This window comes from Vigna unguiculata, chromosome 3 (assembly GCF_037176805.1).
Source record: "Vigna unguiculata cultivar grain cowpea cultivar isolate G323 ecotype 2 chromosome 3, ASM3717680v1, whole genome shotgun sequence".
In the NCBI taxonomy this organism is placed as follows: domain Eukaryota; kingdom Viridiplantae; phylum Streptophyta; class Magnoliopsida; order Fabales; family Fabaceae; genus Vigna; species Vigna unguiculata.
In genome coordinates, this window is record NC_140794.1 from 47034669 (window position 1) to 47106757 (window position 72089).

General features: G+C 30.5%; 4 protein-coding genes across 9 annotated transcripts; 2 read left to right on the plus strand and 2 right to left on the minus strand.

Annotated features, from left to right (window-relative positions):
• Window positions 1–13102: 13102 nt before the first annotated feature.
• LOC114178780 (zinc finger CCCH domain-containing protein 6-like) lies at window positions 13103–20343 on the minus strand. 2 transcript variants are annotated; one of them, XM_028064871.2, is made up of 5 exons: window positions 19884–20343; window positions 16218–16371; window positions 15064–15273; window positions 14794–14918; window positions 13103–14707 (listed from the first exon to the last, which is right to left on the minus strand). In XM_028064871.2, exons 3-5 carry the CDS (start codon window positions 15193–15195, stop codon window positions 13405–13407), a joined length of 1560 nt encoding a protein of 519 aa, XP_027920672.2. In that variant the 5' UTR covers window positions 15196–15273; window positions 16218–16371; window positions 19884–20343; the 3' UTR covers window positions 13103–13404. The 2 variants fall into 2 exon arrangements, with proteins under 2 accessions (XP_027920672.2, XP_027920670.2); XM_028064869.2 differs by lacking the exon at window positions 16218–16371 and having other exon boundaries at window positions 19884–20342.
• A 7023-nt stretch (window positions 20344–27366) lies between these two features.
• LOC114178649 (uncharacterized) lies at window positions 27367–39657 on the plus strand. Of its 2 annotated transcripts, XM_028064668.2 has the most exons (11): window positions 27368–27651; window positions 27913–29225; window positions 29316–29405; window positions 29486–29950; window positions 37187–37301; window positions 37381–37560; window positions 37664–37905; window positions 38027–38117; window positions 38214–38266; window positions 38352–38436; window positions 38523–39657. In XM_028064668.2, the coding sequence occupies exons 1-10, from the start codon at window positions 27486–27488 to the stop codon at window positions 38418–38420; spliced, it is 2784 nt and encodes a 927-aa protein (XP_027920469.2). In that variant the 5' UTR covers window positions 27368–27485; the 3' UTR covers window positions 38421–38436; window positions 38523–39657. The 2 variants fall into 2 exon arrangements, with proteins under 2 accessions (XP_027920470.2, XP_027920469.2); XM_028064669.2 differs by lacking the exon at window positions 37381–37560 and having other exon boundaries at window positions 27367–27651.
• Window positions 39658–47069: 7412 nt separating this feature from the next.
• VND1 (vascular related NAC-domain protein 1) lies at window positions 47070–51494 on the minus strand. Of its 4 annotated transcripts, none has more exons than XM_028061922.2 (4): window positions 51169–51494; window positions 50076–50258; window positions 49554–49825; window positions 47070–48019 (listed from the first exon to the last, which is right to left on the minus strand). In XM_028061922.2, exons 2-4 carry the CDS (start codon window positions 50230–50232, stop codon window positions 47441–47443), a joined length of 1008 nt encoding a protein of 335 aa, XP_027917723.1. In that variant the 5' UTR covers window positions 50233–50258; window positions 51169–51494; the 3' UTR covers window positions 47070–47440. The 4 variants fall into 4 exon arrangements, with proteins under 4 accessions (XP_027917723.1, XP_027917722.1, XP_085526718.1 ...); XM_028061921.2 differs by lacking the exon at window positions 51169–51494 and adding an exon at window positions 50720–51092; XM_085670592.1 differs by lacking the exon at window positions 51169–51494 and having other exon boundaries at window positions 47070–48015; window positions 49550–49825; window positions 50076–50649.
• A 16117-nt stretch (window positions 51495–67611) lies between these two features.
• On the plus strand, window positions 67612–69674 carry LOC114176083 (V-type proton ATPase 16 kDa proteolipid subunit-like). The gene is made up of 3 exons (XM_028060995.2): window positions 67612–67778; window positions 67866–68151; window positions 69254–69674. Exons 1-3 carry the CDS (start codon window positions 67703–67705, stop codon window positions 69384–69386), a joined length of 495 nt encoding a protein of 164 aa, XP_027916796.1. The 5' UTR covers window positions 67612–67702; the 3' UTR covers window positions 69387–69674.
• Window positions 69675–72089: the final 2415 nt, after the last annotated feature.

Genomic DNA, 72089 nt, shown 5'->3' on the forward strand with positions numbered 1-72089 from the left:
CTAAGGTAGGAGATTCCAATGTTTGTAATCCTAAGGTCATTTCTCATGAAGTGCTTCTCACTCAACAATCTCTTTTCCATACTCTTCATGAGGAACAACCTTCCTACCTTCTTTTGTGTCAAGCTATACTCACTTGTCTATCTAGCTCTTCACTTAAGAATCTTCCTCCTCCTATTATTGCTCTCCTTCAAGAATTTGAAGATCTTTTTCCAAAAGATGATCCTCATGGACTTCCTCCTTTTAGAGGGATTGAGCATCAAAATGATTTTGTCCCAGGGGCTAGTCTTCCCAATAGACTTGCCTATAGGACAAACCCAATTGAAATAAAGGAGATTGAATCCCAAGTGAACGAGCTTCTAGAAAAAGGGTGGGTACAAAAGAGCTTGAGTCCTGGTGTTGTGCCTGTGTTGTTGGTACCTAAAAAGGATGGTAAATGGCGCATTTGTTGTGATTGTAGGGCCATCAACAACATAACCATCAAGTATAGGCACCCAATCCCAAGACTTGATGATATGTTAGATAAATTACATGGAGCCCAAATCTTTTCCAAAATAGACCTCAAGAGTGGTTACCATCAAATCCAAATTCAAAAGGGAGATGAATGCCTTTAAAACCAAATTTGGTCTTTATGAATGTTTAGTCATGCCTTTTGGCTTAACTAATGCTCCAAGTACATTCATGTGCTTAATGAATCATGTCTTGCGTGATTGTATAGGTAAATTTGTTGTTGTTTATTTTGATGATATTTTGGTTTATAGTACTAGTCTTAGTGGTCATATAGATCACCTTAGGGTAGTTCTTTCTCTTCTTAGGACCAATCAATTGTATGCCAACATAGATAAGTGTACTTTTTGTGTAGATAGTGTTGTTTTCTTAGGGTTTGTAGTCAATAAAAATGGAGTCCATGTTGACCATGAGAAAATCAAAGCCATCCAAGAATGGCCCATTCCAAAGAGTGTTGGGGACATCCGTAGTTTTCATAGGCTTTCTAGCTTTTATAGAAAGTTCATACCCAACTTCTCTACTTTTGCCTCACCCTTAAATGAACTTGTTAAAAAAGATATGCCTTTTGTGTGGGGTAAAAAGCAACAAGCTGCCTTTGATGAGATTAAGGCAAAACTCATCCACGCACCCATTCTTGCTCTACCAAATTTTGACAAAACTTTTGAGCTTGAGTGTGATGCCTCGTGAGTTGGCATAGGCACGATTTTATTACAAGAAGGTCATCATATTGCATATTTTAGTGAAAAACTCAATGGGTCTTCTCGTAAATTCCTTAGCCATTTTTGGAGGACCTTGTGGTCTAGGCTAGGAACCAAGTTATCTTTTTCTACTACTTGTCATCCACAAACTGATGGGCAAACAAAAGTATTCAATAGATCCATGTCCATTTTGTTAAAGGTTGTGCTTAAAGGGAATCATAAATCTTGGGATGAGTACCTTCCCCATATAGAATTAGCATATAATCAAGTGGTCCATAGCACTACCAAACTCTCTCCTTTTGAGGTTGTCTATGGTTTTAACCCTCTTACACCTTTGGATTTGATACCTCTTCCTACTTCTTTTGACTTTGTTCATAAAGAAGGGGTATCCAAATCTAAGTTTATTAAGGAATTACATGAGAAGGTTCGAAACCAAATTCAAACTCAAGTTGACAAAGTTGCCTCATATAAAAATAAAAGCAAGAGAGTTCAGACATTTCAAGAAGGTGACTTAGTTTGGTTGCATTTATATAAAGAGATATTTTCACATTTGCGCAAGTCCAAACTTAGTCCCCGTGGTGATGGTCCATTAAAAATAATCAAAAAGATCAATGATAATGCATACCAATTAGATCTTCCTGCTGTATATGGTGTTCATTCTCTATTCAACATTACTGATTTGATTCCTTTTGTAGGTACTATAGATGATGATACACCTTTAGATTTGAGGACAAATCCTCTCCAAGAGGGGGAAGATGATGAGGACACCATAGGCCCACGGTTAGAACCACAAGAGGGGTAAGAACCTACCTCGGATCCGAAGACGTATGAGATGTAGTTGAAGCTAGCTTTGAAGAGCAAGTGGATCCTGATGAACAGATGGTCACCCAAATTGTTGCCTAAAAGAACACAAGTTAAAGATAGGAAAACTATGTATGCATTATACCAAGCTATGGACGATACAAGCCTTGAGAAGTTAGCAAACATTATGACTTTAAAAGAGGCATGGGAGATCTTGGAGAAAGCATATAAGGAAGATAACTGTGAGAAGTTAGCTAACATTACGACTTTAAAACATTGACAATTGACTTCGACAATATGATGTGTGTCATAGAGGAATCCAAAGACCTCTTTCAAAACTCACGGTGGAGGAGCTTGTTGGGTCCTAGGGAGTCTATGAATAAAGAAGAAAAACACTAAGGAGGAGTACTTTGGCCAAGCACTCCAAGCAAGGACAAATTTCAAGGAGAAAAAAGGTGTTTGGAACTTAGAACACTCATGACAAAGGAGGAAAAAATCACGGGAGTCAAAGCTGAGGTCCTGGAAGTAGAGGTCGAGGAAGTGGTGATCAAAGTCAAGATTATTATAAAGATGACGATGTCAGCCTGCAAAATTGGTGAGGTCGAGGTCAAGGTGGAGGCCAAGGAGTTCAGTCAGGCAACAGTGGTGAGTGCTACAAGTGTGGAAAGCCTGGTCACTACACAAATGAGTGTAGGTCGGCCAAGTGTTATATTTGTGGTAAGGCCGGTCATTTTGCAAAAGATTGCTGGTATCAAAATAGGAGAAATTAATCAACCAATCTTCTTACAAAAGAGGTTGAAGAACAACTAAGTATATTGTTGATGGTCAGTATCGAAGTGAGCTCAACACATGGTGGGAAAAGTTTGGTAAGGGCAAAAATTGATGAGGATGAAATGTTACTGGCAAGGAGCTCGAATACCGAGCTTAACTTGAGCTATAACACAGATGTTGAGTTTGGTTTGATTTGCCAAAATAACTCGATCTGGTATCTAAACATTAGAGATAGTAACCATATATGTGGAGATGAAAACATGTTTGACGAGCTCTCCAAAATTGAAGCTGGACATGTGTCATTTGGAGATGCTCATTTTCCAAGCTGGATGAAGTACGATATGTTTTTCTCAGAAGAATGGATGAATTGGAAAAATTTGGGACCTGTACTACGTACCCGACCTCAAAAGTAACATATTGAGTATGGGGCAATTAATGGAAAATGGATACTCGGTAAGCACTAGAGAACTTCGTTTCCAAAGATAACTGACTAACAGCTCAGCATGGTGCATACAGAAGTCTGTGGACCAATTACTTTTGTATCTTTTAGTGGTAAGAGGTATTTTTTAACATTTGTTGATGATTTCTCTCGAAAGACATGAGTTTATTTTTTGAAGGAGAAATTTGAAGTATTTGTGGTGCTTAAGAAATTTAAAGTAATGGTTTAAAATGAAACGGACACAACAACTAAAATTGTTTGGTCAAATAGAGGAGGTGAATACACATCAACCGAGTTCATGAGGTATTGTGAGGAGCTCGACATTATAAGACTTTTGACAGCTTCATACTCACCACAGCAAAATGGAATTGCTGAAAGGAAGAATTAGACCATTCTCAACATGGTTCAAGCAATGCTGAAAGGTAAGAATATGTCAAAAGAACTTTGGGTTGAAGTAGTGTAGTGTGTAGTATATGTTCAGAATAGGTCCTCATGCAAAACTCAATGTACAAAAACCACATGAAGCATGGAGTGGAAAGAAACCATGTGTTTCTCACTTGAAGGTATTTGGTAGTGTAGCATATGCTCATGTTCCAGTGCACCAAAGAACGAAGTTGGAGGACAGGAGTAAGAAACTTGATTTTATTGGATATGATGAAAAAACAAGGTTTAATCACACGGAAGGTCCTTGTTTTCATTACAAAATCTCAATTAGATCCTCAACTTCTCAATTATCTCAATTGGGTCCTATTTTTTGAAAGTTTGTTCCAATTTGGTCCTTTCCGCTAGGGCATCATTGACGATGTTAACTATGTGCCATGTGTCAGCTCATGGTTTTTTTTTAAATCTTTTTTTAATTTTTTTTTACTTTTTTTTTCTTAAAAAAACAGCTGACATGTCAAAATAGGGTTTTCCCACGTAACTTATATAAAACTATTTTAAAATTTTACGTTTGACACGTGGTACACAGTTAACGTCGTCAATGATGCCCTGACGAAAATGACCAAATTGAAACAAATTTTCAAAAAATAGGACCCAATTTAGATCATTTAGAAGTTGAGGACCCAATTGAGATTTTGAAACGAAAACATGGACCTTCCGTGTGATTAAACCAAAAAAACAAAGAGTGTAAATTATTTAATCTAGTCACAAACAAAGTTCTTGTGAGTCGTGAAGTTGTAATAGTTAAGAGCTCAGCAAGACAACATGAGGTCTCTGACAAGGAAGAAGAAGAATTGTAGGCCAAAACTCGAAGTTTACAAGACATATATAAAACAACTAACGAGGTACATGTTGTATGCCTTTTGGCAGATTCTGAAGATGTTAATTTTGAAAAAGCCATGGTGAATGAGAAATAGAAGAAGGTAATGGATGAGGAGATTGTTGCTATAGAATGTAACAACACGTGGGAGCTATTTAAGTTACCACAAGGAGTTTGACCCGTTGGAGTAAAGTGGATTTTTAAGAAAAAAATGAACGCACAAGGTGAAATAGAGCGATATAAAGCTCGGTTGGTGGCAAAAGACTATATACAGAGGGAAGGAATTGACTATGCCGAGTTATTTGCACTTGTTACTAAAATGGAGACTATTCGTCTACATATTTCTGTAGCAGCTCAGAACAAATGACTCATTTTCCAAATAGACGTAAAGTCATCTTTCCTAAATGGTGTGTTAAAAGAAGAGGTCTACATTGAGAAACCACTCAGCTACATAAGGAGAGGTGAAGAAAAGAAGGTATTGAGGTTGAAGAAGGCTCTTTATGGCCTAAAACAAGCTCCAAGGGTGTGGAACAACCGAATCCACACTTATTTTGTGGAAAATAAATATGAATAGTGTCTGATTGAACACACACTGTTTATAAAGAAGCATGGAGGTTGGATATTATAGCTCTTTTTGTTGATGACCTTGGTTAATGATGCAGAATTAATCAAGTTAAAAAAACCATGGAGAAAGAGTTTGAAATGACAGACTTGGGACACGTGAAATATGTTCTCGGGTCAGAAGTCAAACAACTTAAGATAGGCATATTTATGTCTCAAGAAAGGTATGTCGAAGACATTCTGTGTAAGTTCAAGATAGCGAGTTGCAGCCCAGTTTCATCTCCAGTGGAACCGGGTACAAAACTTTCAAAGTTTGATAAAGAGATCAAGTAGATGCCAACAAATACAAAAAGCTTGGTTAGAAGTCTTCTTTATCTGATAAGTACAAGGTCGGATCTGATGCTAAGTGTTGGAGTGGTGAGCCAAGATATGGAGAAACTGAACTACTCTCATTGGAAGGCATTAAAACGAATATTGAGGTATATCCGAAGAACTGTATCGCTCGGTTTACTCTATACTAGCTCGGAAGAATATAAATTGGTGGGGTACTCAGATAGTGATTGGTGTGGAGATGTAGATGATAAAAAAAACACATATGGGTATGTATATTTCATGGGCAACACGACATTCACTTGGCTTTCAAAGAAGCATCCCATAGTAACCTTGTCAACATGTGAAGCCGAATATGCTGCAGCATCATAGTGTGTATGTCTTTGTAGTGTGGCTTAGAAATCTTCTTAGCAATATGGAGATGAAACATGAAGAAGGGACCGTAATACAAGGGGATTATAAGTCAGCCATTGAGTTAGCAAAGAACCCGGTCAACCATGATAGGAGCAAGCACATTGATGTGCATTTTCATTTCATTCGAGAACAAGTGAAAGAAGGCAATGTGGAGCTAGTGCACATGGGAAGCCAAGATCAAGTTGCAAACATGTTTACAAAGCCACTGTCTATTGTGTTATTTAATAACTGCAAGAATTTGATTGGGATGAAGGATAAGAGAAGCATTTAAGTTTACGGGAGAGTTTTGTAAGGTAAACTTAAATAGAATAAATTTTATGTTATAGTCGTTGTTGGTAGTTAGTATACTAGTGTTGTATAGCTGTTAGGTAGTTAATGCAATAGTCATTGGGTAGTTAATGTACTAGCCGTCTATAGTCGTTATGAGTACAATGGACAAAAATTGTAAGCATATAAATTATATTATTCATGGCATGAATAAGACACAACAACGAAAAGTGAATAAGTTTTTTCATCCAAGAGTTTTTTTCTTCTAACACATACATAGCACGTGCGGTGTCATCTTCTTCGTGGGTTTCATTTTGGTTCAAAAAGTCCCGTGAGTTCGCTGCATAGCAGATCACAGTTACTGGAACCCGCCTTCCTTCTCCTTGGTGTTGCCTTGGTTCACTCTTTGAAGATGCGACAACAGCCACACACAGAGCGTGTGGGTCTTGTTTTGAAAGGAAATCAGAAACCCTAATTGGAGGTTTTTCTCTTCATCATGTCTTATGATAAATATGAATTGTATCTTGTTCGGTTTAATGGTACAAATTATTTTGTTTGGGAATTTCAATTTAAACTATTTGTCAAAGGCAAAGAATTATGAGGTCATATTGATGGCAAACTTCCAACACCTACCAGTGCAGCAGATTTGGAAAATTGGGAAACCAAAGATGTCCAAATCATGACCTAGATACTTAGCTTTCTTGAGTCTCATTTAATTATTAATATGCGACCTTATAAGTCTGTTAAAGGACATGTAGAATTATTTGAAAAAGATTTATTATCAAGACAATGCGGCTCGGAAATTTCAATTGGAGTCTGAGATGTCAAATTTCATACAAAGGAATATCAAAGATACCAAAAAAATAATTATTATCTTTTTCCTTATATTTAATGAGTTTTTCACATAAATATCTACTTATACCATTGTAACCATATAAAGAAAAAAAAAATTATATGCTTTTGAAAACAATGTACTAGTACACGCATAGAGTTGCTTATCATTCAACAATTAAAATAATAAAACATGTTCTTGTACCAAGTCTTACTTTTGTACTTCAATCATGACTAAAAAAACCTATAATTCAACTCATCAAATTTTTACTACATATAATTAAAATATATATTTTTTTACGCATCACATAACATTTATTAAAAAACTAACAAAGTATCATAATTATCTTATGCAACCTTCAATTTTATTACATAACTAATCTGTAAATTTACATATTAAGTATTTTATACATAATTTATAAGTTAACTTGAAAATTGATTATTTTATGCAAAAGTAACTTAATCATATCAAAATATAAATATTTCATCACATAAAAATTTATTAAAAAAAATAATGGACACTACACTAAATCCATGAATATATATATATATATATATATATATATATATATATATTCATCCACATTTTTATTTCATATATAATATTATAAAAATTAGTAAATTTGAGTTATATAGTAAGTTGTAATAAAAAAATATAGATTTATATTTTCTTAAAATTTATAATTAAAATTATAAAATATGAGATGAAAATTACTTTCGCACTAAATATTAAACTCAATTTCATAATGAAAGGATTTATTTATATATTCAATATTTAATGTATTTAATCTTTTTGTTTTATTTTAATAAAAAAAATATGTTCTTTGTTGGTTTCTTGGGTAAGTTTTGTGTTTTGTTGACTCTGTTTAGGAAGCATTAGCTTCTCCCTTAAGGGCACGCTTCACCTTTAATTACCTTGATGATGTGGTCTAGAGTTTTTTTAACATTTTTCCCAGTTACATGATTTTAACTATTTTGTTATTTAAATGTGTTATTCTTCAACCCATTTTTTTTTTTCAACTATTTTCAATCATACTCACAATGTTCATAACTTGTGTGCACTTACATATAATGTTCAATTACTAAACACAATAATAAGCATTAAGGGTGCAAAGGTTTCAACAAAAATATAGGTGAAAAATGGGTGAAACTAATTTTTTTTACTTCCAAACGTTTTATTTTTGTATTATTGTGCGTTTTATATTTATAAAATAATATGAAAAAAAGGTAAAAAATAAAATTGATATTTTTTTTTAAAATTCATCCTTCTGTGTCACAGTTATTTTCAAAAATTATAATTTCTGTTATTTTTGTATTCACTTTCTTTACGCATCGAAGAAATATAATTTTTATTATATTTCTTTTTTGTGGTTTTTTCTCGCTTTTTACTAAATGATTATATAATTCTAACCTAAAATTGTTTTCGAACAAAATTGTTCATTAAACCTATGCCTTAATGAAATACGAAAAAAATAAATAAATAAAAGGAAGTTAAGGACTTCAAAATTGGAGACACAATTGCTCACCTTCATCGATGCAAAAAAAAAAACTTCATGAAACATTTTAAACAAATAACTTTACATCTACTTACATATATACGTCTAATCTTACAATGAATAAAAAAGATCAAATACATTAGATCAATTCAATTTAGATACTCATCTCACTCAATTCTATTTGAATTTTTTTACCATATCAGATATCAAAATTTGAAGTACAAGTCCACCTAAAAATTAGATTTGATAAAAAAATAAATTTAAATTTCATAAATTTAATAAAAGGCTCAAAGACATATTTTAACTAGATTATAGGAAACAACTTAAATATAGTTATCTGAAAATTTAAAAAAATAATACAAAACTGTGAGCTACATTTAAAATGCATGTCCAACTCATATTTACAAAAATAATAAATGAATAAATATGAAGTCATATTATGTAAATATATGATAGCCACATTTATGTCATATATTGATAAATTTATGTTCTCCTATTAGAAGAGCAATCCGCGATCTTTCACAAACAGTGAGTATAATGCAACATATGATGGAAGAAACTGAAATTGTCAAAATACTTGCCTTTACCTTGACATTTGTCAATTGAGAATTTTCTAGGGAGAATGCTAAAAGAAAAATAATCACAGTACAGGAATAAGATAGAAAAAGTAACCAGCAAACCATATGGATATACAAATGTATCTGTGCTCCCATGAAAACGAACACAAAAGGGAAAACATTCAAAGAAGAAAAGAATACCACAAAGTAGTGGGGACTAATTCAGATACACTTGTGTAGAAAATTCAGGATACTATTTCTCACAGGATCAGGTCCAGAGAGTAGTTTGGTAGAAAAATAATTTGTCTCAATAAAGAGGTGTGCTAGGAAAGAGTAAATATCAGCAATTCTCAGATAGTTATCATTTGAGGTACTGAGCATTATTAACACTGATGCACAAGATTGAAACCTTTAACGAATGAGATATGCCACTAAGGAGGTTCTTTATAATTCAATAAACACAGCCATAGCATTATTTTTCATTTCCTTGCTCTGTAGTTTATTTCCTTCTAGTAGTTTATCACATTTGGCCATTTCATGGCTATTTATCACATTTTCTTCATAACAATCTCCCGAGTTCTCTTCTCCCTCTTTCACTATATGCTAACTGATGGCTACTAATCTGCTTATAGGCAACTATTCAGTAACAATTTACTAAACTCTCTTCGTTGAGGTCTTCTCTTATAAGTTAAATCAAACTTTGATAGAAATTTCAGTAAGATTAAAGGAATTTAGACTTTCATCCCTTGCATAAAGTAGAAAGTAAATCACCACTGATTACTGTTCTCCGTCAAAAATACAAGAAAATAAGACCATTGATTAGTGCATTATATGTGCAGACATTTGGTTGAAGGCCCTCTTCAGACATTTCAAGAAGAGGCTCATTTGCTGCATCTACCTCACCATGTTTACACAGGCTATCAAGCATTGCTGGAAGAAACGAGAAGAGTTTGACTCCTAATGGTTTGTTAAAATTCAAATGCAGAAAATGGGTATCATCTTATCACATGTGGTTAACATTGGTGTTTTCTATCAAAGTTTCTAAACAAAAATAAAAACCCTAAATCATAATTTTTTTGTTTTATTAAACTTACACTGAAGCAGTGAACAACATGAAAAATAAAAATACCTTGAATCTTCAACATAAGTTGGGTCTAAGTGACTGTCATGAAATGAGAGGGTTTGGAATGAGAATGGGTTAGAGGGGAATGAAAATGAGAGAAGGTTTGAGAATTAGTGGGTTCAGTAAGGGAACGTCGTTTGGACTAAGGGGACATGGCCCCAATTTTATTTTACTTTTTACATTTATATAATTTAATATATGATTTTAAATAATTTGTTTCAAATTTAATATTTTATATATTTTATATATTTAATATTTTAATAAATTTTTACACATTTATATTTGTATATAAGAAAAAAAATAAAAATGATTATTTTATTAATATTATTTCTTAAATGATTATTTGTTTATTTTAATCATTTTTTATTTTTTAAAATTGAACCATTATAAATGAAAATTAATTATACTAAAATTAAAAATTATTTATATCTAATTTTATAATTATAATAATAATAATTGTAATTTTATTATTTTTTATTATCATACATAAAGCAAATACAATGTTTTGACTAATTTATATAAAAACTTTAGGATTACTTTGTTGGTTCTTATATCCATTCAAAAATATTAAGTTGGTCATCTAGTTTTTTTCTTTATTTTAATTTAGTCTGGATTTTAAAAAATTATATAATTTTGTCTTTTTTCGTTAAATTTATTGAATCAAATCAAGAATTTTCATCAAAATTAAAGTTGTGAATGGTTTGTTTTGTTGGTTAATTGACATAATCGTAGTATCAATATTGATGAAAAATTCATGTTCTGCTTCAAGAAATTTAATCAAAAAGATAAACTTGTATTAATTTTTATAAAATTGAGACTAAATTAAAACTAAAAAATACTAGATGACCAACATGATATTTTTAGACCAAAAAATGGATCAAGAATAATTCAACTAAAATTTTAACACTCCTAATATATTGCCAGAAGATGGGTCAATGGGTGGGTTTGAGTTATTTTAAAAAGAAAAGAAAGAGGGTTGAGTTCATAAAAGAAAAAAACAAAAATGGAACTTGAAACAAGGGCAAAGGGAGAAAATAGCGCGAAAATTATCATTATTTATTGCGGGTAAGATGTATACGCGGAATGAAAAAAAAAAAAGCGCGAGAATCGTTAGCATTTATTTTGAGTAAGATGTATATGAACGTCGAATTACCTATGTATTAGACTCCCAACGATCATGACTTTCTTGTAGTGATTATTTAAGTCAACAATGCACCTATTCCAACCAAAATACCTATTAAAACTTTAAACCAGAATTAAAACTAATATAAATTAAAAATATATTGCATTACTCACAGATAATAAGAATACACTAAACTAATAATTAAACTAAAAATTAGTCTGAGAAGGCATTATAAATACAAATTAAGAAAAACTAAAAAAATAATCCTTTAATCTAAATATAATCTAAAAATACAAAATTAAATACAAAAAACTTATGATTTATCTTAAGTTTTACTCTCTAAATCATCCAAAAGTTTTAGGATTTAAGTTCTTTATCACTGTCCAACTCACTTATTTGTAGTGGAGCTTTGCACCAAAAAATTTAGTTATCTAACCTTAACTAAAATGAAACAAGAACAATTTATTCAAATTAAGGAATATTTCTAGAAAGTACGCTATATTCTTAAAATATTTATTAAATTCTTTGAATTGTTATTCTTTCATTTCGTTTTCAAAATGACAAATTGATTAGAATTAATTTTTTATCACAGAATCTGTACGTATTTGGACGCTGAACCAAATACACATTTAAATATATTTAACATTCTAATTCAGTTCTGATGTTAATATTTTACGAAATATTTATTTCTAGGCAATTGTACATCACCATTTATGCGGTTATCAATTTTTTCTAATTAATTTCATAAATGATTAATTAATTCTCAGTTATGTCTATAAAGTTATAGATCTTTCTAAAATGAATCACGATAATTCTAACCAACTGTATTTTCTGTGATTGAGGAAATATCTATAGATCTTTCTTTAATTTAAGTTTTTTTAAATTTCCAGTATACCTTTAAATTTGTTTTAAACCTTCGGAAATATAATTTTAAAAATGTATTCTTTTAGATATCTTTTTAAGTTAATGAAATATCTATATCTAATCTTTCCATGAAAAAATCGTGAGTAAATAAAGTGAAATTTTATTAATTGGATGTGCTTGCAAAAGATATTTAATAAAACAATTTTTTTTTATCTACAATTGATTAGTAATAACATTAACTTTTTTTTTAGACGAAGAATTCTAATCCATAACCCTTTTACTTTTATGACCCGGTCAACTTATTGCAACAGACAAGTAGATTTAATATATAGAAAACGATATTTTGACAAACACAACTTTAATAAAATTTGACAAACTATTTTTTTTTATAAAAGAAATATTGCCTCATTACTTTATTTTTATTAAAAAATAAAAAAAAAATTAATCTATTTAATTTTATTTATAAAAAATTATCAAATTTGTCAAAAAGAAATTCTCAACAAATAATTTTCCTTAATCCCTAATATGTGTGCTGTGTTTGACTTTTTCTACTTGACATCTTATAATCCTAGAGAATTCATTTTGATTTATGTAATTATGATTTAAAACCTATCAAAAGTTTCTTGTAAAGATCCTAGTATAAAACATCAGATGTCTGCAAGAAGCATTTCCATGCAAAGTCATCCGAGCCAACAATTTTGTATTATGCATTATTTGCATAGATAAGACAGGTTAGGTAATTATTATTTATTATTTGTATGCAAACAGTTAAAGTAATTAGAAATTAGAAATGAGCCTAAAACCGACATATTTAAACCACGGATTAGTTTAGCCCAAACTTAATATGGTCATTGAATCAAAAGCATTAGCATTGATCATATTACTCATGCATAAGCTTGATTATTCGGTTATTATATTATTTGATTTATTTATAGTTAAAATCTTGGTATTATTTTATTGTATTTCATGATTTCTTATTATGGAGTGAAATAATTATTTCTGGCTTGGCGCCATCCGCCAAAGAACTCCACGGATGGCCACCACTTGACTGAGACTGAACAATTCTCTCCAACCTGCAAAAACGAAAATACCATTTTGACCAAAACACTAATTTCGTCAATAAAACCCCATCAAAGAACCATAAAACCCTCCACCCTAATTGTATGAAAGTTCTGCAGGCCCAAAATTTAAGTAAAATGGCCACCAAAACACTCCCAGAAAACTTGGTAAGCTAATCAAACCAATGTCCCACTTTTTACTCTCTTCCCCTCTCTGTATGTGCATGTTCTTTACGGTGAAACAAAAGAAGCCTTTTAATTTTTACCGTTAAAATATGCCGCTTAAGATTTTGTTCTTCCCTAAAACTATGGTCCCAATTTCAATCTTTTTGCACTCTGTGCCCCTAGGATGTTACCAGCTCCCCACTGAGCTGAAACATCATGCTGATAGGGGCAATTGGAACCATTTCGGCACCCTTTTGAGCTTTTAAAATATATGCATGGTTTCTGGATTTTGTGTTTCACTTCTCCTTGTTTAAAGTTATGTACCGGTTTCAAATCTTGGAGATTACTATGACGAATACCTATGTGTGAGTCCTGCATATCTTGCTTATCTGCCCCATGTTGCCTGATGAGGTTTTTATAGTAGTTGGCATCCTTTACAGCAAATGCTGATGAACCTGTGCTTAGTTTATAAGGCAATGTACTAGCAGGGGATTGCACCGGATTAACAACAGCATGCAGATTCCTGGTAAGAGATGGCACTGGACCAGTGCTTAATTCACCGGCCATTGCAGCGGCTCGCTTTGGCCCAGATGCCAGAGCTGTATCTTGCTGAGGCTGAGTATTTAATGTAGGGGAAATACCACTTGACACATGGTGAATTTGTTTGCTAACAGACCTGGGTATATGAGATGCATGTGTAGTTGTGAGCAATGAAACTGAGGGTATTCCTGGCTTACCAGATAAAGGCCTAGACAATGGAACTGGTGCAGTAACTGGATTATCATGAGCCGGAGAGAACGGTGAGACTGATGGAGCTGCAGGCACTGGCAGAGTGGCTGGCTTGTCAGGTGTAGGACTCAATACTGAAACTGATGGATATGCAGTTTTCAGACCAAAAGGCAATGAACCCACTCCACTTGTAGGTGTAGCCCCAGAAGCTTTCACATCAGTAGACGTAGACAACATAACTGGAGTGGCGGCAGGCTTAACACCAGGAGTGGAATCCCCAGTACTTGTGTAAGCACTTGTGGTGGTTGCTGCAGAATGTTCATTAATCAACTTGTCGAGCATTTTTGGATCATTAAATATTTTAACCAGTAAATCCATATCAATCGGGGATCCCTGCTCAGAGCTCCTCATAATGGTTGCAACAACCGAAGCTGCCAAATCAGCTTCCATACCGAAAGATACCCCACCCAAGGGGATCCCTGTACAGGGATCCGAGGAATCAGTATAAAAGGCGTTTGAGGGTGAACGAATAGAAGTTTCAGCAGATATATATTGCAGAGAGTTATTCGGCTGCACATTGGGGAAAGGGTTCCCAGCTACTGCCTCTTCAGGAAAAATATCCACAGATTCTTCATCTTCAATTGGAATGATAGGGATGAGGGGAGTAAAGTCATCATCATAGTCTTCCTCTTCTACGTCCAAAGAGACAGAAGGGCTAAACACCCATTCGCAACTCACAATATTAGTGACAGGAAAAAAAAGGTATCACAAGACTTTCTACACTAAGGTGAGACATTTTACCTCGGAGGAATGGCTGAAAGACGGGGATAAACAGCTTCAAGCACCCTATTTTCTCTCGCTTTCTGATTTTCTTTCTCCCTACTTTCTTCACCCGCTACAACTCGCCAATCAGGATTGACAACAAACTGTAAAAAGAAATATACAGAAACTGATATAGTAGTAGAAGAATGATAACAAACCGGTTGGAGATAATGGTTAAGAAAACAACAAATATTCAACAAGGTTAGTCACATGCGAAAGGAGATTCTAAATAACATGTGACATAATTACCGGCAGAGGACATTCCCATTTTATCTGGGAAATGCAGGAGAAATCAACCCTTGTTTGTTTTAGGAAATGACTGCTTTCAAACCCAGGGGGTAAATCGTTAGGATCATTAATAGTGGAATTTGAATTTAGCATAGATGTCTTTACTTGAAGATGATCTTGCGAATGTTGGCCTACTTTTGAGGGGGAATCGTCCGACAAAAACAATTTCACCTGTTAGGTCACAAGTATTAGTGTTACAAAAGAGAAGGTGGTATTCATCATACCTAGGTTGACATGAAGTAGTATCACTACATAATTAAAGAAACAGTGTATAAATACGCAATCACAAGAATACTGATATGTTAGAGCCTACATCGAGAAATCATACGATAAGAAATTCACCAATAACAACATCCTACAGTTTAAAGAGAATACATTATTAGAACTACAGTCCCATCCAAAGCACAAAAAACAAAGAATAATATCAGCTGTTGCAACCATTAGGTAAGCAGTTAGTTCCTAAGAGATCAAAATGAAAAGAGACTCTAATCAATCAACTGTTACCGTTTCCTGAAAAGTTTCGCTTTTAGATCATTAATCAAAACCATAAGCCAAATTCCAGTAATATTTATCTCACTTCTATCTGATAATTGATTAAAATACTGTGATGAGAACAATATTTCAAGGCTAGGACACATTAAGATAATCATATTATTTTAGCGGAAAAGCATTCAATAAAACCAGTAATAAAACAGAAATATCCAATCTAATCCTATTCAATGCAAAAGGCAAAAACTAGAAGCAAATAATAAAATAACCAAAGTCTTTCAACTCCAATGTTGAAATCAACCAAATCTAAACCAAACCAAATTCTGTCAATTCCAATATTGAAATAAACCAAATATAAACCAAACCAAATCAAACTTACTCCTCATCTTCACAATTGTGCATGATTAACAACTACGAAGTAATAACAAAAGCCTTATTCTACTAAGTGAGATTGGTTACATGAATCACATTATATCTTCGGATAATTAGACTATAGTAGGATTTCCAACCAAAGACAAAATGCCATTTTACAGCTGCAAGTGAATCACACTCCTACACTTTGTTTATGAAAAAAATGGAAAGCAAAGGAAAATAGAAATGAAAAGGATTATTTACATGGGACCCACCAAAAATGATTTCCATTAAACCAAACTTGTTGCACTCTTACATAAATTTTCATCTGTCGTCCCCAAATCACCCAATTCCTCAACCTTGGAACATTGAAAAAACTCCACCATCAACACCTAATCAGCCACAAATACAGCCACTACCCCCCACCAGCTGCTCACAAAACCACACCACTTTTAGTCAAAGGACCACTATCAAAAAATTTGCCGTTCAAATATATGAAGCAAATGACACTAACCAATGTTTTAAAACACAGATCGATTATCAATGGGTTACTAATTGAATCAGAGGGTTAATAGTTGAACTACATGAACCAATAACAAAATAAATGCATTGGTCAAGTGGTAACTGGTAAAATTCATGTTGTTCAGAGAGGGAACCTGGCTTTGATCCCTTTTAACAAACCTTAAAGTTTGACTTTACCATTCAACATCATGTCAGCATTAAAAATATGTGACCAACCTGAATCACAGGCCACCCCCATTGTTTCTCTGTTTAAACTGTAAAATTACCAATTTACATCGGTTCATTCACATGTTAAACCTAATAAGTGGCTTGGACCAATAATACTACCTATTCTCACTCCATCTATTTGAAACAATCAGAACTGGGTGTTACAACACTAAGTGTTGTGTTTGGTTTTCAGTCTGGGAACTCAAACCCAAGTTTACTTTGCATTGAAAGACTGATGCTTGGCAAATTTTTGTTCTATTTCATTGAGCTCCAAATGTGGGTCGCTTTCAAAACAAAATCATTAAGTTTTTCAGTTGAATGAGATTTTTCAATTTCATTCAACCAAACTTAATTCTTCTAACTGATATTTTTCAATTTCATTCAACCAAACTTAATTCTTCTAACTGAAATCCAAACACATCCTAACACTAGCTTCAACATTTTGACAAAGCTAACATAAGGATAGAACAAAGAAACTACACAAAAAAAAAAAGGTTAAACATACATTGCGTAAAAAAAAAAAAAATCAAGATTAGTATACTTACCTTCCTATGAGGTATCCTACCAAATCTTTCAAACCATAAGGACACCACTAAAACACTTTGGTATATAGTTTGGACACTATTCTTATCATTGTTGCTCAATTTTGTTGGGACAAATCATACACAAGACGGGTGTAATGTTCGTGATAAGGCTTCTGAAATTAGCATTAGTTGGACATTGTTTTGGTTTGTGACCATGACAAAATTGCATCTGTTTCTATTTCTAGTAATACAACATCAAATTCGTGGTTCAATATTCGGCCAAATTACAATAAATTAAGTGAAAACAGAAATAAAATAAAAGGTTTTCTCAAACTAAATAGACTCTAGGTTCTACAAAAAATGCTATACTTTCTGATTAAGTTAATCGTTTAAGAAAAAGTGGGTCAAGGAAGGGTGGAGAACATTTTCTACTAGACCTTCCTCCTCTCCTGTTTTGCTAGCAATAAAGAGGGCTGAAACACCAAAGCACATCATATGCCACTTTGTTCTCCATGAACTGCTGGACATGGGTAGTGCCAACAGTATGGTCGCAGGGGCAACAACAGAGATCGACAGAGGAAATGACAACTCGCTGATGCTGTGCAACATATGAGTATCAGAGCATGATGACAATGAGAACGATGATGTGGTCTAGGCTGTACAAATGTAGCCATTATGTTTATGTATTTGAATCAGGGGCAAAGACAACATGCACACATCTACCACTGTTTCAAATTCGTGCATAGTTGAAAGCAGCAAATAGTGCCACTATATTAACAGCATTGAATGGTGCAGCAGCCAGCCGAAGCAACACACAAGCTTTTGCACATTTGCTGTGTGCTCTTACATTATTGCACCTCTATTTAACACCATTTCTCAGCTCTGTTTCAGAGCACTTCTCAAGGCTAGTTGTTCTGTTTCATTGTGCTTATTAATGTTATTGAGGTATTGTTATCAGTTATTATTTGACTGTTGAACTATGTCCTTAAGCTATGGCTTTTAAAGTACTGATGAATTTGTCTTAAATCTTGAGTGCTTTTCAGGTTTAAGGATTAGACATTATATAAATTAATATAACTTTTTTGTATCTTTAGAGTAACAATTTTGGGGAAATCAACTGCTTCCAATTGCATTCAAAGATTAACATTTGTCATGAATAAATTGCAACAAACTTCAATGAAATCTTAAGATATGGCTACCAGTACAAAAAATATTAGTTGTATACATCCATGCAAATTTTGAATTAACAAAGTTCAAGGAATTGTTTACTTTGAGAAAATATTTTACTTCTTGTACCACAATACAAATGTATATCACATTAGTTTTACTTTGTTTCTATTGTCAAATATTTCTATAATAAAACAATATACAAGTCTTCTCCTTGTGTTAAACAACGTATAGGCCACAATAAACAAGACGGTCATTTTCTAACTATTTACACAAACAAAATATGAAAGTGAAAAATCTTTTGTCAAACCAAACAAGTTCTTATTTACCAACGAAAGAGAAGTACTAGACCCAAGGTTATCAAATAAAGGACAAAGGAAACTTCATAGATTTTAATATTTAAAAACATTTCGAAGTTTAGGGTTATGTCACCCACTTCTGCAAGTTTCATTAACTGCAACACATAAACTCTTTATAGTGCCATCATCATCTTCACCAACAGTTTCGGAGGACTGACTTATTCAACTTTCAAAGTTTTCTTTTGAAACAATACTTTCTTATATTCACAAGTATCAGTAATTAAGATTTATAGCTTACTTTAGATTGAAAGGTTTAGCCGAAATTTTGTTAATCATTTTCAATTTTCTGTAATGTAGCACTATTAATGGACTTATACACTTGTAATAATGATTTTTTTTAAACGTATTATTTAAATTATAATTTTTTCCAGTTAGGTTATCGAAGAGTGTTCTTCCTTATTCTTTACTTAATTTCTTCTCATGATAATTTCCAAATTTTCTGTAGTGACGCACCATTAAAGTACGCACACATTTAACTTTAAACATGTTAATATCTAGATTGAAAATTTTACCATTTAGGTTTTCTCTCAGTATTTTTTTTTTTGTTTTTTTCGTATTTTCTGTAAACAAGCATTATTAAGCATTCATCATCCATTCAAATTAATGAGATTTTTAAAGATTTTAAACTTTTCCAGGGAAGATCTCAAAGAGTAATCTTCCTTATTGCATTTCTTCTTATTATTTTCAATTTTAAATCAACAACTGTTTGCGTATAAACGCATTTTTTAACCAAAATTTTGAACAAATTACCTAGATTGTAATTTATTCCATGAAACTTTCTTTTTCATTATCTTCCTCTTCTTGGTATCATTATTATATATTTATCTATTATTGTTAAGATCAATATTTTCCTTATTGTTATTAAGATTATGATTATAATTATAATTATTATTTTAATAATTTAATAATAAGTAATATTCATTATTATTATTATTGACTGCAGTGACCCCTGTTTCTTGGATAACAGCCTGTGCATAAAATGTCAGGAATCATCGCAGAAAACAAAAGCGAACCACAAAACTCAAACCAAATAGGGCTTATGCACGACATCGCACACAGCTACAGCAAAAGTGAAGGATTTGAATAAACTGACAACAAATCACTAACAAAAGATTTGGCTAAAACAGAAAATCTTGGATAAAAGATCGTCAAATGTATATACCTGACACAGGTTCCCTCCAGTGGCCCACGAAACCCGGTTAGATTTCCTTGCGCGCTTCATATTAAATCCAGAATCAAAGTTAAAACACACTCAGGTGCATAAGAGATGGGTTAATATGAGAAAAGAAAAATCAAAATCATTAACGAAGGACCGCGTCGCCTCTCTATAACGAATCACTCGGAGCGGAGAGAGAAGAGAGAAGAGAGAGGGGGAGAGATTTGAAAAAGGAAAACCCTAAAAGGAAAGAGTGGCCTTTCGGGGATGGTGGTTATCCTTATATAGAGTTTGACGGTGAGGGTGAGGGTGAACGGGGCGTGAGATTAGGAAAATCTAGGGAGAGGGAGATGGTGGCTTGTGTTGGTAGTGACAGCGCATAGATGCAACACTGACGAAAGGATACCTTCGAGTAGTGTGTGTGGTTGCGTGGGTTGGGTTGGGCCCAATTCGTTTCCACTTCGATTTCAAACAAAACCGCGGTGCCAACCGGATGCGACCAATGCGCTTTTTAGCTCTGCTTTTTTAGTTTTTTTTAATATAAATATATAAATAAATGTATAAATTAAACATTTGCTTTTGAAACCGACGTATGTGATTAGAGTAGATAATCTTAGATAAAGAAGATGAATTACTTTACGTCTCTCCTGGAACCCTAACAATCTCTCTTGGTTTATATAATAATAAATAATAATATAATATATAGCTTTGTATACTTTTCTTGTTCACATAGTTTTTATTTCTTTATTTATAATAATATAGCTTTATTTTGTACTTTTGATATAATATATATGTTTACCTCACGATTAAGGTTAAGCCTGAAGGCAATAGGATACTACTTTTTTTAGGATAAATTTTCTCGAAAGAGTTAACAAGTTATAATCGTGTTTCTTTAAATAAAAATAGTATATAATTTGTTTGTGCGTGATTTTTTCTTAACAGATACTCGTTAAGAAGTTTTTAAAAACTTAAATAATAATGTGATTTTTTTTTTTTGAATTTTTCAATATGGTCCTAGTTTTTTTTTCATTAGGTTTAATTTTCGTTAATTTCATTTAATTCAGTCATTTTTTATAGGTTTAAATTGTTAACAGTACCATATACAATTTGGTCATTATTATGAAGTTGCATTCCACCTCTTTTATATGTTCATTACACACTCATCTTCATGCATCATCATCTTTCTTACCTCCATCATCATTGTCTTCCTCACCTCTATTGTTAAATCTTTCATCATCTCCTCCCTTAGAATCCTATTCACCTCCATTATCTTCTTCCTTTCCACCTCCACGCAGACTTTCTCTTCTTTTTTTTCCTCAATCACCCATTTTTTTCTTAATCACACATTCGCTTCCATCCTTTCTACCCAACCATTCATCTTCTCCTCCATTTCTTCTCCGCTACCGATCAGTGCACTATAGACACTTTAGTGAGGAAAGTGAGTGATTTAGAGATTAAATAGAGAAGTGTGGACACACTTAGAACCCTAAATCAGGTGCAAACTTTGAGAGAAACACACATTCCATTAACATTAGGGGCACACCTTCCACCTCCTCTTCCAACCACTTCCAATCAAGGACACACCTTCCATTTTCCAATCATTATGATTGAATAGAATGTTGTGATTATGGATTTAAAAAAGCAAAATTTGGTGTTAATGTTGCTTTCTCCTAAGCAGAATTTGCACATTCCCTGTGCTTTAGGGCATTTCTCCATTTTCCCCAACTTTTCTCCTTCGCCTTAAATGTACAATCCCAAACCTGTTAAAACTAGGGAGTAACACAAAAAATAAAATTTGTGTTAAAAGTCTCACATCATCTAGAGATAAGGCAATTTTATAGTTTATAATGGGTGTAAACTTTACCTCACAAGACGATTTGGTATGATTAAGTTAAGCTTAAAGTTCACTTATTAATATGGTATTACAGCTTATCCTTGCAAAATTGTTGTTTGTTGGGCTTATTGTTCCACCCGCTATCGGGCCACTATTGGACCATCCTTTAATGTTTACTCTCGTGCACGATATGTATATACCTCAACGTGAGGGGGTATTGGAAGTTCTATATCGACTAGAGATAAGACAATTTCATAGAATATAAGTGGGTGTAAACCTCATCTTATAAGTTGATTTCTTAGATTAAGTTAGGCTTAAAGTTTATTTCTTAACAATTTGTGTATGGAAATTGTGGAGGTGGATGGGGTTTCGATGATGGAAGTAATAAGGGAGGTGAGGAAGGTGATGATGATGGACATGAAAAAGATGATGATGCATGAAAGTGAGCTTATGATAAAGAAATGAAAAAGTTTGAATGCCACGTCATACTAATGGACCACATTGTACAATGTACTATTAAATATTTAGACGATGTTAGTAAAAATGACTATATTAAATAAAATTAATGAAAATTGGGATCTAATTGAACAAAAAAAAAACAAAGATAACATTAAAATAACTCAACAAAAATAGCGACCAAATTAATTCTTTTTAAAACAAGATCTGTGTATAAGTATATAACAAATAACTAAATTAAAGACAATTGACTGAAGTTATATTTTGAAAATAATGCATATGAAGCATTTCAATTTAAGGAAGAAAAAATTGTTAATATATATGCTTTAGTTGCAAATTTGAAAGTAAGTTTTATTTTTGTGTAAGACGTAGGAGTTGAATGGACATGTGAGAGGATAGATAATCTGCAAGGAAAAAATGAGTTTGGAAGAGGTGATGTATTCTATATTCTTTAACATTAATAACAGGCCACACTATTAAGTAATGAAAGTCAATAATATTTTTCATTTAACATGTTTTACTCCTACACATGAAAGTCTTTAAGTCAAAAGTGTTATTAAGGATTATTAAAGGACTAAACGACTATTAGACCTTGTCTATTGTCTAATATTTGCTTTTCGATGTTAAATAAATATATTTGAAGTTGTAATGATAATATAGTAAAATATAAAGGTAAATTAATGTTAATATATAGTTTATTCTGTAATTAATCATTCAATTTCTCTAAAATTAATTAAGGAAGCAAATCATTTTATACAATTATATTATGTTTAATTTGTGATATTTACATATATCGACATTATTTCTTTAAAAAGTTTCCTTTAGCAAAAATGTTTTTGAACATTGGAGAAAATAACATTAAATCATTATAAAGCAAGCTTTATTTGATATCAAGATATAAGATAAAGATCAAAGTTTTAATAAGAGCTTTGAGTATCAACATCCATTTTATATGGAAACAAACTAAAAATATTAATTTGTTTGATGTATATTTGATTATAATATATTGCATATGTCTATGTATATTTTTAAGTTATTTCTATAATAAAAATGAAGAAAGCAGTACTCAAAAAATTGCATTAAAGACTTTACTAGAAGATTCTTTCTTAGGCGTCAAATATGAAGATATTGTTACACAATTTTGCAAAATCAAATGATTTGATTTTAAATTCCTCAATTGTCATGTTTTTCAATGATATAAAAAAAAGGTTCACATAAAAGATGTAGAAGAAAAAATATACATTAAAAACAAACATATACAAAAGAAGAAACAAAATTACGTGCTTACGATGTCTTATAGCAATCGTCTAATGTGTCGAGACCAATCATCTAATATGTTATAACAATGGGAGTGTAAAAGACCTTGTAATATTCTTCACTTTAAGAAGCATTTACCTTGTGGGCTTAAATTGTGCTCTCTACAAGAGTGTTTCCATTATCTATTTTCTTAAGAGTTCTCAATATCAAAGGGGATTGAGAAATGATATCTTGAAGATGTTTCCGTACTCATATAACTTGGAGAGGTTTGTGTACTCATGTAACCTAGAGGGGTTTGCATACTCGTTATAACATGGAGAGGTTGTGATCAATTTTTTTTATTAGTGGAACTTGTTAAAATTGTAATGACTATTATCTTTCAACCAAGGGGTTATTTTTATTTAAATATATTGACAAAATTTGTATGAGATGCTTTAACAATATCCAAATCAATTACAAAGAAGATAAAATATGAAATTTTAAAGCAAGAAAGAGAGTAAGACACAAACTTTATATTGGTTCAATTCAAAAGAATCCACATCCAGTTTCTTTCGAGCAACCCTAGCTAGAAAGTTTCACTAAGATCAATAAGGTTCAAAATTATAAGTGCACCTAAATAATCATAAAAAACCAATATCTAAACAAATTCTTAAAGAAATCTTTAAGAACCGCAATTTTTGGTGATGTTGCACACAATCACAAAACATACACCCTAACAAGCAAATTACAATACACAATGAGTGGAAATACAAAGAGAAGATGAAAAATAATATCACCTAATGTGACCAATTATAATTTTTTATTCATAATAGTGACTGATTTAGTAACCAATAATTTTTTATTTTATAAATTGATATCTAAATTGGTCACTATAGTAACTAACAACTTTTGGTCATTAAAATTTGTTGTGAATGAGATATTTTCTTGTAGTGATAGGCTCCACTATAGGTTGCTCCGTGGGCTTCATAGCCTATTCCAGCAAAGGAATCATTAAATTCCAAGTTAGAGAACTTTTAGTCCGATCATGTGAACCAACCACCTTTGTTTGATAATGTTGTTGTACTTTTATGGCAATTGTTTTCTACCTACCAAAATTAATGTTGGCATCTTATTGTATCCGTCTACAATTAGATGAATCATAATTAATCATTTTACAATTTGAACAAAATAAAAGACAATTTTTCTATCAAAATTTGATCAGACAAATCACATAACAAATCAATACAACTAAGACACAAGTAAAGTAATCTCGACACTTATTCATAGAATAATCATTTAAAGATAGGAGTGTGTCAATTTCATGAGCTATTGATAAATTCACTTTCAACTGCCAAAACTCCAAAGGATGACCATGAATATAAGCCCAACATGGAGTTTTTGTGAGTTTCATAAATGTAGGGACAAAGTCTTTTGTCTAAGCAAAAACACAAAGAATATCAAAGGATAAATTCCACGTGCCAACAACTAAAGCTCTTTTTCATATCCTTCAGCAAAGAAAAAAGAAATTCATAGAACCCTTTGCCAAAATACCTTCCATTATATCTTTACGCCACATTAAGCTTCTTACAAATATCTAAATTGTGATGGATTATCCTCTTTTGTCAATAAACTATGTCCATGCAAATGATTCTTGCAATCCTCTAGACCAACAAGATAAACCTCCTAAACAATCCGCATAGAGACCATATCTCCCTTAATGTAAGGAAAAGGTAGTTGAGAAAAAAAAATTGCACGCATTATTTAATAATCTAAGCAAATGTACGTTTTTGTTCTCACACATTTAAAGATGATTTGTAGACAAATGATTGTCCCTATTCATACAAACAATCCAAAGAGATATAAAACTATGGAAAACTATACCCCTTAGCCAACCACGAATAATCAAGAACCTTTAAATAGTAGCATTGCATGCACATATAACACTCAACCATCAACCATCACTAAGTCACCAAAAATCAAGATCCTACGTGTTGCAACAAGAAATTTGCACAACCTGTGTATATCAAGAACGTTATTGTTTCACACACGTTATTTTGAACTTTAACTAACTAACTAAGCCCACTCTTTCATGTTTTTACAAACCTTGTAAAAGTCTATTTCAAAAATAATTTGATCACTCTAATCAATAACCAACAACAAACTAATACATACAATAAACTATATGATTTTAAAGAACAGGTTTAGAATTATAAAAGATAAATAGTGGTGACATTCAACTTATTTTCATAATCTAATACTTTCGTACCATTAATTAGACAAAGAAAACTTTAATAAATATTTACAAGTTAACTAAACAACTCTCAATATTAAAAAAGTGTTTTCGAACTTAAAAAAAATAAACATTGAATTTATTTAGTTTGAATGTGATAACTAAGTTACATATGTTATGATTTAAGAGATTATAATTTGCTTTAATCCATGTAATCCATCGAAACAAATTCACGTGCAAAACTAAAACATTTTAACCTTTTAAAACACTTTCAATATGTTAAAAACACTCAAGCTAATACTTTAAATTATTTTTATCTACTGAGTGTTGTTTTAATCTATTATATTAACTAACTAGTTAAATTGTACTTTTAATTGACTAAATTTGTAACCATTGCAAACACAATAGAACCATTAAAAATAATTTTAATCTATTCAAACATACCTATTCACTCTCAAGATTTTAAAACACTTATATTAGGCCTCAATTTAAGATAAACACTAAAATCAATCTTTAACATTTGAAATTGAAAATGAAGCCAAATAAAAATACAGTCACACAATTACTAGTGAAAAAGTGAAAACACAGGTGCGACGAGTTGTTGTGTCTGTTCGTATCTTTTAAGATGAATAATATTTAATTTTGAAATATATAAAATAGTTGTTAAATAAAAGTAAAAAAGATTTTTAAAATAACGGTTAAAGGTAAATTATTTATACAAAAATATGTAAAATTAGAAAAATAAAATATTTACAAAATAACTAAAAAGAAATTTTTAAAATAATGATTAAAGATAAACTATTTATAAAATAATGATTAAGGGTAAAATTAAAACAACAAAATATAGACACAAGAAGAAAATTCTCTTTATATATTATTAGGGTAAATACAAGCGTTATTACACCTGTGTGTACGCATTTTCTGAATATGCATGATATTATATTAGTAATTAATGATATTGTAATGCTATTAAGTTAATAAACAAAATAAAATTATATTTATAAAAAATAAAGTGAAATATATGGAGAAAATATCAAAAAATAACTATTGATGAATATAAGAGAAAAGAAGAAAGAGATAAATAAATAGTTTTATAAAAACTTGGAAAAATAACCGCTAATTTTAAAAATTTAACAAATAATTACATTGTAAAGGATAAAATTGAAATTATGAAAAATGAACACAAAAGAGGGAATCCTTTTATATATAATTATAGATTATATAAAATAATTAATTTTAAAATAATAATTAAGAGTAAAATTAAAAAAACAAAAACACAAAGAAAATCTCTTTTATATCATTATATATTATATATTATTATATATTATTATTATTATAATTATTATTATTTCAATTATTATTATTTCAATTAAAGTATTTAATTATTATTAGTATTATATATTATTTTTATTATTAATAAAAATATTAAAATTAATAATTATGATTTCAATTATTAATATTATTATTTTTATTATGAATATTAATAATTAGGGGTAAAATTAAAAAATGAAATATGAAAAAAAGAATTCTATATATATTGCTATTGTTATAGATGTTTTTCTATTAATTGACAAAAATACCAATATTAAGAACAAAAATACCAATATTAAGACTACGTAAAGTAAAAGTAAATCGACACACATCGTGTTAAGGAAAATAAAAATAAAACATAAAATAACACGTAGACCGACCTATAACAATAAGCAAGATTTAAGTAGCAAGATTATAAGAGGAAATTTTCGTCATTTTGAAGCATTGGAAACTGGTGACTTCACTTCAGTTCTGGTTACGTAGGTCTAGTTCTCTTTCATTGGATCAACGACGATTGATTCATTATTGATTAATTCCGGCCATGCGAACACGAAATGCTGATCCTGCTTCCAAATCCGCAACCCCTAAGAAGACGCCACCGCCGAGGAAATCCCCTGCGGCGAAGCGCACACCCGCCACCAAAACCAGAAGCACAAAGAAGAAAGAGGTCTCAGCCGCACCCGATTCCAAAACCGATCAATCTCCTGGTAAGCCTTTTTTTTTTCTTCTGTTTCCGAAGCTTAGTCTGAGGAAAGAAAAGCAAGACTTACACTGAAACCCCTATGTTCATGATTTCATGTTTGTTTCAACTATGACGAAGTAATTGGGGAATTCATGTTTTCTTTTATGGTTTTGCTGCAATTTCTATTTATTTGTTTATTTCTTTTATGGTTGTTCTTGTTTGAAACTGTTGATTATTTTCCAGTGCTATTTTTTTTAACCTTATCGCTTGTTGAAATTTATGACAGTGGAGCAGAAACCGGTAGCTAGTGGTAGCAGTACAAAAACTGCGAAAAAGAAGGCTCCAGGGAGACCTAGAGTTAAAGCAATTGATACTCCGAATTTGAAAGAACAACGTCAGGCAGTAGCTGATGAAATTCTTATTGAAGACAAAACCGAGGCTGCAGAGAAAGTGGAAGATGTTGAAGTTGTTGATGCAGATAATATTGAGGGTGAGAAAGAGGGGGATCAAGGTATTGAGTTTTCTGAAGATAAGGAACAGAAGTCGATGGAAGTGGATGAACCTGTTGTTGAAAAGGGGAGTGACATAATGGAAGTTGAAGTAACTGCTTCACAGGATGTTTCTGTTTCTTTTCAGCGACTAGGGCGGCCCATTATGGACCTCAATATATCTGCAGATAATGAAGATTGTACTGCTGAAAAGGAGGGAGTGAAGGGAAAGGAAGTGTTCAAAGATGAAGAGAGGGGCAAAGGAAAGGAGAAGTTGAAAGAACAGGAAGGAGATGGAGGGAAGGAAGAGGTGAAAGTGCATGAAGGGGACAAAGGACAGGAAGAATTGAAAGAACTGGAAGGAGACAAAGGAATGGAAGAGTTGAAAGAACTGGATGGGGAGAAAGAAAAGAAAGAGTTGAAAGCACCCGATGGAGAGAAAGGTAAGGAAGAGTTGAAAGAACATGAAGGAGAGAAAGGTAAGGAGGAATTAATAGAATGGGAAGGAGAGAAAGTTAAAGAAGAGACGATAGAACAAGAAGGACATAAAGTAAAGTTTGACTTGAAAGAACAGGAAGTAGAAGAAGGGAAGTTGAAAGAACATTATCCAGAGAAAGCAGAGGGAGAGGAAACAAACCTTTTTGGACATGAAGAGAACACTAAGTCGCTTGGTCTAGAAGTGAAAGCCCAGATGCAAACAGAAGATGCTAATCCCATTAAAGATGGTGGTGAAGGACCCATGAGTGGTGAAAAGATAGATCTTCGAGGACAAGGGAAGGTGGAGCTTGCTGAAGAAGATCCGGAGGAAGATCCAGAAGAAGATCCAGAAGAACCTCTAGATGAAATTGGGGCGTTGGAGGAGGAGCATAGGGAATTGGAGGCCATTGCAAATCAGCGAAAGATTAAAAAAGAGCATGAGATCTTTGTTGGTGGGTTGGATCGTGATGCTACAGAGGAAGATCTGAGAAAGGTTTTCCAGAGGATTGGGGAGATACTTGAAGTCAGGTTGCATAAAAATTCTTCAACAAATAAAAACAAGGGCTATGCTTTTGTGAAGTTTGCTAATAAGGAGCATGCTAAGAAAGCTTTGTCTGAAATGAAGAACCCTGTTGTATGTTTATGTTATACCTGATTGTTATTTCTTTGACTTTACAACCTTTTCTTTCTTTTCTGCTATGTTTTTACCTCCCATTGTTTATAGATACGTGGTAAACGGTGTGGCACTGCACCTAGTGAGGATAATGACACATTATTCTTGGGAAATATTTGCAATACTTGGACAAAAGAAGCTGTAAGTTTAGACATGTTTTTTCTGTTGCAAGTGTTTACTTCCCTGGCGTGTTAACTTATATCTTAATATATGGGTGGCAGATTAAACAGAAGCTGAAGGACTATGGCATTGAAGGTGCTGAAAACATTACGCTTGTCCCAGATGTTCAACATGAGGGCTTGAGCCGGGGTTTTGCATTTGTAGAGTTCTCTTGTCATGCAGATGCCATGCTTGCATATAAGAGGCTTCAAAAGCCTGATGTTATCTTTGGCCATGCTGAACGAACTGCCAAGGTAGCCTTTGCTGAACCCATGCGTGAACCTGACCCAGAGATAATGGCACAGGTGAAGTCTGTGTTTATTAATGGTCTCCCTCCACACTGGGACGAAGATCATGTGAGGGAGCTATTTAAATCTTATGGTGAAATTGTAAGAATCGTCTTAGCACGGAATATGTCTACTGCTAAGAGGAAGGATTATGGATTTGTTGATTTTTTTACCCATGAAGCTGCTGTAGCTTGTGTTGATGGTGTAAATAAATCAGAAATGGGTGATACGGCATCAAAGGTATTCACTCTTGCTTGTTACTTGACCCTGATTTTACATGCCTACAAAATTTTCTCTCTTTTCAGTGGTTTCCCTTTTGCTGGTTTTTTGAACGTAGGGGGGAATATCAACTTCAACTGCATTATTTTTAAACTATGCTACCTCCCATCTTATTTTGTAGGCAAAAAAGAAAACACTTTTCTTGTTCTCAAATGAAAGCAAATTTTAACTACTTTTACTTCATGTAATGATATTTTTAAAATATCCTAACTTATAATGTTTGACTTTTCGTTCGAACATCATAATATTTATTTTTTGTTTTAGAGGAAAGGCATTTTAGGAAGAATATTAAAAAATTAGTTAAATTTAACGTACTTAACTGGTTTTCTTAATATGTGTGAAGTTAGTTTTTTTGTTTATACACGAGAAAGGAAGTAGTGTATTGGAAGAAATTGGCTTTTAATAATTTAGGTTTCAATTTATGTGTTCGTGAAGAGTCTATGTTCATGTCTGGTTCAATTTATTTTGGAGAAATAATATTTTTTTAGACAGTTTTTAAAAAATAAGGGGTTATTTCCTTAGAAATAATCTGAATCAAACATGTGCCTTAACTCTTGCAACATTTATAGACGCGACTTAAACTTGTATCAAGTTTAAATCATACAAAATTGGCATTTAGAAAACCTAATGGTCTGAAAACTTAATTTATTTATTTCTTTTAATTTCTTTACCTTTTTTAATTAATGTTCAGTTATAATGAATTTTTTATTGTTTATTTCTTTGAAAATACTGTTAAACAATATACAAGAATTAGAAAAGTTTCATTTGTAACCAGTATTTACATTTTTTTATTAGTATTATATATATATATATATATATATTTTGTGTGTGTGTGTATGTATATATATATATATATAATTTGTATATCTTGACATTTTTAAAAATTAAAAGTTTTAATTATGTGGTTTTAATATTTTTTTATTAATAAAATAATTTTATGTAAATTAAATTTATTTGTGTACTTTCTTATAAATTGCTGAAACAAAAGTTTTTTTCTAATTATTTAGCTTGAAAGATATTTCCAAGTAAAAAAATGAAAATTAAGAACTAGTTTATGATATTTCAAGATATTTCAAGGTTTAATTTTCAGTGCAAATTTTTGTAAACTCGAGTATGGCAATCTTGCTTCTTTTGAAATATTTAGAATCAATGCGTTCATCTTGCATATTCTTAGATCTCAAAATCTTTTTGTTAGAATTGTTTAACTTTTTGAATGAGTTAGCTTGTTAGAATAGGTTAACTTGTCGTTTTTGTATAATCTATCTGTCGCATGTTTCAGTTGCTCATATCTTTATTGAATATCTCTGATGTAAGTATCCTTATAAATATATGAATAACCTTAGATGATTCTTTTAGGCATTCATTCTATTTTAACTCTCAAATTGGTATCAGAGTAGGTCAATCCTGAAATGTTTGTCAGTGTCTAATGAGTCTGTCATGGTTACCCTCGCTTACTGCTCTGACAGAGACCAGGTCATGTTTGTCTCGTCAAGCAACACAAAGCCCTATGTCTACGTGCTGTCTGCCGCTATTGCGGGCTGCTGTAGTTCTCTCCAACAAGCATCAAATTTGGACAATCTCTTTATGTGATACAGAACCCAACTAACTTGAAGGACAATTCCTCCTCACGTGCCACCACATGCATTCCCTTTGAACGACTTACCTAGGTGCATGCTATTCACATGCTGCCTTTTGGGAATGACAGTGTGCCACCATTGTTGCCTTCACTGACCTCTTTAGTCCCTATTCCAACCGCCGTTATCTCCTTTCACTCTCGGTTGGTGTTTAGGTCCTCTTGAACACGTTGAATGTTTATTTTTTAATCCTTGTCTTCTCTTTCTCTGGTATAAAATGGAATCTGTACCTATCCACTCCTTGTATGGGTTCCCCACAATTACTTTAGGAAAGCTTAATGGCGAAAATCATCTATCTAGGCTTGCATTTGTTGAACTTTGGTTTTTGGCCACGGTTTCTATGATCACATGGAAGAAGATGATTGTAAAATACTACTAACTAGACAAGGTTGGCCAGGGGAATAAGATAGATTTTCAGCTTTTTGCTCTGTTTATGACAATCTATGGAACCCAATATATTGGAAACTCTTAAAGCATTCAAAGCTAGTAACTCCTTTTGGAAGAAGGCTAAAAGTATTTTTTGCAAATGGTATTTAATGCCTATATGATTTTGGTCATAAATTGGTATCTCTTAAACAAAATCACGACATGACTTCCTTTATTGCTATTGTCCAATTAGTTGTTAAGGAGTTGAAGTTGTTCTCATAAGTTTGATTCTTTAGAAGATATTAAGAAGCTGGAAAAGTTTTATATCATCATGATCATTCTTGACATGAACCCATATTTTGATTATGTTCAAGACCAAATCTTAGTTGCTTAACCAAACAACATGATTGTTTTGTGTTCCTACTCATGGTTATCGAACTCTAGGGACAATCCATAAACTCATGAATTTAAGAGTTTATTCGCCTGCTCTGAGTTGACTTGCATGCAAACCTGTTTTTTAGACTTAGATTAAACTCGGATCAGACTTGATCAACTTAGAGTAGGCTTACAAGTTCCAGTCACGTGAATGGATCATGTCGTTTGGCCATATGTTGCATTTGGAATGCAGTGTTTCAAAATATGAAGGCACATTTCGATCTTCAACTCTTGTGTTCACACTCTTTCTCCCATAAGTCGTGCATCTTTTCCCGTGTCACACATCTTAGAACACCATGTCATGTCGGCTTAGCCACCGTGCTGCATCTTCTTAGACCATCATCTTCTTAGAACATCGTGCATCTTTTTTTTTATCGTAGCTCTTCTCCGATTGTGCCTCTCCTCTTCTCTGTTTGCTGTGTTTCGTTTCTGAAGTGTTAAGTTCCTCCTCTAGTTGCAGAATTTGTTCATTTTTGTTTTGTTGTTCAGTTTAACAGTATTGTCTTGTTTTGTTCCTCTTCGCAAGATTTTTTTTTATTTGTTCAGTTAGTATTTAGTTTTGTTTTATTTTTAAACTTTTCTTTTTCTTTCTATTTCATGGTTAGTTGTTCAGGATTTTAAAATGTCCAAAAGTGGATCTAGTTCAACTTCTTTTGATGTGAATCCTCACTTCGTAGACCTAGAAGACATTTTTCTATTTAGTTATTGAATTGTTATCACCTTAAGAACTTATTTTTTGGAATTGTATGGACTTATCTTTTTGGTGTAGTTTGAACTTATACAATAGTCATGTGCATTACTAAACTCAGTTATGGAAGTTTTGTCTTTTATTTTTTATTAGTTATGGTGTGGAATGTTGAATTGGTATGTATTATATCTATTTTTTTCATATAACTTAGACTCTTAAGGGTCTACATAGCTCCCGTGAGTCCAGGTAGACTTTGGAATTTGATAAACTTGACTACTCTTGTCGGCAAAAATCTTCATGATTTTGATGAATCATTTGCCATGGTGTCTACTTGTAGAAGGGGAACTGTGGAAATAGAGGAGGACAAAGTGGTCATGTATGTTATAGTAAGGGAATGGGCCGTACTTAAGAAAACTATTTCTCTTTACATGGCTTCCTTGACAAGACAACCGATGTCTCAAATATGAGTAAATTGAATCCAAGTTTTCTAATGAAGAGTAACATGAATAGTTAAGGTTAAAATCTAGCAGCCAAACACAATTTTCCACTCTAGTCTGATCTATCAACAACTTCCATTTCTCAAATCATGAAAAGTCAAAGTCCATGGATAGTTGATTTAGGTGCCTTTGATAATATTTTTAGTAATACTCGGTTTCTTCCATTTTAGTGTAGTACGAGTTGGCTAATTGGCGAAGGATATGAATCTATAGAACTCTAACTCTTTTGCACTAGATCCCCTATGTTATGTTTTGTATCCCCATCTAAACTTTTGCATGATTGCTTGGGTTATCCATACTTATCAAAATTGAAGAAAATGGTTCCTAACCTTAGCAAAGTTAAAGTCAAAGAGGGAATCGTGTCAATTAGAAAAATGTGTTAAATCTTCGTTTCCAATAATACCTAAAACATGTAACCTTGTCTTTTCTACTATTCATTCTGCAATTTGCGCTTCAAGTCGAGTATGATTTTTGGTTTCAATATTTTGTTACATTTATCAATGAAAATTTTAGCTATACTTGGGTTTATTTAATGAAAGATCAATCTAAACTATTGTCTTTGGTATCTTTCCTTGATGCAATAAAGATCCAGTTTGGCCAACTTATCAAAATTGAGCGGTCATAATGCTAAAGAATACTTTTCTTTTGACTTCTGTACTCTTTTAAGTTCAAATGATATTTTACATCAGTCCACTTGATACACCTTAGCAAAATGGTATAACAAAGAAAAACTAGACACTTAGTTGAAATTGCTTGTACCTTGTTGATTGGTCCTAATATACCAGTTTATCATTGAGGTGATGCTATTCTTACTTATTACTCGCTTCCTCATAAATAGAATGCCCTCTTCCTTTCTTGACAATCCATGTACCTATACTATCCTATTTCTTGATGAACCTTTATTTCATGCTTCTCCTATGTCTTTGTGTGTGTGTGTGTTGTTCAAGATGTGGGGTTTGGACAAACTTTGCAAGAGTTATCAAATGTGTTTTCTTAGACTATTCTTTATGTTATTCTCCAGAAACTAAAAATCATCGCATCTCTACAAGTGTTACCTTTTTAAAGGAAATTCCTTTCTATCACTTCCTTCACTTTAAGATGTTAGTTTGACATAACAAGTCTTATTTGTCCCGTTCACTATTATAAGATGTTACTTGTCTTTTGTAGTTGGAGTGGTTTGTCAGTTTATTTAGGCTTCTCGTCTTGATCATTGGAGTGAGGGTATTCACATCCCTAGATACCTTACAAAGGCTCCTGAACAAGGATTGCTATATGAAGATATGGGAGATACCCAAATGATTGAGTATTGTGATGTTGATTGGGGAGGAACTCCTATAGATAGGTGTTCCTCTGCTAGATTTTGTGTTTCCATTGGAGGAAATATTTTTTCTTGAAAAAGCAAGAAACAAAATGTTGTTACTCATTGGAGTGCCAAAGTTGAGTTAGAGTGATGACGTCACTCATTTATGAACTCGTGGGGATAAAACAGTTCCTTTAGGAGCTAAGATTTTATGAAATTCAACAAATAAGCATGTATTGTGATAACCGGGCAGCCATTCACATTGCTTCTGATCCTATATTTCATGAAATAACCAAACACAGAAATTGATAGTCATTTCATTTTGTTAAAAAAAGTCGTCCAAGAAAATTTGCGTGTAATTTGTCAACTCAACTATTAGCTTGATACATACAATTTGCATGTAATTTCTATTTATATGTTATAAGCTTGATACGTACAATTTGTACGCTCTAGCTTGAGGTGAAGTTTCAAAGTTTCGTAACTATTTAATTTATTTGAATGGTTAGCTTGTTAGAATAGGTTAATTTATCTCTTTCGTTTTACCTACCTGTCACCCATGTTAGGTTGCTCGTATCTTTTTTGACTGTCTCTAATGCAAGGATCCTCATAAATATAATTAACTAAGGCATGATTTATCTCTTAAGCATTCTTTCTATTTTCACTCTCAAGTCTCTTAAATAGGTTTATGAGCTAAATGATATCTTGTTCTCCTTTACATTTCCAAAACTTCAATAAAGGTGCCATTGTTTCGAATGCAAAGTTTTACCATTGTCCTCATCTTAAGTTTTTTTTTTCTTTTCTTTTACTTTTATCTCTCTCGTATCCGAATTCTACAGTAGTGTGCCGAAAGTTGTTGTGTTTGATACTTTTTTGGACACACACTTATCGGATATGCATTTGTCTCGTGCCTAAAACTCCTGACACCTATTTTTGACTATCCTAGACACTTTTTTCATAAAAAAGAAGAAATTAAAAGAAAATAACTTTTATTCTAAATAATGCAAGATTTATCCTTGTTTCCTTTCTCTATTCAGATATATGTTTCTTAATTAGAATTCTATTTTGAGGGTCCTTATTATAGGGAAACTAGCAGATTTGTTTTTACATTGTGAGTTATATAAATCTTAATTATTAATTGCTATTTTTGTCAATTTATGTATACATGCATGTGCGCACACACACTGCATATCACCATATCCTTTATTTTGGACATTAGCTATACTCTGGTATCTGTCATTTTTGTGTTGGAGTTGGTGCCTCCTATATAAAAATAACTCCCCCATCTCTCATATTTGGAGTCACAAATTTCCCTTCTACATCTTTAATAAACCTTAATATATACTTGTTTTCCTTTCTCGGCTTTTAGAAAGGAAATAAATCTTACATTTTTCATTCTTTGTTCTGAGCCTTTAGTAAAACACTCCAAAAACTTTAATGTGTTTTATTCACAAGTTTTCTATTTTTATTTTCAAACATACCGATACCTTGCTCAAATTTTAGCATTTAAAGCACTGAACCAAATACATAAAATGATCTGCATACAGATATTTTAAGTGTTATAACAACGGTTTTGTAGATTGATAATGGAACAGGTATTGAAAACCATTTTTATTGTCATCTAAAAATCTGCATAGACAAATTGTTTGGCCATGATTTACAGGATAAATCGCTAATTTTGTGAGAGACTTCTTGTTGAATTGATGGTTACAAATGTGTAGCTTGGTTTCTAACACATTTGTTTGGGCAACAAGCTTTCTAGGTCACGAGTTACAAACTGGGTCAGTGAGGCCATATGAAGATTTCAACTGTGTTTTCTGTTGATGTAGAATTGTGCAGTGAAAGGCAAAGTACAACTAAAATCACTTCTAATCTAGGAAATTTAGGGCAGATATTAATGATAAAAAATAGATTTGTTGACTCTTGTGCTGTACTTGCAATTATGTGAGTTTGAGCTAGTCGGACTAAGTCTACTCATCTACCAGGAAAAGATTAATAAGTTTAAGAGCAAGTTAAACCCATTTTACAACCTAGAATTGTGAAGTTATATGATTCTGTAAGTTAATTTGAGAGTTTGATGTCAATGTTCATTGATCTCCTTCACTCCCTCTTCGCCCTTGCTGACTCTCAGATTAATCTTCATGAATGTATCAATATCATATTATTACGGGCTTAATTTCTGCTCTACACCCATTTAACATCCTTGTATTTTATTTTTCTTTTTATGTTGACTTGATTTTGCATCTGGTAATAAATACTCAATTTTTCAATGCTTTTCAGATAAAAGTGAGAGCTAGACTTTCAAACCCTCTGCCTAAAACACAGGCTGTCAAAGGTGGTATGTGTGGTGGGTTCCGAATTGGTCATGCTAGGAGTGCAGCCTTTTCAAGACCAGGTAATCTTGGTTTTTCTGACAATTAACTTAGAACCTAAATTATCTTGTTGAATCCAGTATTAAAATTATCTAATCGCAGTCCCTACTAGAGGGAGGGGGTTTGGGCGAGGAAGACAGCCCTTCAACAACAGGGGAAATTTCAACAGGGATAGGAGTTTCTATCACGGTGGAAACAGTCAAATTGGAAGAATGGGTTTTCGGGATGACCTTGATTTTAATATACATCCAGATTTCCGTCAAAGGCAATTTGGTCCACAAGGTTATTTGTAGAGATCGTGCTATAAATTTAGTTCAGGTTTATTTTTTCATGTTTTGGCGTGAAGTTTTGAGTGATATTAATATTTTATTACGTTGTAAATCAGGAGCTGTGAGGGGTGGACATTATGCTGGTAGCCGAGGTGCTTCATTTGCTGGACCGTCTAGACCTTATCAATACAGAGCATGGTATGGTATGCCTGATGGAGGTTCTAGTGAGCCTGTTCCTCCAAGGAGGACCTACTCCCCTGGTGGACAATTTGACATGCCTTTTATGGGAAGACATTTTGATGATCCATATCTATACGATGACAATATACATGGAATGAAACGTCCGTTTTATATGACTGTAAGATTTTTATTTTTTTGATTTTGCTTATTAATGTGGTTGTATTTACTATTTTTTTTGTTAATTCTATTCACAACTGGAAGATACTAATTAATTTGAATCGATTGTATTCGTGTTCAAGGACCCTGAACCTGATTACATGGGCCCCAATAGACTTCGTCCCCGTTTGGATTATGCAGATCCTCCTATATTTCATGGAACTCATCACCATGGTCGATACCTTTGCTCCCTTTTTATACTTAATCCATTGCTCGATACCGTGGATTATATTCTTGACAACCTTTTTCTTTTTAAATTGCTTTTTGTAGATTCTTTTGGGTCTGGCAGCAGACAGTACCCGCCTGACTACTATGCTTCCGATGTTAGTTAACATTATCTAACCTATTTTTATTGTTCATATAATTTAATTGTAATATTAGTTACAAATTTTTCTTTTCATGTTACAGTACGGTAGAGGTTCATATTCATCTTATTATGGGGGTGATGGCTCACATGGACATGGATACTATTATTGATGTGATGAATCATTTGGTAAGGATTATTTTCTAGAATTTTACATTCCAATTTGTTGCAGTGAATTCTCTTCTAATACTTCGTGGATCTTTATTCTTGTTTAGGTGCATCTGGAACTGTGGGACAAACATCTTCAAATATAAGCTTGCTACTTGAGCATGCAATTCTGAAGTTGCATATTTAGTTTACAGTCTTCTCTTACTCCTTTGCCACCTGGTTTGTTTCTTTATATATCTATATCTATTTGGTCATAGGTGGTATAGACTAAATTGTTTAATGATTTTCGGGTAGGTTGTCTTTCAGGTCCTGGAGTAAGGTATTAATAAGATTATATGGAATGGGCTAGTTTTTCTTGAACAACTTAGGTATGATGAGATCAGGGACTTGTATTTGAGGATGCTTTGTTGAATGAACAATATAAATCTGACTCGTCTAATATAACTTTGATGATCGGAAAGTTTAAAGGACTATTGGAAGCAAAGAAATTTAGCCATGATGGATTTATCTTTTTATCAAGTGATAGACAAGGTTTGGTATTTGAATATGCATATTGAGGCTCTTGTGGTTCTAATGGATGCCTTTGGAGAGTTTGCTACAGTTCACTTTCATTATTAGGAGCCAATAGTGATCTGAACTGAAAGCTTTACCCTATTTTGGAGTTCTTTTGATTGGCTGGGATCCTTCAAGTATTTATTGATATCCATACATAAGCAGCCTTTTTATGGTGAAGTTTATGCTTACTGAATTTACTGGAAGACTAGACTAGGGACTAAATACAGTGAAAGGCTGACTTTCATTTGGCATGGTGTTCATGGATAATGCTACGGTTATGGAGTAAATGATATATATTATTGGTTTGGTTCCTTGTGACGCTAAGTTATTACTAATTTGGGTTTCCTTGAGGAGATCTCCATACTAAGTAATTGCTGAAACATGTTGTGAATCATCAATCCAATGGAACATTTTTGTAGTGAGATTATTAGGTTGCTTATCTTGCTACAGTTTTTTAAGATTTTTTATTGTAGTGTGAATAAGTGGACGTTTTTTGAAACGAATTGTGAAGCACCAATCATATGGAACTTTGGAAAAATGTTCTCTTTCTGTGGATTTTTAGAACTTTTATTGTAGTGAATAGGTGGTGGGTTCATAGTGATAGGAATGGTATGTAGCATGGACCAGTCCCTGTCTCTTGAATATTGAATGGTGAAGTTATGAAATATCTGAAAGTTTGAGGTGTAATACGATTTATTCTGAGCTCTACTAATTTGTTTAAAAATCACAAAACTCGCCTAAAGCAGTTAAAGATGCAATTTGTCATGGTTAACTGCTTAAGATCTAGACTTGGATTGAAAATAAGTAGAATGCTAAGAAGATTTGGTTGTCATGCATTCAATTTTTTACTAGGGTTTTCTTTGGGTGTTTAATGTTTGTGACATTACATTTCTGCTGTCTTATTCTGGAAGTGTGAGTAGTGTTGTTTTCTTTTAACTCCAGTTTTTTGGTCATAGTTTCTTATATAGAAGCTACGGTACAGACGGGGCAATTATGTACGTTGTTATGCTGTTATAATGTCTCTTGAATTGAATATAGGAAACACGTTGGTATGCTTCCCTCATTGTGTTATTTTCTTGGTTTGACATTATGTATAAAAGGGTCAGGAAAAGTTCAGTCTTTTAGTTGAACAAAAGACTCTTTCTTTTTCTCCTGTTCAACTTAATTAATACTTGCAAATAAATAAAGTGATAAAAATGTTATTTTTTACCGAATACAAATAATTGACATAGAAAGAAAGTACATGCAATCTGAAACTTCTTTAATTCCTTATTTAAATCTGTCTTGTTTCTGTAATGGTTTTCCTCGGAAAAGTACGTACGAAAGGCTCTTTTACATTCCGACATAAGATTCAATTGAAATTATTTTGACGAAAATTTCAGTATGGATAAGATCATATCAAGATGTCTTTTAAGGATAATTTTTTGGAAGAGTAAGAACGTGGAAACCATCTTCCACAAAAGAAAGAATTACCCATTTTTATAAAATAGATAACAAAATGAAAAAAATAAAATTATGAAGTTGATTCTGACTTGATGTAATGTGATAAAATTAGGATAAATATAGTATAGAGAAAAATATTATATTGAATTATATTTTCTATAAGAAGTTATCCTCGTCGAGACTTGTACTTCTATTTTGAGTATTGTTTCTAAATATTTAATATAGTCCTATATCCAGTATGAACTTGTAATTATTATTTAAACTACGAAAGATTAAAAGTGCAAATAAATAATAATTATTTCGAAAGAACATTAGAAGATAGTTTTTTTAAGGTCCATGTCATTAGGAATCTAACAATTAAATAGTTTTACAAAGAACGTTAAAGATAAAAAGTGAAAAGAACCACTTTAAAATTTTGTTGTGAAACCATCACGGAAAAAGTACTTGCACATTGAAGTCTATATTTTAATTTCAAGATTTTTTTTTGTTAGACTGACAAGTTTTTTTCATAAAATATCATCAATTGAAAATAATTTTTATTTGTCAGATAACTGTTTGATTGATTATAGAGTTTTTTTTTTTTTTTTTATAAAAACACTTAAAAGAATATGTTTGAAGAGAAAAATTTAAAAGAAGTTAAAATGATAGAAAACCAAATGAGAATAATTTAATTTCTTAAAATTAAAAATATTAAAATTTCACTTAAAAGTGTAAGAATTTAAGATTAAAATTATAGATTTATTTATTTTTATAAAAAAACTTAAAAGAACATGTTTGAAGAGAAAAGTTTAAAAGAAGTTAAAATGATAGAAAAACATATGAGAATAATTTAATTTCTTAAAATTAAAAAATTGAAATTTCACTTAAAATTTAAGAATTTAAGATTTTTTATATTCCTTTTTCTTTCAAATCTATATTTCCTTTTGAATTTGAATTTTCTGTTGAATTTTTTATTATTTTTCTTATGCTATGCATTTAAAATATCATATGGACACTGATTTTGAAATTTAAAAATACATTTATTTTTCTTTAAAATACTAACAATATATCTTTAAAATATTTTGTCTTTTGACTAAAAATGTCAACGAGACGGGTAGAATACATATAGTAATTCTCTCATACCAGCGATATAAATATATGTCCCGTACCTGTTTTTATATTTGTGCAGATATCCGTTATGTGGATATCCGTTATGTGGATATCCGTTATGTGGATATCCATATATATATTTTTAATTTTTGCAGATATTCGCATCCTATAAATATTTACAAAAAAAAAATCTAAGCATATTTTATAAAATATTTAAACTATAAATTCAAATAAAATACAATTCATCATTATCATAAGTTTTAAACATAATTCAAATAAATTCAAATTCAGTGGACCATTGTGTGGATAAGGGGGCCATGGCCCCCCAATTTTTTTTTTTTACATTTATATAATTTAATATATGATTTTAAATGATTTTTTTCAAATTTAATATTTTTAATATATTTTATATATTTGATATTCTAATAAATTTTTACACATTTATATTTGTATAAAAGTAAAAGTTTTTTTTTCACATTTATTTTTCAATTTTATCTTTTAAATTTTTTTTAAATAAAAATAATTATTTTATTAATATTATCTTTTAAATGGTTATTTGTTTAATTTAATCATTTTTTATTTTTTAAAATTTAATCATTATAAATCAAAATTAATTATACTAAAATTATAAAAAATATTTATATCTAATTTTATAATTATAATAATAACAATAATTATAATTTTATTATTTTTTATTCTCATAAAAAAATACAATGACTAGTTTATATAAAAATTTTAGGATTATTCTTTTGGTTTCTTTTTTCGTTCAAAAATATTAAGTTGGTCCTCTAATTTCTTTTAATTTCAATTTGGTCCGACTTTTCGTTAAATAATGTAATTTTGTCATTTGGTCCAATTTCTTTCAAAAATAATGTAATTTTGTCATTTTTTCGTTAAATTTATTGAATAAAATCAAGAATTTTTTCATCAAAATTAAAGTTGTGAATAAGGGTGGTTTGCTTTGTTTGTGTAATTGATATAATCCTAGTGTCAATTTTGATGAAAATGTTTTGCTCTATTTCAAAAAATTTAACGAAAAAGATAAAATTGCATTAATCTTTATAAAATCGAAACCAAATTGAAACTAAAAAACACTAGAGGAAACATAATATTTTTAGACAAAAAAATGGACCAAAGAGTAATTCAACCAAAATTTTGGCACCCCAAAAATATTGCCTAAATGTTCAAAATCTTACAAGTTCAAATAAAATTATAAAGTAAATATTAAATAACGTTCAACACAGAAAAAGTTCTTTAATTAGTTTTTGGATCAACAAGTTCACATGTTTGATTGATTCCTAAAAAATAAAAGAAAAGGTTGTTAAGGGTTGTACCTAGAAGAACATAGTGAAAGAATATTTGAAACTCGAAGAATGAAGAATGAAGACGAGACAATACACAACTTAAAAAAAATTAGGCCACAATCTTCTTTACACACACTCATATATATATATATATATATATATATATATATATATATATATATATATATATATATATATATATATTTAAAATTTCGTAAAATTAAATATTATGATATCTGTACCCATCCCATTAATATGCGGATATAAAAAGTTCTCGTACCTGTTACTCACAGATATCTATATATAATATCAATTCCTTACCCATTGTGGGTTTTATCTGCTAATATCGACAAATAATTTTATTTTTTACTTTCCTAATTAGGACATCATTAACTTAAATAAATACTAGACTTTATTGACACAATATTATCTTTTACTAATATTATAGATTTCTTTCGTATTAAAAGATTGATATGATTATTTAATGTAATTCATTTAGTTTAGTTAGATTGATGTTAACATTGTTGAAATATGACCATGTAAATAAAATAATAAAATTAATAATAAAATAGTGTATAAGATCAAATAGGAATGGAAGAGGTACTTGACACAAATCACAAGAATTTGTGTGTAAACATGACTTGTATATGTGAAAGGATTTCTTCTGTAATTGTAAACAACTAAAATATTGCTCTAAAAAAAACCACTTAAATATTACCTACTAATTAGCTATTAATTGTACTAAATATGTGCTTTGGGAGGCATATGTTATATGAGATTGTGACAGAAATGAAGACCCATAGCCTAATCACTATACCTTTCACTTCATTAAATTCTTCTAGCTATTAAAGTCATTACATATTTTAAGAATGGTTGAGGAATTCTACAAACATGCCACAGTACACGAAGGTACAAATTCCTCTTTTATACTATTACCGACCGACGCCTATTTTAAGAAGTGATGAGAGTCAATTTGCTTTCCTTGGAAGGGAAATAAGTTAGATTAGGTACTGAGGCAGCACATAATCAAAAGGTAATAAAATATCATATTTTCTTCTTAATTTGATTTCAAAGAAGCTTACAGCTTAGTTTAGTTTAATGGAGTTTCTTCTTTTATATGATTTAATGAAGGTTTGGTGAGATATGAGTTCGGTGGATTAGAGCATCAATTTGTAAAAAATTGAAATTCTTTAAACAATTGCTTTCTTGAGTGAGAATCTGTTATGAAACATCTCTGTCAAGTGAAAGGGAGACAAAAACTTTTGATATAAAAATTTTCAAATTTTAAGATTTTTATCAACTTTATATTATATATTTTTTGAATTATTTTTTAATCAACCTTAAACTCTAATACTATCAAAGAATACGTTAAAAAAATTCAACACTTTTGAATTGTAAATCTTATAAATTCAACACTTTTGAATTGTAAATCATATAAGAGATCATGACATCATATTCAATCCAAAATCTTAATGCAATATACTTATGAGTTCTTTTACTTATATATTGCTTCCTTGAATTTCTAACATGATCACTAACTTTCTTTTTTGATGGTGGCAAAAAAGTTTATATAAACTCATGAAGCAAGATACAACTTTAATATATTTTCTTTCTTCAAAATAGGAAGTGAAATCATCAATATCTCTTGTTATAGTTTGTAGATGAAATGTTTTTATGAGAACCCACAACAAAGAATGTGCTAACCTTGAAAACCATATAACATATATGGGGATGGAAAATGGAACAATGCGATGGTATATATGTCTCGAATATAGGGACCTAGCAACTATCTAAAAATACTCAATTTGTCTTTATCCTTTCCTCGTTGTAGTTTCTCACATTCGATCTCCTTTCTTTCTTTTTCTCTCGTTCGGTTGTCCAGACGATCGGGTACCTGTCTATAAGACTTTGATGCTTAAGTCAATTCAAGTCTGTTTGGATGAATGTAATTAATGTTGTAATAAATGCGAAGTAAAAGTTATCACCAAGTTACCTTAGACTCCTATTTACAGTCTTTAACATGGGCATGTAATTAGAATTTTCTTAATCATGGTCCAATTGCTTTTTAAACTTGATTACTAACTTGTTTTACTTTAATTTACAAATTTGGTTCTAATGCATCTGCCCGACCGATGAATCTGTGCGTGTTGTTGAAGGCCACCTATTTATGTTATGACGACAAAATTTCACTGTCACGGGCGGAACATAGCCGCTTAGGTTGTGAGCTCCCTAAAATCACTCCGAAGAAATTGTCACATCAACAACCCACGAGATTATCTGCCTGTAGCGGGTGGTCGCCCGGCCGCTTATCCTTGGATCGCCTAACCGAGGGTCTGACTAGGAATGTTGATAGGTCATACAGTACAATATATAACTATATTAATGATTTTGAATCATAAACAAGCAACATAAATTCAATTTTCACCATTAGTAATGATTTTGAAAATTTTATAGAAATTGATTTTTGAATAAAATTTACATAGAATCATAACTTATACCTTGTCATTGTAAATATACTACTGCGTTTATAGACTACTTTTTCTTAAAATCATAGTCTATAGAACGTAATTAAATATGATATTTGCACTAGTGAAATTGTAAACCTACCGGTGTTTCATGTACTTGTGATTACTAATTAGGCCAATCTAAGAAAGAATTGAGATTCTTATGCAAAAATTAACTTGTAAGTTATCTTTCTAGAAACAAAAACATTTGTCTTTTCGGAGGCAAATGTGCTTCATAATATGTCTTGACATCTCCGTTCTATTTATCATTCTTTAAATTACCAAAAATTATAGAAAATAAGATTAAATATATAAAATAAGATTATTACTGAAGAAATAATTTTTTTCAACTTCATTAAATAAAATGTTCTGAAAAAAAGTTAAGTGTCCAAAAATGTGTTGGAAATAATATTATTTAAATATTAAAATAACTACGAATACGAAGAAGAAATTTAAGTTTTTGTGTCCTTTTGTTTCCTGGTTTGGAGAGGTATTTTGTTAGAAAATAAAAAAATAAAAAATGGTAAGAATAGTTTTTGAAAATAGGAATAAGCATAATTATTTTATTATTGGTGATACAGTAAGTTTTATTTGCCTCAAATCTAGAGAGCATAAGAATAATGTTGTCTATTTATTTTAAGCAATGTGTTAAAAAATGTAGATAATTTAGCATTTTTAAAATTGTGATAATTTAACTTTAAATATTTCTAAATTTCTATTATGTGACCCAAGTAGATGTTAACGGGATGGGTAGGGTACCAGTAGTAGCTCCCCGTACCTTACCCGTTGGATAAATATTTGTCCTGTATCCGTGTGAGTATTTGTTATGCGGGTATCCACATATTTTTTTAATATCCATGGATATTCACAAGTACCTGTAGGTATTTACAAAAGAAAATTTTAATATTTAATAAAAACAATTAACCATAAATTCAAATAAAAAATACAATGCATAACCTTTATAAATTTCAAACAAAGTGAAACAAACCCATTTAAATAGTGTTGAATGACAATTTATAAATAAATGAAGGTTTTTTTAAATCAATTGATAAAAAATAACTCATTCAAAATCGATGTGTTAATGTTTTAATAATTTTTCTTAATTTAAATTAGAGTATAGTGGGTACGGGTATCCAATGGTACGGATATTATGATACTCGTACCCGCCCTGTTAACAGGAGAGTATAAAAAAATATCCGTACCCGTTATCCATAGGTATCCATTTTCAATATATATTTCCTACTCGTTGCGAGTTTTATCGCGGATACCTGCACGTATGAGTTTTTTTGACATCCTTAAATCCAACAATAATTAAATTGTTGTAGAGTGTATCGATTTTTCTATGATGTACCAAGTCATAATCAAATCATCATGACAGTTTGATTGTTACGATCTTAAGCGAAAAAAATTGTATAAAATTATATAACTTCTGCCTTTGCGGTAAGTGCTCAATACAACTGTTGCTATCATATCCAAGGCGAGTGTCCGAATGAGTAATAAATGTTGGCTCAAAATGTGCTTAACAAAAAAGAAGTAGAGTATGCAAAGTTAAGTGTAATTTAATATTTTATTATAGCCTAATGTTCCAAGCAATATATTCACTTTTTTTTTCTTTCACCCATAAGAAATAAAACCTAATGCAGACAATTTTTTGCATACATATTCTGTCAACAAATCCAAGTGGCTTCTAAACATGAAAACCAACTGAAACATGTAGCTATGAAGACATAAAGCAACGAAATGCATGCTTAATGAAGAGGGCACATGATAAGGTTTCTTTTTACTCAAAAACTCAAAAAGAATAATACAACATTTAACAGTGAGAGAAGGTGGAATATCACTATTTTGTGCTGTAGCTAGGCACTAGATTACTCATTAAGCAACACATAGCACAGTATGTGTTTGTGATAATGTAAGTGTTAAACTACTTAAGTCCTGAGAAGTCATATTGAGCGCACGAATCTTAATTTACACCGACACACCGCACTCGTGCCTGATGGCGCAGAGAGATTCTAAATTCTCACTCCTCCACCCATTTTCTTACAAATTCAAATTACATATATCATCACATGTCTCAACATCCATAACAACATTTATATAGTTACTACCAATGCAACAAATTAACCCTACTCATTTTTCAAATACACATATCCCAATGTCACAGTCTGATGAACCTGCACTTAGAAACGGGTTGAACTTGTTCCTTTCATTACTATTCTGGAGTAGCAACAATGCCATGTCCGACCCAGTGTGATGATGAGCTGCAAAGCTTGACACTCCTTCTATTTCATGCCTCTCTTCTATTTCATGACTCAACTGAGAAGCCACAAACTTGTCAAGTGCCCTCCAATCAGTCACTCTCTTTGTGTTGGATAACTCCTTCTGAGAAACATCATCGTTGTTAATGTTGTCTGATATAAGGGACACTGAGGTTTGCTTCTTCACTAGTGGCATGGAGGGGCTTTCTAGCTGAGGAAGCTGCATCAGTTGTTCTGCATGCATGAAGCTCAAATTATCTGCGTCTGTCTCTTTCTTGTACAACAAATTTTGAGCTGAAATATTGTTCCTCTGAGGTTGCCTTAACATAACCGAAGAGTTGACACCGCATGCTTGTTCCTCGTATGTGTACCTTCGATCCCACCCTTCAATGGTCTTCGTTTGGCCGTTAGTTCTTTTCCTGAATGCTCTGCACACAACCCATCCTTCTTCCTGCACACACTCGATTATATGTTGGATGAGACTTTCACTTTCTCTTGAAACGTATTATGTTTGACTTGACTAGGTCAACCAATGTTTTTAATGGAAAAAAAAAGTGAAAGTTCGTGTTTAACTTTTTATGAGTGTTTTTTCCTATTAGCTTTTGCAAATTTTCGGCCTGTTTGTTGTCAATAGTACTATAGCCAGTTAATAAACAAATCATTAGTTGCATCCTTATAAGTAAGCATGCAATGAAAGAATATTATTGTGGCTTATTACATGTTGTGTTTGAGAGCGAAATAAGTCTCCTTTTGGTTCTTTATCTGTTCACCTTTTATGTCTTCCTAATTAAAAGGTTTGTAAATGGTGACATTTGCTTAATTATTAGATTTTTTTTTTCTGGCTATGCCATTTTTCAACCAGAAAGACAAGAGAAAAGATGCAAAAAAGGACAAGTGATTTCAATCCACTTGTTTGACTTTAAAACAAGAATAATCCAAAAACTCTTATAATAGTTGTTTGAGAAACACTTTTTTTTTTTTTTTCTCTCTGTAGGGTTTTCTTTTCTCTGAGAAAATATTGACCACTGGATGGTACTTGTTACACAGACCTACTCCTGCAGTTTATGGGTGTGGGGCGAGAGAAAAAGTCATTGAGGGTTTTTTTTACACAAACATATAACAGATATACTTGTAATTAAGTTAAATAAAGACAAATACCTAAAACTTAAATATACTAAAATGGACATTCGTTTGTTTGAGGAAAAACAATTTCTTATTACAAATCACTATGATTTTTTCTTCATAGTATGGCTGTGCTCCGGTTGGCGTGGAGAGAAGGTAGAAGTTTTGTTCCTTTGTTCCTCAAAATTTCTTTTACCATATAAAGGTCAAAAAAGAAGAAGAAGAAGATGGGTTCTCACATATGACAAGAATTAAAAGTGTATCAGAAAAGAAAAAGAAAACGCTTTTGAAAGAACCGACTTTTGACTTCTTGTTGGTAAAAGTTCTGTAGCAAATAGGTAGAAAGCTTGTACGTGCCTTGAATATTCAGTCAGTGGTCTACGAAAGCAAACTTGTTAGGGTCTATATTAAATAATAAAATTCATTTAGGGGAACTAATCAAGTGCTTAATCTGAACTGATGCAGAAACAGAAGCACATGAGAGTAAACTAACACGAGAAACAACGTTTTGGGTGAAGGAATTACTCGGAAATTGGAAAGTCCTTGGAAGTGATTAATTAACAGTGACCAATTAAGGTAGGAATAGTGGTGGATCCCCGTTTTAAAAAACTTTCCTTGTTTGCGAGTGTGAATAGGACAATGTTAGGGTAGTGAAATATGTGATAATTACGTATAATTGACTAAATGAAGGGCCATATCTAAAGCCACTCATCAAGTGTGAACTCATAATGAACATCTCAAATTCAACTCCATGAACAAGAACATGATTATTTATATATACGTAGTTGAGAAAGCAAGAATTTAAAGAATTAATACGTAAAAGGGTATATTTTGTGTATAATAATACATAAAGATATACTTGCCTGTGGAGGTCCATTCTCGACAGTTTCAAGCCTATACTCGTGCATGATCCAATCAGTTTTTTGTCCATTAGGGGCTCTTCCTTTGTAGAAAACGAGGGTCTTTCTCATGCCAATAAGTTTGGTCCTTTCGTACACTGATTTGTCTCTTCCTGTCGCCTTCCAAAACCCTGCCATTGTAGCTCTGTTCGTTCTTGTCCCAGTTGGATATTTTTTATCTTTATGACTAAAGAAATACCATTCATTCTGCTCCTCATACCCAATCCTGCATCTCTCTGCCAAACTCCACAAATTTTTAGAAAAAGACAAAGATCCAGCTACACAAACAAAACCCTACTTTGATTCACTGAAGGTGTATGTGGGTGTTTGGAAAATGTTTTTTTTTTTTCCTATTGAAGTTCGTTAAGCTGATACAAAGGGAAGCAACTAAAAACATGAAGTATATATATCATGCATTACTCTGAAGGATAATACTATAGCAACATACGTAATATATAATATGTATGTGGGCATATATATACATACCTTGGAGATCCCATGGTTCAATACGATATAGGTCTATTTCTTTGATAACGTCAAGATCAATCTTCCGAGAAGCAACTTTTTTCCGGAGATAATAACCCACAAGTTCTTCATCTGTTGGGTGGAAGCGAAACCCCGGTGGGACACATGACTCCATCATGTATATATATATCAATCACACTGGAACTGCATCAAATTCACAACCAGCACCACCATTAATACCTTCCACCCTTGACTTTCTCCATCATTTATGAATTATAAGCATGAAGAAATGAATGTATGAGTGTGTGAGAGAGAGAAGAGAGAAAGAGAGAGAAGAGAAGATAAGAGAAGCAAAGAGAAAACACTCCAGTAACCAAAAAGCTAAAAAGGCAAAGGCCAAGAAAAGGAAATATATAATAGGAGTCCTCTTGGTGAAAAGGTGGCAAGTGCTATCAGAGAAGACCATCATCTCATTTGGTGGAGGGCAATACTGAAGGGAATTGAATTGAAAAGGAAATAAAAATAAACGCGTGTTATAAACAAAAACCCTTAATTTGAGAAACAATCATTAATTTCTTCCCTGGGTACACAGAGAAAGGAAATAACCAAATCATGAGAGTTAGGTTTTGATGAAAACCATGAGGAGTTGGAGTTGGAGCTTAGACCTCTGTTTGTGAAGGCTCTGGGAGAAACGGACAGCTACAGCCTTGTGCTAATCATGCTGTCTTGTGTTGCTGAATGGTGCGAATCATTCATCAAGAACGGGGTTTCCCAATCCACGTTACCATTCATAATTATACATATTCTCAAATAATCACATCAACTGTTATTCAAAAATTTTCATGTAAAGTTTGAAGCTCTACTTTTCATTTGTTAAAAAACTGAGTATAGGGTAAAAATAGAGACAGTTAAAGTAAAGAAACTGTAAAGGGTAGATGAGATGACGTTATCAGAAATTGGGCACGCGTTTGGTCGAAAGCTAAAAGCTTGAGGGACAAAAAGAGAGGCACCGTTTTATTGGATCAAGGCCTGCCACGGGCTAAGGGATAATAATAATAAAAAGAAAAGGGAAAAAGTTAAGTATAGAACACAACACAAGCACAGTAGCCATTACCCAAAGTCTGTCTCGTTGTGGAAGCTGACCCTCTGACTCTGTTGTCCCTTTGTCGAGAATTTTCACAGCACACATCAGTCTTCAACTACAACTTTTCGGGTACCCTACCCTTACCCTTACCCTTACCCTTACCCTTTGCCCTACGTCCTTCCTTTTTAGGTTTTCATCAACATTCCTCATCAAATACTTCAACACTCGTTCGGGAAGCAGATTGGGAGAATGTATAATCAGTGTTAGTGTTAAAGAGAAGTGCAATGAGGAAGAAGTGGAGAAAGTTAATGATGATGATGATGAGGTGAAGGAGAAACTATGAGGGAGAGAACAAAATGATGAGAGAGAGTGAGAATAGAAATGGAAAGGGTATAATCCATATATAAAAGAGAGGAAGGACCACTGAGTTGCGCATGGCTTCATGCTTGTTCCCCCCATACCTGACGTCATAGCCTACCTTCCTACCCCATTTTCTTTTCTCTTTTTGGACATGTTTTTGTTTTTCTTATTTTTCTTTCTTTCTTCTTCTTCTTCTTCATCTTATCTTATCCCACCTTAGCCTACCTATTTATTTTACTCAGATTATTTTCTTTTTCAATGGATGTTGTTAAGTATCGCAGACTCAACGTTTTTCATATAGTTTCAGTTATTACAACTCAACCTAAAACTTTTCATTTTACTGTACCTTTCTTAGTGGGTTTGGTTTCATGTTGCGGTTTTTCAATTTAGTCTTAACCGAAAAAGGCGTTGTAATTTTTTTTTTTCCAAACTTATAAGATGTTACTAAGTGGTTTTATAATTTCAGTACCTTGAAGTTGTTAATGGTGCTTATATTCTCGGGTTCTGCTGCGAGTGGGTATATCGGAGAATTAGTGTGCTATTACAAAATTTGGTTTCAATGACTTTCAAGTTATGAGCCAATTCATGATCTATGATCCCACTTTCCAAACATATAGCGCTTTCACAAATAACACCAACTATCTTTGAGTGAACTATAAATAATCGGTAGTAAGTAACTAGGGAGATTTGGATCGATGAGCTACGAGGTAAAATATATAATATACTACAAAAAAAATCTCTTATTCATATATTAATTTTAGTCACAAAAAATAATTAGTTACTATAGTCACCCATTTAAATATTAATTTACAAACTAAAAATTATTGGTAACTAAAATAGTTTCAAAAAATTATAGTTGATCTCTAAATTAATAACTAAATCATAACTTCGATTTGGACCGACTCGTCTCGACTTTTTGTTCGACCCAACTTAACTTTTTGGACCTATGAAATTTTGTTGTGTAACGAATGAGCAATTTCATAACTTAGAAAATTTCAATTTCCTTTCCTTTGTAATAAATTTTAAATTCTATTATTTAAATTATTTGAAATATCTTGAATTTTAAATTCTCTAAATAAATAAATTACTAGAAGGGATTTAAAAAATTGTTTGATTAGTTATACATTTAATCATTATTTATGATCAAAGAAAAGTAAGGAATTCAGCAAAGGAAATTTTAAAATATCCTAATTACATGTTTTCTTATTCTCAATAAGATCTTTTGTTTCAATAAATATTTGCAAACAAGTAGATGACAAATAAATTTATACTTGTGGGTATCACTCGAACTTGTCCTCGTTTAGACGAGAAATCTTTACATTGACTGGATATGGGTATGAATATGGGTAATACCCAAAATTTTTAACTGTGGATGGGGATGAGGATGGGGATATACGTATCCTCGCCCAAATATTTGTCCCCATTTAAATTACTAAAATATCTATAATTTATTAGATAATTTAATTATATATATATATATATATATATATATATATATATATATATATATATATAAACATAGCCTATTTTTTACTCTCTCAATTTTTTGTTATACACTTTTTCTTACTTCCTCAATTGTTTGGCTTGTTTTTCAAGATTTAATTTTTAAGGTAATTTGATCTAAAACTTAGTAGGATTCGTCAAATGTACTATGATTTGGTTGTATAATATCAATAAAAAAATAATGAAACTTCTTATAAAGCTACATCATTGGAGTTGGGAAATATTGTTGATAATGATGCGAATGGATTTTTAGAGTCTATGACAAAAAAGAAAAAAAATCTAGAACTACAATTATGAAAACAGAGTTGGATTAAAGTTACACAAGAATTGGATATCCTATCATAGCGGAAAACAAATGGGTTAAGTTTCCAACCCTTTAAGCAATTGCAAGGGATATTTTAGCTATTCCAATAACAATTGTAGCTTCTGAATCTGCTTTTAGTACTTGTAGTCATATATTAACTTTTCACCATAGTCGACTTCATCATATTATTATAGAGGCCTTGATATGTACAAGAAGTTGGATATGGAACTCAAACCATCTAGGTAAGTTACTCAAATTTATTGTTAATATTTTTTTATGAATTCTGATTAATATTCTACATTTGGTGTTTGTAGGTGTTAAAAAATTAAAAGAAAAAGATGTTCTCATGAGTGAGAATGAATCTGATGAAGAACGTACATTATATTCTAATAATTAAAATTTTCAATTTCAATTATCATATCATATATAATTTTTCATTTTTTTTCTATGTGTAGGTGGATCAAATGCAAATGAAACTATTGATCGTTTGTAAAATTAATAAATATTTTGGTTATTACAAAATTTTAGTAATGTGTAATTGTAGTGTTTATATAATTATTTGAATTTTCTCTAGTTGTTATTCGATACTTTAATTTGAGATTTATACTACTATAATATTTTTCTTAATATTTGACATCATGAAAAGAAAAAAGAGTATGTTTTTTAATATTGATATTTTGATAGTATCATGATTCTTATGGTATGATTTTTAAAAATTTTTATAAAAAATATTTAATTGATATTTGGAACAGTAAAAAAATGGATGAGTATAAAAATATATCCATTATCTGGTGGGAATAGAGATGGATCAAAAGTTATATACCCATGAGAATGGAGATAGGTCAAAAGTTATATACCTGCTGGATTTGGAGATGAGGATGAGAATGAATTTTTATTATGGAAATATGATCATGATACCCGTATCCGTCTCACCTCATTGTCATCCCTACAAAATAAGACATACTTACTAAAGTGAGTAAGATATGATGCATGAAGAGTGTTTTATTTATTTATTTATTTATTATTTAGTATTAAAAAACGTAAATAATCCGATTATTATTTGATATTAAGCTACAAATATCTTAAAATTTATCTAAAGCATCATGATTCCTATAATTTTGATCGTAAACTTTCATTTAAAAAATAAAATGCCATTCAAGAAATTTCAACAATCGAATCAATATAACTCGCAGAATATAATCAACTATCTCTATTAATTGCATATACTAAGCAAGGTTTTTCGAAATTAAAAATGTTGAAATATTAATTAAGATCAACTATGTCTCATGATATTAAGGTTAAGGTTGAACTTTGGTTGAGTATGTATGAATAATGTGAAAGTCTAAAGAAAGAAAAAGAGAGATGTGCCAAAGGTGTTTGACGGAATGGGTAAGCCAGAGGGAACTTGCACACACAACTTTTGTCATCTCTGAGAGTTATGTATACAAGAAACTGAGACCTATTATAAAGACAAATGATACTATACAACAAAACAAACAAATCTACTAAACTAGATATAAACCTAGATCTCTTTCAATAAGAGCAAACACACTAAATAGTCTTTCTTTGATTTTTATTGATTTTTTTAAAAAGAATTTTAATTCATTATAAAAGAATTCTTAAATAATGATAAATTTTAATCATAAAAGAAATGTTTAGAGATCAATTTTCTTATTAAAAACCAATTCACTAGTTAAAATTTTAGTAACTAATGTTAGTTATTAATTTCGAGACCATTCATAATATAAACTATTTTAGTTATTAATTTAGAGATTAATTTTAATTTTTTGAAACTATTTAGTTACCGATTTAGAAATTAATTATAATTTTTTTGAAACTATTTTAGTTATTAATAATTTTTCGTTTATAAATTGATATTTAAATTAGTTATTATAGTTTCAAATTAATTTTTGTCACTTAAATAAATTATTATTCAAATTTTTTTTTGAGAACTTATAATAATTTTTTTAAAAAAGTACAAGAATAACAATATCCGAATTATTTGGAAGACATTATTTCCCCACTTCTATTGAGCACAAAAGAACCTTATAGCCACCACATTGTTAGAATAATATGATGAAAGCCTTTTTTCAGTACTGGTGCAATTAAATACGGAGAGAGTAGTTACATTACATCGAGTAAGAGACAAAAAGAACTTTTAAGTTACGATTAACTTTATTTTAACTTATGAAAAAGTTTCTTTAATTTTTTTATTATATTACATAGAATTTTTTACAAAAAATAAATAAATAAATATCTAAGCATAAAATAATCTGTTTATCCTAAGCACACATATTGTTTTACTACTTAACCCATATTCCAATTCAACTAACCATGGCCCAAATCCAAATTTACCTTAGTCCAACACAATTCTAATCCAAGTTACTGCACTTTTACTATGTACTATGCATCAAAATTCACAAGACAATCTATATTTCCACGTGATGAATAGAAATCCCTTCTTAATTAATTATGGCCTAAACAAAAGGATAATGAAGAGGGATTATTTACATGAATGTTTTTCTCGTGCTTTTCGTTTTCTAATAAGCCAAATTGTGTTCATTTGAATGTACCAATTGTAGAACTTTTGCGAAGTGTTATTTCAAAGAAGTGGGGAATGAAAGTAGGTTGAAGAGTGGGATCAACTAACATGTCTTTGGTGGGTTGGTGAACTTTTGTCTCCCACCTTCACGTTGAAGATAAACACAAAAAAAACTAAGACGTAAAACAAAATCCTTCCAATTAACTAAAAACATGCCTTCTCTTACACACATTCCTCGTAGTCTTTGTTAATCAACCAAAACTAAATTTAGAAATGAAATTTGTTTTGAAATTTAGCTTAATCGTTATTAGAAATTTTAGCAAAATAGATCGGAGAGTATCATTCCTAGAATAATATAAATTACTTATATAAGAAATTCAATATTATGTTTAACATAAAATTATTAAGAGGTAGATTTCAATCCTAATTCAATTTTAAAAAATTAATTTGTAAGGTGACACGGCAAGAAAATGTCTAATTAATAATCATTTTTATTGATAAAAAATAATTAGTCATTATAGTAACAAATTTTGATACTTATTCGTACCCTACAAATTATTGGTAACTAAAATAATTTTAAATTGTTTTCTAAATTAGTCACTATGGTGAATTAGTCTCTAAGTTGGTTACTAACATTAGCTACCAAAGTTTTAGTTACAAAAAACTTGGTTTCTAATTTTGAATCTAAATTGGTCACTATTGAGACAAATTTAATGACTAATTTCTTTGGTAGCTAAAAACATTGGTAACTAATGTTAGTAATCGATTTATAAACCAATTCAAAATAATGACCAATTTAGAAACTATTTCATTTACCAATAATTTTTAATTTATAAGTTGGTATCTAAATTGGCCACTATAGTAACTAATTATTTTTTATACCTAAAATTGGTCCTTAATTAGACATTTTCTATCAATTAGACATCTTCTTGTAGTATTGTTTGCATCACTTATAAATAAGCCTTATACAGTTGATGTGAGATTAGACATTAATAAATGATCAAATAACAACTTGATAGCAAATAACACAATAGATCAAACAAATAATAAATTTCTCTAGAATAAACTTCGAATTCAAAGGAATATGATATTATTTTAAAAAGTGGATTTTAAGTCTAATTTAATCATATAAAAATGACTTTTAAAATGAATTTTACTTCCATTTACGTATTATAAATACATCTTATTTCTGATTGATAAAAGGATCTTACAAAAAAATATTGAAGTTAAATGTTTTTCATTTATTTTTGTTATGTTATGTTAATATATATATATATATATATATATATATATATATATATATATATATATATATATATATATATATATATATATATATATATAATGTAGAAGTCTACACATCCCATCTCATGAGTAAAAAATGCCAAATTACTCATATATTGGAGTTAAAGGAAAAGGAAATGTGTGGCTATACATGGAGAAGTTGAATTGGATGCAATCCCTTTCATTGCTTATTACAATGACATATATAACAAACTTGGATATAATGATTTGTGGCAGTAGTCATGTCAGATGATACTCTATTCACTGTTACTATTCATCACCAAAACCTCATTAGATTTTGTTTCAGCGGTTAAAAAGAGTGGGGGGTTTGAAATGAATCTTCCATGATCGGAGGTGGTCCTCCATTTAGGAAAATGCGTGGTTGAATTAGGTCACAAAATTACAAAATAGGAAGAAAGCGAAGTGAAACGCATGCACCAAGCATTGTTAGTGGGTAGTGAAATCACATCTTTTACGCAAAATCATTGTTCATTAGTAGTAATTTTGTAATCATAATATTTATGGTGCACGTGTCGTTCTGATATCCCAATTTGGATGCAGACTATTTACCTTTATTTATTGCTTGGTTCTTTAGTTCGGCGTTTGGATCAAAAGATAAGGAAAGCGATTACTAAGCCATAATTTACCCTCTTATGTCTTCCATTAGTAAGTTCTAAAGTTTTCATTTACTTATTACCACTATCATCTCATCTCTGTTTCACTTTTTAGTTTTTGGCGTGATATTTTATTTTTATTATTATAAAGGAGTTAAGATAACGTAAAATAAAGTGAAGAGAAATACAAGCAAAGTGATTCAAGAATTCAACCTACAAAAAAGTTCTTTCAAGAAATTATATATCTTTCTATAAGAATAATATAGATTCTTTTTTTCCCGAAAAGAATGATATAAAGAAGACATTGCAGTAACTATTATCATAATTATGTTTCAAAAATATATTTGTACCTGATTATACATTCATACAGAAAGTAATGTTAATCATTTGTTTTTAATCTCTTCAGCATTTATATACTCCTATGTATACTTGTTATTAACAATTAATTATGTATTAAAATTACTATAAAATATGCAAGGATCTTGAGATAACAAATTAACCCATTTCCGTGAATATTATCGAAATCACTTTCCGTTTTGACGAAGAATTCCTGCATTGATTAATTATGAGTATGAATAATATCCAATTTTTTTTTAAATAAATAGGAGATGAAATGGTTATATACATACCTGCCTCATCCCCTTTTCTAAAATATCGATAGTTTACTAGGTAACACAAAATATATATATATATATATATATATATATATATATATATATATATATATATATGGATAAATATCTTTTTAGTCCTTGTACTTACATATGAAATTGAAATTTGTTTCTATACTTTAGTAATGTATGCAATTCGTCCTTAAGAGTTAACTTTTAAATGACGTGTCTAAAGGTCATGCTAACTGGATTGACATATCAAAATACATGATGCCCATAAGACTAACATGTGTAATTTCAATTTTTTTATACATATATTTTTTTCTTTTGACTCATTTAATGTATTATTGAAGTATGAAGACAATTTTTATATGAAATCTGAGCGAGATAGACAAATTTCAATTTTACATGTAAATATATGAACTAAAGATATACTTAACATAAATAGTGGTTTGAACTAATTAATTGATTATTATGTTATATAAATATTAAATTATAACAATTACATAAATTAATATTGAGATAAAAATAATTTATTTTACTTTAAAGAAAAAAAATTAAGTCGTGTTTGAAATTTTAAAATTTTTTAAAATTAATATAAACGGGTTGAATGAAATATTAAGTTTTTATTTTAATTTTAAATAAAGTGTAGATTATATAAATAATTGTAGATTATATATTCACTTAGTAAATTTAGTGAATTATAAAATTTATTTATATATTTACTAAGTATATATTAAATTATTTAAAAAATTATATATATATATATATATATATATATATATATATATATATATATATATATTAAGTGAATATATATTCACTTAGTGAATTTAGTGAATTATAAAATTATTTATTACAATTTTGTAATATATTAATTATATATAATAAGATATTAATTTATAATAAATTTTATCTTTTTAAAATTTAGAAAACACTCAACATTTTAATAAATATTAAATTTAACTAACTTATATTTCCTTTAGAAAAATGTTAAAATCTTAATATTAATAAATTATTTTTATTTTAATATTAATTTATGTAAGCTTTATTATTTAACACTTATATAACATAATAATTAAATAATCAATTAATTAGTTCAAACAAATATATATATATATATATATATATATATATATATATATATATATATATATATACTCCTATTTTATAAATGAAGACTAATATTTTAATTAAAAAACTATTACTATAGATAATATGTTTCTCTAAAAGATACATTCATGTAAAAAAAATAACCTTTTCACATTTAAAATGGTAATCCAAATAAAAGAAACATTTATAGTACAACCTTCTTGTAAACATACTATTATGTTAATCTACAAATGGTGTAAGTTTAATTAAATTTGTGAGTCAAAATTCTTTGAGTAACTTGTTGCAAAAAATATTAAAAAATATATTACGATCGTTTTTGTTAGTGACCATAATGGACAAACTCTCAATTTTAGATATATTTACCGACTAAGTTTTGTTCATATATATGGTGAGTTTTATATATTCTATTAATAATCTGGTTCCTTCCTATAACAAATTTAGAAGATCATTTAAGATGGTATTTATTGGTATAGGTATATGGTGAATTTTACAGATGCCATATCATCTCTTTTCCTATAGTCGTACGACACTTTATTCCACCATTAATATTATTTCTTGTTGGGAGTTACCCAATACAAAAAATAAGAGAAGAAATATAAGTAAAAGTATAAAAAAATTTAACATATTTATTATTATTCAATATACAATTTTTCGACCTTCATAAAAACAACACAAAACTTTTAAAAAAATTGAAATTTATTACAAATAAAGAAATTTATCTATCAGCTAAAATTAATATTATCTCCTAAAAGATTTCCTCATTTATCATTCGAACTTCCTCCCTTACCATGGTCGCAAAGACCTAATTCCTCTATTATCTTCTTGCATTTATCAATCACATAACAAATTGTAATTTTTATATGATTTATGGAAAGAAATTAAATTTGGTTTTGTCTCTATCTAGATGAGAAAAATCAAAGCTTAAGAGATGAAGAAAAATAAAAAAAATATAATTGTAGATCAATCAATTCCACCATCTTGAAAAAAAAAATCGATAGAAAAGAGAGAGGATAATATCTTAGAAGAGAGTATCGAGTAATATTATCTTTCACAAGTATCACATAGAGAAGTTGATAAAGTGTAATTCTCTAATATAGGGGTGACAACATGGGTTTGGTCCGACGGGCTGGCCTGCAAGCCTACTGAGAAAATTCGGGACAAGTTGAGATATTGAGTTAGTTGGCCCGTAATAGCCCAACCCGCATAACCTGCAGCCCGCGCAAGTTGGCCTACGACTTGCATAAGAAAAGAAAACTTGCAATTATGTATATTGGGTACTTCCCTTCTGAACTTCTGCATGAATGTTTCAAATTCTATTATGAGTGGAAAAGATAAGTGTTATGTATTTTTGAATGTGCTAAAATTTGAAGAATGCATCGTGTATGTCAAAATACAGATATGAATATGATGAAAATGTTGAATTATCAATTTGTTCAATATTGAAAATTTTATCATAATTTGTTTTTCAAAAAAATGACTGGCTTTTGAACTAAAACTTATACAAAGTGGACTAAACTTTTCAATCCACATACATAAACTAAGTATGAGACGGGTCTAAATAGGTCGGACTAACCCGCGCTACAACCTCTAAAAATGTAATAAAAAGAATAAAATCCAGCAAAAAATACTTTTAAGATTGGTTATAAGATTTTTTGTTGAATTTCACCTAATATGTAATACTTTTTGGATCAAAATCGATCATTCAACATGATACATTAAAATAAACAGAAAATAACTTAAGAAATCATTATCATAATATTTAAAATTAAAACTTGTATTTTCTTATATAAATTTATTCATAACTAATTGATCTCTCTCTTAAAAAAAAGTCACTCCAAGTATAAAAATATTTCAATTCCAGATAAATGATTAAAGCTTGCGTGAATTAGAAAAAAAAAAACATGCTAAAATGAATTAAATTTAGTGTTCATATTTTCTTGCATTAATTTGTCGACTTGGAATACAATTTTAAACCATCTGGCTAAAAGCTTACTCCATCCAGACACACTACATCTAAATTCATGGAATAAAGCCACATAACTCATAATTACAATATATAATAGGTTAAGTCAGTAAGAATGAAGAAATAAAGGAGTGTCTTTGTGGCCTACAATACTTTACTAGAATTATAAGAAGGCATGGGAAAAGGTGAAATTATTATTTACATGAACTGACTTTCTGTAAGGCATAAGGATTATATAATCTCTCAAAAGCATTGATGACTTGGTAAACTTGAACAATTAACATGGTACATGTAAATTAATGTAATGTTGTGTAGTGTAACAACATTATGGCAAAGATAAAACCACTTTATTAGACTTTCAAACTTTAGACATTGATGTGGACAGCCTTGTTCCACGTAGGACGGCGGTGTGGTGCACTGTCGGCCGTGGGTCGGGAATCATGCGGCGGACCACATCATTGAAACTGATAAGAGACCCCACTGTGGACCCCACCATAGTCAGTGGATTAAATGGAACTAGGTTTAGTTGATAAAAATCAGATTTTAATTCCAATATTGTAAATTAACAAATGAATTTGTAAAAAGTATTTTGCAAGAACTTATGAATTGGAGATGCTGTTGTGATATAAAAATAAAATAAATAATTATTATTAAGGTTTAATTAATAATTTTTTTTATATTTAAATTTTTATTTTTACATTTATCTTTTACTTAATTAAGTTTATAGTTTTATGAAAATTGTAATTTTTTCCATCAAATTAGTGTTTTGAGTGTTTAGAAGTAGTATGTGTTAAAATCTAATTCTATCCTTGTTAATATCTGTATCATTTTTTATTTTAAAATTTTTATAATTTGAACATCTTACACTTTCAAATAAAATTATTTCAACTCGAGAGTACGTTATTGTGTTTTTAAGGTATTATTTATTTTAAAATATGAAATTCTATCATGTTTTTTTTAAAAAGATAATGATAGAAAAAAGAAAGAGTATTTAGATTAGAACTATAATTCTATAATTCTTTGACAAACTTTTTTTAATAAAATTTGACAAAATTTACTTTTTAACACACCAAACATTTTTCTTCTCTTTCTAAATTACATCAAACTTTAATTTTATCCATTAAAATATTATCATGTGTACTTTATCAAAAGTTTGTTAATAAAATTTTATCAAAACATAATTTTTTTTTAAATTGTGTTTAATCTCAACTCCAAGATCCATTGAGTGTACCAAAAAAAAACAATATAACCTAAGTTTAGTTAACTAAGTTATCTAGTCTTTTCCATAAAAAAAAAAAAAATAGAAACGCCACTGACACATTGTAAAAAGTAAAAAATAATAAAAACAAATAGAAAACGTAAATATTCACATCAAATTTGTAATTAAACCTCCTATTAGTTTATTTCCATTTACATGAGAAAAAGGTCGAAAGAAAAACATAGCGTAACCGGCTAAAGGAGATCCTTGATGGGTCCTAGAAGGATCTTCACCTTTTGACATGGACACTGCTCCAAAAACCCTTCTATCTCCATCAATTAATTACACTTTACCCTCTTAATCCTTTTTTATGTCATTAATGAAATTTTAGATTATGGTTGACGGTGGTTGGTGAAGAGAAGAAATCAGCGTATTCAATTTGCAATTTGAATTGCATAGCTTTACATGAAAAGCAAGATTAAAAGAAGAAGAAAAATTCCAAATGGGGTTCACCAAATTCTTCAACTCCACTCCCTGTGTGTCTAGGTGTGAATCACAAGCTTCATCAAAGGGGGGCATGAACCATGATTGCATCCCTCACAGTTGCTAACTCTTTCATTTCACAGAAAGGAGTATAAAAAATATGTATGTTCGCTTTCTAGAGCGCAGACCCTAACATGTTACTCAATACACTATCATTAAGACCAATTTTTAGACCCCCCCTTGATGGGAGTGAAATTATAGGCATTAATCACCTTGTGATTTTTCATTCAATGAGGTGATGATTGATCATTATGTTCATCAAGAGTGGACATTCCTGTTCCGAATATGTCTATTACAGTCAGAACTTAAAAGTTGGGGTTGATTGCGAAACCCACCAATGTTATCGCAAATCCAAACATCATGTTCTGCCCATCCAGGTTTCTTCTGGATAGTTTGAATGATGATTATAGGATGAGATCGTATTAGGAGTTGAATTTCGGGACCAAAGTTTTACCAATGGTGTCAAAAGGAGGTGTAAGACATGTAATAACATGGTATATGGTTTCTGTATAATATGAATGTGTCGGTCAAATGATCCTAGGTTGATGGATGGGTTGGTACCAACACATCAAGAATTGAGGAGAAAGATTTAGTATTGTTTCACCTCTATTTTCACCCCTTTTCAGTTATAGATACCTTGTCATTTTCCATTATTGGAAAATTTTCTTTTATACAATTCTGTCAAAAAGGTTTGATTCAACTCCAGTTACTTTTAATCTTTCTACCTTCATGATCAATTTAGTAACACTCGAAGCTAATGAAAAACGTGAGGTTAATAGCTTAACTGCAGAAAGAGTATGAATGACAAACTAAATGTATAGTATGAGCAATCAAAGAACTAAACTATACCACGAAATGGAATGGAACATGCAACGTCAGTGTCGTAAGCAACCCCACTCTTTCCTTTCTATTCTGACATATCTCTCTATAATCCTCTCTTTTTCTTTTCCCTAATATACTTTTCATATTTCATTTATTTCAAAATTTAATCACACCTGGTTGTAGCTGAAGATTTTAGGAATATTTTTATCCAATTATATTTTTAAATAAAACAAGTTTCTATTTTTTTAATACTACAATAAATTCTTTAATTACTGACATATAATGTTATTGATAGAAAAAAAATTATTGAGAAAATAAAATTTAATGATAGATTTTACTAATGAAAATAAATTAAAATTTGAGTTATTAATAAAAATATCTGTCGATAAATTATTATATTAACCAATATTTTTTTTCTGACGGATAATTTATTATCAATAAATTTATAATTTTCAATGAATAATTATTGACACAAATTTGTAATTCTTGATCATTATCGACATAACTTTTTATTTGTTGGTAAAATTTTCAACGAACATTTTATTGATATAGTTTTTATCATCGACAATTTGAATTTATTATTCTTTGTTCCTTCTTTTTTCTTATATATGTCTTTTTCATCAATCTTAATAGGACCATTTAAGAGAAGAGATCATCTTAACTTGTTTTACCACATGGAAATTATGTCATATTTGGATACTTTGCTCTAGGTCCTTAAGTTTTGAGAAACCTTATTACTTAGGTTTTGTAATTTTGCTTTGAGGTAGTCTTTTCAAGTAAAGAAAGCTAATAAAAGTTATACGACCACTTGTTTAATATTATCATGATGAGAATGTGATAAATTGATGAAATATTGACCTTTATTCTTGAGTGGATGTTTACATTGGTGACTTGAGATGTCTATTTACATAATGAATTGATCACTCAATGAGTCAAATTGGTTCAATCTTAAATGATGTATTAAAAAGTAATTATATTTAGATATTATTCTGATTTTACTTGAATTCACATATAGAAAGATATATAGTAGTGAATCAAATGAGGTTTTTATACCTAGTTTTATATATATATATATATATATATATATATATATATATATATATATATATATATAACCAAAATGAGTTTATACACCAAGTCGAGTTAAAATTAAGTAAAATTTATAATAAATATCTTAAGTTATTTAAACTTGTTTTAATTCAAACTAAATTATTAGTATAAAACTAAACATATTAACATTTATAAAAAATAATGGTAGCTGATTTTCAATAAATAAGAAAATTAATATACCAATGATGAAATTTATTAATGAAAATGCTATCATCTATATGATTAATAAGAAAAGTTATTTATAATTATTTTTCTATATGCAAAATCTTTAGTTTTTTATTTTTAAATTTTTGTGTTTTTTAAAATCTAATTAATTTTTTACAATAAAATTATAAATATATTATTTTAATTATTATTTTTTATGAATACATCGTTATAATTTTAATAACATTTTTTATCTTAAAAATTATTATATACATACATAAATTTTAAGAGTTATAAAATTGATTTAGTGATAAAATTTATAGGAAAATATAAGAGGTTATGAGTTTAATTCCTCCACTAATTTAATACTTTGCTTATAAAAAAACACAAATTTTAATGGAGTATAATAATTTTACATGAAAAAATTAATTTATTTTTAAATGAAATTACAACATCATAAAATATTTTATTAGTAAATAAAAATATTTTATTTTGTTTTGAATCTTTTAAATCTTTTAACGGCCTACTTCCAGTTTTTATAACTTCTTTTCTTTCTTATATGTTACCTTTATTTATTAAAGTAGAGATAGAATGAATCTTTTAATAAATCATTTCTTTCTTACTGATATTATGATGTCAGGAAAATGTAATGTAAGATGGAGATATACTTTATTTATGATCAAACGACATTGTTTTTAGTATTTTTATTTATTCATTTCAGAATGAAGTTATCATTTAATCGTTATATATTAAACATGCTGTATCTTTTTGGATATATAAATATCTAAACATCGAGAAAGATCGACCACTTTAATATATGATTATATAAAGTGTGAAAATAACATTAGAAATGTCACCATTAATAAACTTTATAATGTTAAAATAAAATCATGACATTTTTAAAACATCTTAATATATATACTACTTAATTTCTTTTCCTTTGAATATTTCAATTTTTTTTTATCATATATGATTCAATGTCACAATTAAAAAAAAAATAGACATTTTCCTTTTTCTGAAAATATTATTTTTGTTCGTTTCCAAAGAAATATAGAATAATATTATCTATACACGTTTACAAATGAAATTGTTTCGGTGTTTGCTTTTAAATATGATTATCGCTTATAAATCTGGAAAAAGTATATTAACCAAGAAGAGTTTAATTTCATCTTCAACTGATTTTATTTTGTCCATAATCATCCTTTGTATCGTGTAACCAAAATAATGTTTCATTTTTTATGGCTTTCTTAAAAAAATTGGGCTAACAAAGACTCTAAAACTTCTTTTTATGTTTCCCTATTATGTTTGAGTCAAAATATGGGTTTCAATTTTATATTTATTTTGTTTCCTCAAAATATATATTATTTTACTTACTTTATATTTTAAAAACAAAATTCCTTACCTAAAACTTATATTGGATAAGGCATACACCGTTTCATTGTTATAGACATCTACTGAGAAATCTAACCTTTTCTTATTTATGGAAGAAAATCCACTTAATTATTTAAAAAAAATGTTCTGAGAAAAAAAAAATCCAAAACCTCTTAAAAAATAGAAGGTGGACCACGGAAAGTGTACAAGGCCAAGATCCAAAAATGGATATTTATTTCTGCACCCCTTAATTTATTCATACAGCTCCATGTTTGTAAAATTCTATTTTATCCTTTGTTATTTATGAGAGTATGTGGTTTAGAGTTTTTCCAATTATGTAATCGGATTTTATTTATTTTTTTATTTGACAATCCATAAGAGCATGTATAAATTTAGTGTTTCTTCTGGAACGTGTAATTCAAAACATAAATAGTATTATGAAATACATAATTTGAAATACAATTTTGAATTCAGGAAAGTACTCAACAAAAACATGTTAGTTGTTAACATCATGAAAAACTTTACTTAATGTTCAAGTTTAGTCCATTTTTGTGTTGCTTCCTTCATCACACAATTTCTCACGAATTCTTATTTATTTATTTTGAAAAGAAATTTTCTTATAATAAAAAATACGTTTTATTTTTAAAAAACTCAATCTAAAATAAAAAAGGAGATGATAAAGATAAAACTGTGGGGTGTAGAAAGCCAATAAAAAGACCATGGATAGTCAAACCAAGCTAGAGCCCAATTCGCCGAAGATGGTGAAAAAAATTAGACCAATTAGAGTGATTTCAAATAAACCTCGTCTCATATAATTTTATATTTAAATATATCTTTAGATTCTTGAATAAATAGTTAATTTTTAGTTTTGAAAAATATTTACATTTTTACACTTTTAATATAACAAATTCCAAATATTAAATTAAAAAAAAACAATTAATTAAAAATAGTATCCAATAATGTTATTGTGTTAGACAAAGTAGAGAAGGAAGTAAAAACAAACAAACAAAAAGAGATAACAGCTCCCGATAAACGAACGATCAACCGCAACAGATATCGTTTTCTCTCCGAACAGAACCAGTATGGCTGCCTTCAGCGGCGACGAAACCGCTCCTTTCTTTGGCTTCCTCGGAGCCGCCGCCGCTCTCGTTTTTTCCTGTACTCTCATCAATATTTTTTTCTTATTTTTTGCTATCATAATTTCAATTCGCTATGTCATTTATCTGAATTTTTGCGCTGTGTCAGGCATGGGTGCGGCGTACGGCACCGCGAAGAGCGGCGTGGGGGTGGCGTCGATGGGAGTGATGAGACCGGAGCTGGTAATGAAATCGATCGTGCCTGTCGTGATGGCTGGTGTGTTGGGGATCTACGGTTTGATTATTGCGGTTATCATAAGTACGGGCATTAACCCTAAGGCCAAATCCTATTATCTCTTCGACGGTTACGCGCACCTCTCTTCTGGTCTCGCTTGTGGCCTCGCTGGCCTCTCCGCCGGTATGGCCATCGGCATCGTCGGCGACGCCGGTGTCAGGTATTCATCTTTTCAATCCTTCCCTTTCCATTATGAACTGTTGCTCATGTTGTTCGAATCGAGTTATTGCCACTGTTCTGTTTGCTTGTTATTGGTTAGTTATTAAATACTGCGCATATGAGGGGGAAGTATGCTTACGGTTTTACTTTGTCATATTTTTTGTGATGGTCTGATTGGTACCGGTAATTCGAGTATCACATCAAAAGACATTTTTCGCTTGTGTGGATTAGTTTTTCAGAGTGTTTTGTGTGGTCGTGACTTGCGAGTTTACGGCTTGCATTACTAGAATGAAGAAATCAAGAAACAACTATTTGGGTCTTGTTATGCTTAGTGATGAATGTGTCTCATTGTTTTCTTATTTTTTTAACTTCTGGTGTTGTTTCTACTAGTGTTACCACTGTTGTTTGTGATTTGTATTCACTATTGTGTATGCGAAATTGATTTTGATTGAAATTAATTATGCCATATTCATATTGGTTAAAATTGGATTTTAAAGCTGTGTGACTTGTGTTTGGATTTTCTTTTGTTCTAAACGCAAGTTAGTGGAAAGACTAAGTAAAATATTTTGTATCAAATGCAAATGCAAAAGTTAATTAGTGGAAAGACTAAGTAAAATAAAGTTGTTTCAACATAAAATCAATTATTAGACCCATAATCAATTCCTTCACGTGGAAATTGTGAAATTTACTTAACGTGATTTTAAACATGGATGATTCCATGTGATCCAATTAACTTTGGTACCTGTTGTGATATTTTGACCCTCATCTCTGTGCAAGCTACCACCATTGCTTTGGTACTCATCGAAATAACTTCTATCTTCTCACTTTTTAGAGAATGTTGTTGATGTTTAGATATGTTTGTATGCTTATTTTCAACTACGTTTCATTTCCATATGCTGCAATCCTTGAATTCATTAGTAAATCCAAAATCACAATGATAGTATGGTTCTCTAGTTGGGTAATATTTGATATGGTTAGTTTTAGGCGACACATCACATTGCATTTTAGTTTACTCCTGTTGATTCAGAATTGCTAATGATAATTTAAGATTTGAAGTTTCATTTTAACAAATTGAATTTGACATGTTGGTAATTCTTTTGCAGAGCAAATGCTCAGCAGCCAAAGCTTTTTGTTGGAATGATTCTCATCCTCATTTTTGCTGAGGCTTTGGCGTTATACGGTCTCATTGTTGGCATCATTCTCTCTTCCCGTGCCGGCCAATCCAGGGCTGATTGATATAAAAGTTCCTGTTGGATGGGGTACACACTCACAGATTGTGAATGTTACAGTGTAGTCCGGCTGGGTAATGTTTGTACACTAACTGCTGCTTTGGCTTGCTCATGTGAGTCTATTTATGTTCGCATCATAAAATTAAGGCTGTCCAGTAATAATGTCAGTCAAACTTTTCCTAGGCCGAAATTTTTGAATAATTTTCTTAAACCAAACTAGAATAGAGATCTCCATAATAAGACAGATGTATGTTTCGATTCCATTTACTTTCAGTTTTTCTTCCACTCTTCAAAACGCCTCCCCCTAATTCTATTCTTATTTGATTTACTTCTCGAATTTGGTGCGAATTAAATATTAGATGATAAAATTGGAGTTTGGGATAAAAAAAAATTGTTTGATACGTAGTAATCGATCTGCTATCAGGAATGGAATTAGCAAAAGTGTGTTAATATTACCACACACCGTTGTCACCTTCATTGCCTGTTTTGTTGGAACTTATTGTCTTATTGTCACTCCCCCTTAGCAAGTTTTTCGTCTTTTTCTCACTTCCTACTTGCTCCTTGCTCCTTCTTCCGACATCTTCATGCGTGTTTCTTTTTAACCATTACCTTGAGATGAATAGGCAGTTGTGATAGCCTCAGAAGAAGTATGATCATGGGACATGCTATTTTGAGTCAGTAGACGTTGCACTTCCCAAGAGTTCAACACGAATCTCCAAAGAAGGAACGTGTTATGAAGCTCGAGAACTAGACTGATAAGTCCTAAATGGACATAGAACCCAGTTGATAATTTGCAACGTGAAGTTCGAGCCGAAATCGTTCTGTGTCATTGATTGTAAATAGTCAAGTAAACCCAGGTATATTTCGCCACAGAGAAACAGCACAAGGCTCAATTGAAACAACTATCCAACAAATATTTGAAGGAATCACAAAGGTCTGATTGCGAACCTCTTGGTACCATGTTAGAATTTCTAACTTTTTGCCCACCCTTCATTGACCATCATGCCATCTATAAATATTATAAAGATGTATAATCATCAATAACAATAATGACTCAACTATTCTAATTCCTATAATTAGATAATCTAACCAACACGCATATTTCTAACTTAGTCTTTTACTTTTCTTCATATTCGACTTCCTTCATATTTTAACAAGTGTTACTGGTAGTGGGTAAAGAATCAAAGAGACTTCATATGAGTGGATGTTCAATCGTTTAAAAATGATACAAGATTCGTTGAGAAATAATGTTTACTTTATAAAAAGGTGATTAAAGTTGTTTGGAAATATTTGTTAGGTAGAGGTGTTAACATTTAATATGAGAAATTATTTATCGAAAAATTCAATAGATTCTCAAGTGTAGTGCAGATGTCACGTAGAAAATAACCAAAAAGGTCATCAATATATAGGAATTGAATGTATAAGTGTTGTTGATCTATGTAAAAGCTAAAAGTGAGAATGGTAAGAGGATTGTAATAATTATTGTTTTTGTTCATTAGTTTCTTGTATTTCATATGCCCTTAATATTTCCTTAGTAATTTCTTTTTCTAAATAACAAGAATCTATAAAATTTATTTGTTTTTATTTAATATTTTGATAAAAAGTCTTATTCCAAGTTTCATCTAAAATAAAATACAGCTCTGGAATTGCCATGTATGACTGAAGACATTGTATGAGAAATAACAAAGGGAGTTGTTCAAAATACTTATACGACACATTTAAATGTTCTTCTTGTTAATATAAAGTTATCCTATTTTATGTATCCAATGTTATCCAGAGAGTTCTTATTTACTGTTCTATCCAAGAGTTAGGAGATTTCTCAAACTAGAACATCGAGTATTTGAATTATTTTTCCTTTCTAAGGTTGCTGTTAAATTTTCTTGATTGGATGGTCATAATTATTAAATATTTTTATTTCATCGTGTCTAAAAGTGCTAATTCTTAAAGGGTTCGGATAATGGTCTAAATTTAGTCTTTAAAATGTTTTGATAATAGTCAAAATTCCATCTATAATAAGTATTTAAAAAGTAAAAATGGTTTACTTGATTATAAGGGAGTTTTGGAGTTGATACTGTGCTCCAAAAATTTTTACAAAGTGTTTTTCAAGCTCTGTTCAAAGCTAGACCTAACAAATTGTTTTACATTGAATATCGTCCGACCCTTTGTTAATCAACGTATGGGCGTGAAACAATTTTACATGAGATGTTGGATTTTGGGTCTCGTCTTTCTTACTGCACCTCCAAAATCATTTTAAATCTCAAAAATACTCTTTCACCATTTAAGTAAAGTCACGAACGTTACACCCTCAAAATTATTTTTGGAAGTCAATTTTCGAAAGTTAAAATATATAATCAAAAGTCAACTTTCGAGAGTGAAAATATATTATCAGAAATTAACTTCCGAAAGTCAAAATATATTATCAAAAGTCGACTTTCGATAATCAAAATATATTACCAAAAATTGACTTTCGGAACTCAAAATATATTAGCGGAAATCAACTTCTGAAAGTCAAAATATATTACTAGAAATTGACTTTCCGGAACTCAAAAATATTATTTTAATACATTATATAAAAAAACTATATATATATATATATATATATAATTTTATTTTTTAAATATATATTAAAAATACGCAAGAAATAAATTATTTATATTAAAAAAATATTAATTCTGTTTTAACTATTTTTAATTTTATTTAAATTTTATGT

Excerpts from the sequence above, each read along its gene's own strand:
- LOC114178780 (XM_028064869.2), bottom strand. The coding sequence starts at position 19,943 with ATGAAGCGCGCAAGGAAATCTAACCGGGTTTCGTGGGCCACTGGAGGG. Across the intron at positions 14,919-15,063 it reads AATGGGAATGTCCTCTGCCG|TTTGTTGTCAATCCTGATTG; the intron begins GTAATTATGTCA and ends TTCTTTTTACAG. Across the intron at positions 14,708-14,793 it reads CTTTCAGCCATTCCTCCGAG|CCCTTCTGTCTCTTTGGACG; the intron begins GTAAAATGTCTC and ends ATGGGTGTTTAG.
- LOC114178649 (XM_028064668.2), top strand. The coding sequence starts at position 27,486 with ATGCGAACACGAAATGCTGATCCTGCTTCCAAATCCGCAACCCCTAAG. Across the intron at positions 29,406-29,485 it reads ATACTTGGACAAAAGAAGCT|ATTAAACAGAAGCTGAAGGA; the intron begins GTAAGTTTAGAC and ends TATGGGTGGCAG. Across the intron at positions 37,906-38,026 it reads AACGTCCGTTTTATATGACT|GACCCTGAACCTGATTACAT; the intron begins GTAAGATTTTTA and ends TTCGTGTTCAAG.
- VND1 (XM_028061922.2), bottom strand. The coding sequence starts at position 50,232 with ATGATGGAGTCATGTGTCCCACCGGGGTTTCGCTTCCACCCAACAGAT. Across the intron at positions 49,826-50,075 it reads TGAACCATGGGATCTCCAAG|AGAGATGCAGGATTGGGTAT; the intron begins GTATGTATATAT and ends GGAGTTTGGCAG. Across the intron at positions 48,020-49,553 it reads TCGAGAATGGACCTCCACAG|GAAGAAGGATGGGTTGTGTG; the intron begins GCAAGTATATCT and ends GAGTGTGTGCAG.
- LOC114176083 (XM_028060995.2), top strand. The coding sequence starts at position 67,703 with ATGGCTGCCTTCAGCGGCGACGAAACCGCTCCTTTCTTTGGCTTCCTC. Across the intron at positions 67,779-67,865 it reads CGCCGCTCTCGTTTTTTCCT|GCATGGGTGCGGCGTACGGC; the intron begins GTACTCTCATCA and ends GCGCTGTGTCAG. Across the intron at positions 68,152-69,253 it reads GTCGGCGACGCCGGTGTCAG|AGCAAATGCTCAGCAGCCAA; the intron begins GTATTCATCTTT and ends ATTCTTTTGCAG.